At 39.3% G+C, this 72,089-nt stretch overlaps 1 protein-coding gene across 1 annotated transcript; it reads left to right on the top strand.

Moving 5' to 3' along the window:
- Positions 1-23,586: 23,586 nt before the first annotated feature.
- On the top strand, positions 23,587-55,088 carry LOC131996918 (uncharacterized). The gene is made up of 4 exons (XM_059367117.1): positions 23,587-23,641; positions 23,711-23,897; positions 23,949-24,405; positions 55,006-55,088. Exons 1-4 carry the CDS (start codon positions 23,628-23,630, stop codon positions 55,086-55,088), a joined length of 741 nt encoding a protein of 246 aa, XP_059223100.1. The 5' UTR covers positions 23,587-23,627.
- Positions 55,089-72,089: the final 17,001 nt, after the last annotated feature.

Raw genomic sequence — 72,089 nt, 5'->3', positions numbered from 1 at the left:
ACCCATATAGCATTTTTGGTCTGACAACTACAGATTGCTACAGTACCTGGCGCCCCATTAAGCCGCTTAATTGCAGAGTGCTTAGGACTCACATATACTCCGAAAGCCAGGAAGCAGACAAGGCATGCGACACCAAAACCTTATAGACCTATAAGCCTTATGTCCTTTCTACTCAGAACCATGAGGAGTATAGTACCTTTTTCAAAGAGAGATCGGTGAAGACCGCCCTGCACGAGGTTGTGCATAGAATAGAAGAATTTTTCGAAGCCAAGATATACACTTTGGCGGTATGTATTGACATCGAAAGGGCTTTTGACAATGTGTGGGGTATTTTAAAGCCGCTCCTATTGCTGAACACTATAAATAGCTTACTACCACTACACGGGTTGGAACTCTTATTTCCGATTTGTGTAGTGTTCATCTTCATCACGAGAAACTTAGCTAACAGCCATCGGGTGTGTCCAAAGATTGCGGATAGTAGATGCTCCGTAACCGCAGTAGCTGCAACTGCATTCGCAGACAATCAGCGGTATCGAGTGGAGAGTCTCGGCTCTTGCTTAAATATATCTGCGATACTCGATATGACGAGGCAAGTTATCCCCTCTAAATAACCAATGATCATAAAGTTTTCAGAGGACATATTAATTTGACATAGTTGGGGCGATGAGAACAACGCCTACAAGAGCACTGGAGACAGTTCTAGATGTCCGACCGATAGCCATACATTGACTTAAGTCGATACGAGAGTGAGTAGAGGATAGGAACAGATCATACCATCGAGGTATAATTGAGGAAACAATAGGAAACGTGGAAGAAATGGAAAAGGATACCTGAAACGACATTTGAGACTGCTGCCAGAGGCACAGTCTTGAATTGGCGAAACTTTAGTTATGAAATCTGGGAGATCATGCTACACAGATCAATCAAAGCTAGAAGATAGAGTGGGTCTGGAGGTCTACATTGAGAATTCAGGGACTGAGATCTGTTTTCGACTGCCTGACCAAATTACGATCCTGCAGGCTGAGAACAGGGCGATCACGAAATGCGTGAGGTGGTGTGGTGGCGGATATCTTCAGATTTCTTGCAGCGAAATATGAGGCAAGTTCGTTGAGGGCCTGCATGTCGGCAGCTAGTGTGAGGAATTTGATTTTTATTGATGGAATAATGGACAAAAATATGCTTCTTGACATTCTACGAATAATTTGCTTCAAAGATTAATTTTGCTATATTAAACAAAGTAGAAAACAAGTAAAAAGACGTAAAGTTCGGCCAGGCCAAATTTTGGATACCCACCACCTCGGGTATACATGTACGCCATCTTTCGTCACAATCCGATGAAAAATTTATAATTAATGCCCCCTTAGCAGCTATATGGAAATATGGTCCGATTTGGACCAAATTCGACACGGAAATTGAGTGGTCTAATAAGTACAAGTCATTGTTCAATTTTGTAGAACAAAATATTGGTATTATGGTAGCTATATCCAAATAAAAACCGATTTGAACCATATACGACACGGATGTCGAAAAGCCTAACATAAGTCACTGTGTCAAATTTCATTGAAATAGCATTATAAATTCACCTTTTAGGGGCCCACAACCGTAAATCAAGAGATCGGCCTATTTGGAAGCAATATTGCAATCTGGACCGATTTGGGTCAAATTGAAGAAGGAAGTCGAAGGCCCTAACACAACTCACAGTCCCAAATTTCGGCGACATCGGACAATAAATGCGGCTTTTATGGACCGAAAACCTTAAATCGAGAGATCGGTCTATATGACAGCTATATCCAAATCTAAACCGATCTGAGCCAAATTTCAGAAAAATTACGAAGAGCCTAACACAACTCACTGTCCCAAATTTCGGCGACTTCATAAATGTGCCTTTTATGGGTCCAAAACCTTAAATCAAGAGATCGGTCTATATGACAGCTATATCCAAATCTGAACCGATCTGAGCCAAATTGCAGAGGGTTGTTGAAGGCCCTTACACAACTCAGTGTCCCTAATTTTGGCGACATCGGATAATAAATGCGCCTTTCATGGACCCAAGACATATAATCGAGAGATCGGTCTATATGGCAGCTGTATCCAAATCTGGACTGTTTTGATTGCATAGGGATGATGAAGGGCCTAACACAACTTACTGCCCCAAATTTCGGCGACATCGGACGATAAATACGCCTATTATAGGCCCAAAACCTTCAGTCGGGAGATCGGTCTATATCGCAGCAATATCCATATTTGGACCGATCTAGGCCAAATCGAAGAACGATGTCGAAGGCCCTAACACAACTCACTTTTCCAAATTTCGGCGAAAACGGACGATAAATGCCCCTAGCCTATGACCAAGATATAGTCCGATATAGCCCATCTTCGAACTTAAACTGCCTATGGACAAAAAAAGAATCTGTGCAAAGTTTCAGCTCAATATCTTTATTTTTAAAGACTGCAGCCAGATTTCAACAGACAGATGGACGGACATGGCTAGATTGTCTTAGATTTTTACGACGATCAAGAATACACATACTTTATAGGGTCGGAAATGGATATTTCGATGTGTTGCAAACGGTCCTTCAGTGGTGGGTATAATAAGTGATTCCAAAGTTGACACAAACGTTCACAAAATGGGAAATAAAAGCTGAAAATAAAATTCATGGATTTGGAAAGGATAAAATTTGAGGCTTCCAGGGGCCTGAGATGTCAAATCAGGAGATCGGTTTCTATAGGAGCTATATCAGGTTATATACCGATTTAAGCCATACTTGTCATAATAATTGGAGAACATAGCAGAAACCTACGTGCAAAATATTAGCGCATTTGAATGACAACTTCGGCTTTTAGGGGCTCAAGATATCAAATCGGGAGATCGGTTTATATGGGAGCTCAGGTTATCAGGTTATAGACCGATTGAGACCATATTTGACATGATTATATGAAGTCGTAACAGAAAACTATGTGCAAAATTTTAGCCATCTATATCTAAAATGTCCGATTCGCACCACATCTCACAGGAATGGGTAGGGGTCCACCAAAACTCACTGTGCGGAATTTCATCGAAATCAGATGAAATATAGGCAATTTATTGCCTCAAGACTTTAAGTCAGTAGATAGGTATCCATGATCCTTTTGAAAAATTCCATTGAAGAAGACTTGGCGAATCAGAAATCCCCATACGGACAGCCGGCCAAATGCCTTTTATACCCACCACCATAGCATGAGGGTATACTAATCTAGTCATTCTGTTTGTAACACCTCGAAATATTGATCTGCGACCCCATAAGGTACATATATTATGGATCCTCTCGATATTCTGATTCGATCTAGTTAGCAGCATCACACACTTTGCCTTACTTTTGAAAGTTCTTTGCTGAGCTATTCTTTAAATAGAAAAGATTGAACGAAATGGTCTAGAGCGGGACATATCCTGCAAAGGAAACTTTTTTTTGAGTTTAATATATTTAGGTTAGGTTAAAAAGAGGGGTGATATTAATCCGCCCCATGCCACTATGGACATACACCTAAGCCAGTAATCGGCTCGCTGTGCGCTCTAAAAACTGAAAAGTATCCCCGAAAAAGAAAATTTTAAGTTAGGAATTCCGTGCTATTTATAAAATAAAATTAATTGTTTTCCATACCACTCCCCAAAGTTGGTTCATGTTTGCTATCGTGTCCCCACCTAAATACCGGTGTCTGTTAACCGCAAAAGCCCGGCAATGACATAGGAAATGTTCCAACCTCATCATCTTCCCCATATGCCCTACACATGCTAACACTTGCCGAACTGATTTTGCATGAGTGAGCTCGTAGCTATACTGACATCCTACTTACTTTCTTTCAGAAACAGCCTCGTCCTCTCACGATCCGGATAACCCCATAGGATTTTCGCCGACCTACATTGCCCTTTTATTCTCCCTAAGTCCGTTATGGCCCGCCAACCAAACGATGCGTATTGTGCCATTCTCAGAGAAGGCGTTAATCTCCTTCTTAGACGGCAGGACTGTTCGTGTCCTTACCCTTCTGGTTGCTATTGCCCTTACGACCATTTTACTGTCCGCAAAAATGTTCACACTCGACGCCCTCGCGTTAGTATGGCACCACCCGCACTCGACCTCAAGTGTCGTCTCAGATATCCGATCGGAATCCTCTTCCCTTTCCGAAAGGCTTCCTATCGTCGCCTCGATTATATCGCAATGGTATGAGCTGCTCCCATCCTCAATCCATCCTCCCATCGCCTTAAGTCTCATAGCCGTAGTGGCTGCGTCACATTCAATCTGTATGACAATGGGTCGGATATCTAGAATAGTTTCCACTGCCCTAGTTGGCGTGGTCCTCATCGCTCCTCCTAAGCCAAGACAACATATTCTCTGATCTCTGTATGGTCCTTGCGTTGCACTTTTTCTCCATAGCAGCCCACCAGTGGACTATCTTTGGCTTCAGGCCCTATTTCGAGCATACGGCCCGTCTATATTGTGCCTAACATCTGTGAGCCTTCTCGGTACGCTCCTGAATGTTTCCAATCCAATATCACTCCAAAGTATATGACCTTGTCAAATATCGAAATCGTTTTATTAAGAAAACGTGGTGCGTCAAATTGGCCTACCTTCCTTCTTCCTCGTGAACAGGCATATTTCTGTCTTCTCTGGGTTAACATTGAGATCTCTGGGTCTAGCCCAGCCATATGCCATATGCAAAGCCCTTTGTAGGCCTTTGGTGTCGCACAACTTGCCTTGCCGGGCTTGGATATAAACTCCACCCTTGTCTCCTAGTAGGCTTTCGGAGTATATGCAAGTCCTAGGTACGCTGTGAAAATAGTGGCTAAATGAGTCGACAGATAGTCGATCTCCTTTTGTAGTAACGCCGGAATTTGCCATCAGGCCCGGAAGACTTAAATGGTTTGAAGCTCCTCAAGGCTTCCTTGACCGTAAATTCCGTTATGACAAACCTTCGATCAACCTCATTTTTCCAAGATTCCGGTGTCTCCGTGAGTCCCGTCGTATCCTGTGGAAAATAAGTTTTCATCAAATGCCACAACATGTTCTCCCTTGTCTCTGCTCTCAGTTTGGACATGGGTTTTTGAGAGAAACTTTTTTATCTCGGCGGCGTTATTAACGCTATCGACCAGTTCGCAGAAAAGCTTCCAGGAGGCACGATTTGCCGCTCTGTAATTTTAATGGTATTCCTTGAGAACTGTGTAATATACATCCCAATACACTTTTTTACGACGTGCTTTGTCAAAAAGTCTGCGGACCTCTTTCCCAATATTGCAAGTCTACCCGGTCATCCAGGTTTTTTTTTTGGCTGATTTCCTTTCCCGAAGAGGACAACTATCTTCGTTGACATTATCGTCAATGTCTTCCATGCTTGGACAATTATCTTGCCCAAGTCTTCTTCTGAGTGGTCTTTGGCCAGTTGATTTCCAACTTATAAGGGAGCTTATCGGATACGGCGCTGGCCGTTCTATTCTAAACCTAATGTCGCTACATAGCATAAAACCGTCAACGACAAAAAAATACGCAAGAATAGATCCGCCTTAGGAAAATTCTAGCTCGAGTTAGCAAAGAGGTAATTAAATTTGGATTGGCGTAAAGTGGACGATTGAATCCAGTTACTAAAAATTTCCCGTCATGTTTTGAGGTTAAATATCTACGTCCCTGCCTGTACCACAGTGATGGAATAGAGTATAAATACTTAAAGAGGGTATTCACACATACAGTCACATTTTCATTTTGAACATCGCCGGTCTGCATTGGTGTAAACCCCACTAAAAAACAGCAGAGTAGTAACGAATGCGTATGATGATGACGTGGCAATTGCGATTGGGGGAAAGTTTCCCAGCACTCTAAGAGATATACTTCAGGAAGCTCTACGTGCAACAGCTAAGAGAGTAATAGTTATTTTCAGCAGAAGATACAAGTTGCCTAAAGTGGCATCTGTCTCCTTGGGAGGAAAGAATATTCCATTTACAGAAAGCGCAAAATACCTGGGTATTTTGGTGGACAGGAAATTGAACTTCAAATCCAACATTTTGGAAAGGGCAAGAAAGGCGAAACTTGCCCTATACACCTGCAAGAGAGCCATCTTTTGTCTTGGGGCGACTACGGACACTGTGTTATCCTTGATACAATATACGATGTTCCATGCAGTGTGGATTATACCATACCTAATCCGGTTTTTGGTAAAAAATACTGTACCACTATTCCTGATAAAACCGATTGGAACTACGATATCCCTGGTAATAGAAATTACATATAATTCTTTACGGATGATTCCAAACTAGGCGACCAGATGGGCTTTGGGGTGTGTATCAAGCGGAGATCCTCGCAATTAAAGAATTGGTGGAATGGCTAAGATATAATGCCATTACGACGATTGGCAAAAATATCTTCTCAGACAGCCAGGTAGCCATTAAATCCCTGGAGAACGTATTTCTGAACACAAAAATCGCCCTCAACTGTCGCAGACGGCTGAACAGTTCAAAATTCATCTGTTCTGGTACCGGGTCACAGAGATATCCCAGGAAATTGTATAATGGACGAGCTTGCGAGACTAGTAACTACCTTACACATTCCAGGTAAACTGAAAACTATGGGTATGCCTCTAGCGACATGTTAGCTAAGGGCTGGTCACAAAGAGGGGCCTGTGAGCATTCCACAACTATGTGGCCTAATCTAGACTTGAAGAGTTCTACCGCTTTGCTGTCTTTGGCTAGAGCATACGTGTCACTGTGACAGGTCACTGTCCAATCGGAAAACATGCCGACAGACTAAAGTTTGCCACCACCGACTTTTGTCTTAAAGACATACAGTCCAGAAAACGTTTCGAACTATTTTATGAAAAAAAAAATCGTACGACAAGACGTTCAGAATTCTTTTAGAATTGTCGGGAAAAAATCCCTCAGAAAATTCAACAGAACTCGTAACGATTTTGGTAAGATCTTGTCAAAGGGTTTAGAATATGTACAGAAATGTCTGACATCCGAAATTTGGCTCACTGGGTATCCAGCGAACCAAATGTCTGAAGTCAACTACAAATTCTGAAGTCTTCCGACTTCCGACTTCCGACAATAAATGTGGCTTTTATGGGTCTAAGACCCTAAATCGGAGGATCGGTCTATATGGCAGCTATATTCAAATCTGGGCCGAGCTGAGCCAAATTCACGGAGGATGTCGAAGAGCCTAACACAACTCACTGTCCCAAATTTCAGCAAAATCGGATAATAAATGTGGCTTTTATGGGCCTAAGACCCTAAATCGGAGGATCGGTCTATATGGTAGCTATATCCAAATCTAGACTGATCTGAGCCAAATTCACGGAGGATGTCGAAGGGCCTAACACAACCCAAATTTCAGCAAATTCGGATAATAGATGTGGCTTTTAGGGGTTTAAGACACTAAATCGGCCGATCGGTCTATATGGGGGCTATTTCAAGATATAGTCCGATATAGCCCATCTTCGAACTTAACCTGCTTATGGACAAAAAAGAATCTGTGCAAAGTTTCAGCTCAATATCTCTACTTTTGAAGCCTGTAGTGTGATTTCAACAGACAGACGGACGGACATGTCTAGATCGTCTTAGATTTTTACGCTAATCAAGAATATATATACAATACTTTATAGGGTCGGAAATGGATATTTCGATGTGTTGCAAAGGGAATGACAAAATGAATATACCCCCATCCTTCGATGGTGGGTATAAAAAAGAAAACCTTGCAACAGGACGTCCAGACATCGTTCGGAACGTTTTTAAAACTGTCGGAACAAAAATTCCTACATTCCTTCCGAACTGCCAGGGTGTCAGATGTTTTTCACTTTGTTTCAGATGTTTATGTGCTTGCTTTGTTCCCACAGTTCTGATGGAATTCGGAAAGAATTCTGAACTCTGTGTCGGATTTCTTTTGTCATGTTTTGTGGGATTTTTTTTAACAGTCGAAATTTTTTTCCGGCACTTCAGAAGGAATTCTGAACGATGTCTGAACTCATAGTCGCATGTTAAAAAGTTAATGTATAAGGTATACGGTTAAAGGGTAGGTGTAGGGCATTATAAAGTCGGCACCGCCTTTTGCCTTCCCTTACAGTGTGGTCTTCATCCGAATGCATGCTAACTTAACTTCCATCATTCTCCTCGTCTGATAATGGAAATTCATCGACACTATTGCACGGAGATACAGGCGTTTCGATTTTCAAAACAAAACCCTTTCTGGTTCATCTCGCTGCCTTCTGCACAGGAACCGATTCGTAACTATAACTGCACAGGCAAATACAGTAAGGTCAAAACGGATTTGTTTGATTGTTCAGGCAGAATAATTCTATTTTGCAAAATACAAGGTCATTCCGCTTAATCGTTTTTATTTTATTCAAGGTAAAAGATCAAAATTGTATGCGTGCTCGAATAGGGGACCGATTAAGGTTAAAGTGCTGCCCTTACCACCGTAGACTTGGCACGGTGTAAGAAGTTCAACATTTGTGCACCCTCTGCAGGCGACACTATAACAAAGGCTTATATTTTTTGCTCAATCGAACCCAAAATTTCGATTTTAGCGCTATCTGTCGGAAAAAATGCTACACTTTTTTGCACAACCGAAATCACCATTAATTGTGAAAGTGACGCACGACATTACTGGCTAGCCATGATCCTGAAATTGTACCACAGCGTACTGATCTACATTTGGCAAGGATAAATAAATTAAATATTTGAATTTTCTCCCTAGTATTTTAATTCAGACTTTATACAATCAGACGTTGTAAACTGTGTTCCAAGTTCCTTGAAGAAAGATAAAATAGAATAGACTCGTATCGTATGATTTTATAACCACCATCGTCTAGTAATAAGAAACCTAGTAATTGCTGGGAATGTTGTTAAAATGTGTTTCAGTTATGGCAAGCAATTCTATTCTGGCTACCACTCACTGCAATACCTCTTACAAACTTCAATGGAAAATCAGCATGGAACTGCAAGTAATTTTTCAAAGAATTCTGAATGCGTCGAGGAAAAAGAGTAGAATGTGTCTCGACAAAAATGAACACAATCACCTCTTATCAGTGAAGTAAAGAAGAATTATTTTTAAATGCAATTTACTTGAAATATGCGATTAAAAAGCTCATTAAAATGAAAGTGCCTGTTGAACAGCTGTTATTGCAAAAAAAGTAATCATTTCTATAGCTTTTCAACATTCACTCCCTCAGTATTGCAATCACTGTTTCGATTATGCAACAAAATGTGATATGAGCGGTACGCTGCATTGTATAGAGCCATGAAAATATCGAAAATAGTTAAATAAAGAATAAATTTTCATTTACTTACGTAATATCTTTCTTCTACATTTTTTGATATCTGAAGGAGGGGGTGGGGGTTGGTGTGTGGACCCTCCCCTTACCCTAATTTTCAGAAATGCCAGATTTCGATGATTGGTAGTGCGATTTAAGCGAAATTTTGTGTGCTCTCTTATAGTACCCCAAAAATAAAAATTTCGGATGGGGTACCTAGGGGAGCCGCCCCACCCTAAAATCTTCCAAATATATATTTAGACCAATCACGACATATGGAACTCCAATTAAAGGTATTTAGGTTAAGAAAATGTATCTGATATCTAATTGTCGGACCAAGTGTTAGGAGGACCGCCCCAAACCCCAAAAAACCCCTAAATTGGACATATTTACCGACCATGGCAATATGAGAAGATATTTGGGAGTAGAATACGAATCTGGTATCCAAATGTGGAAAGAAGTTTGTGAGGGTCCAACCCTTCCGCAAAACACCCCCAAACAGGAGTGTATTAGAGTGAAAATTAAAATCTGATATCCAAATGTGGGTCAAGTGTTTGGGGGGGCCAAAAACACCCTCCAAAGAGGACAAATATACGACCATGGCAATATGGGGCTCAAATGAAATGTCTTGGGAAGTAAAGCACGAATCTGATATCACTATTCGGGAATAGTGTGTATGGGGCCACCCCAACCCCATAATATCTCCCAAATAGGAAGTATTTGCTGACCATTGCAATATGAGTCTCAAATAAGAGGAGGATATTTTCAAAGCCAAGTCACTGGTCGCCACATCCCCCAAACCGGTCATGTTTGCCGACTATGGAAAAATGAGGCTCAAATGAAAGGTATGTGTTTGGAGGACGTCTCACCCTGTAAAATCCCATTAAACCAATAGCATTATTGGGTTTAAATAAATGGTATTTAAGATAAGAGCACGGTCATAATATTTTTTTTAAGCCAAGTGTCTGGGGGACCACCTTGCCCCCGAAAACACTCCTAAATCAGACATTACGCGAATATGCGGTTAATAAAGTATTTTAAGAATGGAATACACCTTACATCCAAATTTAAATTTGTAGACCAATAAAGATCATATGGGACTCAGATAAAGACACTTATATTGTTAGACTGTTAGTCAAACGATATACTATTTTCGTAGCATTGTATTTCACTAAAAGCTCTTCAATTGTCGAAAGTAAATATTTTTTACTTTACTTTAATTGGCTATGAAAGAATATTTGTTCCACTAGCCGAACGTAGAATAGCGTTCCAAGCGCCTCGATCTTCTGGGCTCATTCTAAAGTCTCTGACACCAAGTTTCGAGGTGTCTCCCACCACTTAATCTTTCCATCGGGCTTTTGGTCTTCACGGTTTGCGTGTACCACCGTGTTTGCCTTCAAAAGACTTCTTTGCTGTAGGTTCTTCATCCATTCTGACAACATGACCTAGCCAACGCAGACGTTGTATTTTGATGCGTGTAACTATGCTATAGTCGTCATACAGCTCATACAGCTCGTGGTTCATATGTCGGCTATATTCTCCGTTAAAGCAAACTGGTCCATATATATTACGAAGAATCTTTCTCACAAATACTCCAAGCACTGACTCATCTGCTTTCACAAGTACTCATGCTTCATAACCATATAACAGCACGGGCAGTATAAGGGTCTTGTATAGTGTAATCTTCGTCTGCCGAGAGGTGGCCTGGTTTATCAACTGCTTACTTAGTCCAAAGTAGCATCTGTTTGCCAGTATTATTTTTCGTTTAATCTCAATAGTGGTGTCATTCGTTTCGGTTACGGTGATGCCTAGGTAGATAAAGTTACTGACTGTCTCAAAGTTATGGTTCCCAACTTTCTCCATTTTCTTTATATGCTCGGTTGTGCAAGGCTCTTTGGGAGTTGAAACCATCCATTTCGTCATATCTCCATTTATTCTCAGACCCATTTTCACAGATTCTCTTTCGATTCTTTAAAAGGCTGCAGTTACTATTGATTGCCCAAAAAGTAATTGCGGATTTTTCATATAGTCGGTGTTGACAAATTTTTTCACAGCTTGTGACTCTGTAATTGCATTCTTTCTTCTGTCAGTTATCAGCTGTTACTTTTAGCTTGCTTTAGAAAAAAAGTGTAAAAAAGTATATTTGATTAAAGTGCATTCTAAGTTTTATTAAAAATGCATTTACTTTTTTTTAAAAAATCCGCAATTACTTTTTGGGCAACCCAATACATCCGGTGACCGACCTATGATATCGATGTCGTCGGCATAGGCGTGTAGCATGTGTTCTCTTGTGATTAGTGTGCCATATCTATTCACATCTGAATCTCGTATAATGTTCTCCAACAGAATATTAAAGAGATCACACGATAGGCTGTCTCCTTGTCTGAAACCTCGTTTGATATTAAATGGTTCGGAGAGATTCTTTCGTCTTCTTACTGAGGAACGCGTATCAGCAAGTGTCATCCTGCAGAGTCTTATTAATTTTGCAGGGATATCAAACTCAGGAATGGCTTGAAATACCTTTGAACGTAAAGGAGTATCGAAGGCGGCTTTGTAGTCAACAAAGATATGGTAGGTGTTGATTTGTCCTTCTCGGGTCTTTTCCAGGATTTGGCGCAGAGTGAATATCTGGTCTAGGGTGGTTTTACTAGGTCAAAAGCTGCATTGATTGGGCCCAATTATCTCATTGACTTTAGGTTTTAGTCTTTCACACAGTACGCTCGAGAGTATCTTGTATGCGATGGGGAAGAGACTTATTCCTCTGTAGTTGACACATTCCGTCTTGTACTTATCTTGTGTACGGGACTTAGTATGCTGAAGTTGCAATCATCGGGTATGCGTTTTTCTAGCCAGATTTCGCAGATAAGTTGATGCATACGCCTTATCAGCGTGTCGCCTCCGGTCTTAAACAGTTCAGCGTGTAACCCGTCGGCTCCTGCTGCCTTGTTGTTCTTTAGTCGGATCACTGTTACATGAACCTTCATTAAAAGTAAATAAAAATTTAACAAATTTTATAGTTACCATTAAACAATATTTATATTTTTACTTATCTCTGCTTTCCTGATCCATTTTGGCGTTAGCTTTTGTATTTTCATGTAACGGCTGCTTTTCATAAAACAGCTGACCTTTACAAAACATGTGTTCAAAGTTGCAAATTTCTACTGGCAAAAGAGTCCCAGTAGATATTTGCAGGGTCTCTATTTTCCAACTGTCAAAATTTGTTCTCTCTCTCTCGCTCTCTTCTGCTGGCAAATAAAGTACGCGACCGACTTCTAGTAAAAATTCGTGCAAATTTGCACAATTTTTTGAGTTCCCGAACACAGCTTATGTATTCCATTGTCCCCCTAGCCACTAGGATAATATCGATGTAGTCGGCATGGGTAAACAGCCTGTAAATATTTTGCCATGTCCATTCAATTTTCATACATGATTAGTGCGTTGTCAGTTATGCTTAAATTGATGGATTTAAATACAATCAGTTTATGTGACTTTTGCAATGCACTCTGAAAATTCATTTAAGAATATTGGATAGCGCATGGGTGTGTGGATTTAAAATATGCATGCAATGACAATGACAGACTTTACTAACATCACACATCATCATCCTTGTATAAAATACAGCCACCTTGTGAGCAGCGAATAACAAAATATTCCAATGCAGTTTTTATTCAACAAATTAATTGTAGATATAAGTTATAGTCTGTTTTTTTTTTACTTATATTCATGATCATGCATTTCACATACCTACTACATTTCTTTCTCTATCATCTCACCGTCCCGAATTCATTCAACGCATACTCTTTCCAAAAACAAAACAAAGAAAAAAACATTACAAAAACAACAAAAATGTCGAAAACGCGCCAAAGTCTCTAGGAGAAAGATCAAAAATGAAAACAAACATTGTTTACGTAGAAATGGCAAAAACCATATGTATAGAATTGAATTAATTTTATTTTGATTTTGTTGTTTGCGCTGCATCGAAACCCAAGCCAACAACAAATTTACGAAAACAATTTTCAATGTCAAATATACGCTTCATTTTTTTCAATGTCAAGATTGCCAAACAACTGCGCGCAGCAATAACTAGACGATAAAGAAGAAGAGAAAAAGGTGGACCACCACGCGAACATGTTTGTCAAGATTGAGTACTCGTATTGGTGTAGGCTAGTGTACGAATGTGTGTACATGTTAATTTTGAAAAAATTATATCATTATAATGTTATTATGTTCTTGTTATTGTTATTGTTGTGTGCCACTTCCATTCTGCCTTCGCTAAGAGGGCAGTATACTACGAATAAGTGCTGGGTTGCCGCTCTATTAATTGTTTGCTCTTGTTTGCTTTGCTCTTATGGTGGACACACAAACAATTTCAGACAGCATGCCTTTGCTGCTGTTGCGTCTACACAACGAAAACGATCGTTAGTACCGCTATTCAAACAGCATCGTTCGAAAGGCGGCCATTCACGTAGAAATGTACTTGTGGAGATTGACATTGAAATTTCAAGCATATACCTATGTTAAGTGCCAAACAATCGGTTTTTAAAAAATCATGAAATTTCAATTGTCAATGCACAGTTATAATACAAACTCCCTGTAATCTTAAATCATCTGCAGATGCACAAGATAAAACAAATCTAACAAGTACAAAGGGAAATATTTTCCTAAGCGGATATTTGTATGCCTCCACTATAGATTTCTGATTTTTTTAAAACTCAAAGGCGGCAACTCTAACTGATTTAGATTCCGTTAGTTCTGCCAAAAACATCAAAAGTGGCAAAAAGTTCTTCCAAAAATTTATAAAATGCTAATATTTCCCATTGAGTTTAAGCTCAATGATAAGGGGCCTCCTTTTTATAGCCGAGTCCGAATGGCGTGCCACAGTGTGACACCTCTTTGGAAAGAAGTTTTACATGGCAAAGTACCTTACAAATATTGCCAGCATTAGGAAGGGAAAACCACCGCTGAAAATTTTTTCATAGGCGGATATGCTAACCTCTGCGCTACGGTGGCCTTCAATAAATGTTCGAATCCTTTAAATCTTCAGGCCCTGATGATGTATCATCGGTTGTATTACAAGCTGTGCCCACTTAGAGTGGGTCCTTGGCTTATGGAGATATACTCTGCTTGTACCAGCAGGTCGTGTACATATATCTGTGGGATGGAGGAACAACCTTACCCCACGAAAGCATGCACAAAGTAAGGGCAATTCCACTCAAACATCCCTTCACGATCTGGTCGTCTGCACAGATGGTTCTCTCGCTGTCAATAAATACATCATAGCACCATTTCTTGACATGGAAGGTGCTTTCAATAATGTTAAACTGACTTAAATCATGAATGAGCTGGAGTTTCTAGACATTAACACTAATGTAAGAAAGTTTATTAGTAACTTATCAGATCTGTAAATCTGAAAAGATGGGTCGGTAGAGGAACACCTTAAGGGGATGTATTGATGACGGGGCTATTCTGGCGAGGGGAAAGTTTCCCAGCACTCTTGGAAGGAGAGAATGTTCCATTTACTGAAAGCGCAAAATACCTGGGTGTTTTGCGGGACAGGAAATAGAACTTCAAATCTAACATTTTGGAAAACGCAGGAGAGACAACTCTTGCCCTATACACCAGCAAGGGTGCCATTGGCAAAGGAAGGGGGTTTAAATCGCGTGTCAATCATTGGGTATATATTGCAGTTGTCAAGAGATCACCTACTGTTCAATATTCAGCCGGATTCAAGGGTGGGCTTATTTCTAACCGCACTGAATTTAATACAACACCTACTGCCTCTGGATATTGTGGCTAGACAAATTGCTACGACCACTGCTACTCCACTGCTAATGGAGCTTTCTCTTTGGTCATGCGGTGGCTTCGGACACTGTCATATCCTTGATACAATGCCCGATGTTCCACGCAGTGTGGATTACACCTTGCCTGAGCCGCTCTTTGATAACAAGTGCTGTACTACTATTCCTGATAGGACTGGTTGGAACTACAATATCCTTCAAACTGCAACAGTTGCCGGCTCACACACTCCTACAACAACAACAATATCCCTGGTAATAGAGTTACGTAGACTTGTACATGGATGGATCCAAACTAGATGACCAAGTAAGCTTTGGGTTATACTCTACAGAACTTGGACTGGTCATATCGAGAAAATTACCCGACTACCACCGTGTGTATCAAGCGGAGATCCTTGCAATTGAAGAAGTGGTGAAGTTGCTTAGCTATAATGTCATAACGACGATTTGCATAAATGTCTTCTCACACAGTCAGCCATCTATCAATACCCTGGAGAACGGGATTTCTGAATTCAAGAACCGTCCTCGGCTGTCGCAAATCTCTCAACGAGATGGTTGAACAGTTCAAAATTCACTTGCTCTAGATGCCAGGCCACAGAGATATCTCAGGGAATTGTAACTGGACGAGCTTGCGAGACTAGGGACTACCTTACACATTCCAGGGAACTGTAATCTGTGGGTATACCTCTAGCGACGTGTAACATAAGACTTCAGGATCAGTCCCAAAGGGCAACGAATGACAGATAGACACAAAGTGGGGGTTGTGAACACTCCAAATATATGTGGCCCATTCTTGACGTAAAGAGGTCTACCACTTTGCTTTCCAGAACAGACGTCTCAGTCATTGTTACCGCCATAACGGGTCACAGTCTAATCGCTAAATATGTTGACAGATTGAAGATAGCAAGTATTGACTTTTGCCGAAGCTGTGAGGACGTCGAGGAGGAGGGGACTATAGAACATCTGCTAAATGAGTGTCCCGCACTGTCAGTCAGGTGGAGTTCTTTTTATACCCACCACCAAAGGATGGGGTATTTTCGTTTTGTCATTCCGTTTGCAACACATCTTGATCAGCGTAAAAATCAAAGACAATCTAGCCATGTTCGTCCGTCTGTCTGTCTGTTGAAATCAATCAGATATTAAGCTGAAACTTTGCACAGATTCTTTTTTTGTCCATAAGCAGATTAAGTTCGAAGATGGGCTATATCGGAGTATATCTTGATATAGCCACCATATAGACCGATCCACCGATTTAAAGTCTTAGGCCCATAAAAGCCACATTTATTATCCGATTTTGCTGAAATTTGGGACAGTGAGTTTTGTTAGGCCAATCGACATCCTACTTCATTTTGGCCCTGATCGGTCCAGATTTGGATATAGCTGCCATATCTTTCGATTTAAGGTTTTGGGTCCATAAAAGGCGCATTTATTGTCCGATTTCGCCGAAATTTGGGTTTTGAGTTGTGTTAGGTCCTTCGACATCTTTCTGCAATATGGCACAGATCGGTCCAGATTTTAGTTGCGTTAGGTTCTTCGACCACTTTCTGCAATTTGGCCCAGATCGGTTCAGATTTTGATATAGCTGCCATATAGACCGATCTCTCGATTTAAGGTTTTGGGCCCGCAAAAAGGCGCATTTATTGTCCGATTTCGCCGAAATTTCGGTCAGTGAGTTGTGTTAGGTCCTTCGACATCTTTCTGCAATATGGCCCAGATCGGTTAAGATTTTGATATAGCTGCCATATAAACCGATCTCTCGATTTAAAGTCTTGGCCCCATAAAAAGCATATTTGTAATCCGATTTCGCTGAAATTTGACACAGTGATTTATGGTTCAGATCGGTCTATATTTGAATATTTGGTAGCCATATTCAAAAGACCAATATTTTGTTATATTTTGTTCTACAAAATTGAACAATGACTTGTACTTAATAGACCACTCAATATCCGTGTCGAATTTGGTCCAAAGCGGGCCATATTTCGATAAAGATGCTATGGGGACTGTTTATGCCTTGCATTTTTCACCGGATTGTGACAAAAGGTGGTGTACATATATACCCGAGGTCCCATAGAGGTTGGTGTTTGTTGCTATCTCTGGCTTTCCTTTTCAATTTGCAAAGAAAATCTCTGATCATTGAGCTCATCTCGAAAGAGAAACAAACAAAAATTGTAAAATCTAATGATCTTCGCCCTAACAGGTAATAAACTTGAAAATAAAGAAGCTATCTCTAAATTAAATTTCCTATTTTACTAACGGATATGACTACTCGTTTCCAATTTTGATTGCTGATTGAATCTTTTTTTAATTCATTGATGACTGCAGGGTTATTGTAGTATTTTATAAAAAAAATCTTTTTTTAAACTTAGCATCTTAACCTAAAAAAACTAAACATTTAAAGATGCTCCTATTTGTAAGGCCATCTTGCGTCTTTAACTACGCCATTTTGCGTCTTTAATCCAAGTCCCTAATTTCGACAATATTTTGACTTTCATTTTAAATTTTTGTCTTTAATAAGAAGATGCAAAGTTAAGGATTTATTAACCTACCATTTAAAATAATCCTTAATATGAAGGAAAATGTTTTTCACCAAAGAGAATGCTTGCTTAAAAAGTTGAAAAATTTATCATCTTTAAATAAGGTTTCTTAACAAAACAAAAATTTGTTCAGTAAAGGCTTTTTTTAAACAAATACTATTCCCAAACAATTTTTTACAAATTTTTAGTGTATGGCCTGCCAAATACCGACTGAAGGGACATTTGTACATACAGAAGTGTCGGTGGCATCGCACACCTCATTGCTATATTCGCCACAACAACATTTTGCGAGAGCAGAGGGTGAGAGTTGCCAAATTGTATAATACAACCGTAGCTATGTATATGGACTTACGTCAATGCAAAATATATTGAGCAATCCGCTTTCTTTTCTTCATATTTATTCTTAAGAAAAATCAATTATTAAAATATTTCACTTCACTTTAGTGATGGGACAGAACAGGAGACATGGGGACACCAGAATCTTGGAACAGTGAGTTTCATTGAAGGCTTATCTTTACAGAATTTATGGTAAGTGTGGCTTTAAGCTATTTAAGTTTCTGGCGTTACTTCAAAAGGAGGCGAACTGCGTAGCCTGACATCTGGCGGCCATATTCACATCGTGACATATACTCCAAAAGCCTGGCAGGATGTAGGGATGGTTTTTATGCCCAAGCCGTGCCAGGGAACTTATGGGACACTAAAGGCCTACAGACCTCTAAGTGTTACCACCTTTCTACTCAAAACCATGGAACGTATTGTGGATACCACGATTAAGAGTAGAACATCCAGCTCCTTGGCAATTCGCTGGAAGTGATTAACAGACCGGTGTCTGTTAGCAGCGAAAGCCGTTCGGACTCGATATAACAAATTATATATATATATATCCCCGATCGATTTAGTTATATCCTTCCGTCTGTCCGTTCGTCGTTCTGTCTAAAGAACTCTTACTTTCGATGCCGTAAAGCTAGCCGCTTCATATTAGTGTAGGTTGATGGGGATTGTCAATGTGCCAAATTGATCCATGTTTTGATAAAACTGCCCGTTAAATCAATCTCCCGATTTGACTTATTGTACCCCTCTAGGGCGTAAGTTCACAAAATGTTTTGTCTTCCTCGTGAATCGGCAGGTTTGAGTTTTTTCTGGGTTAACATTGAGACTCCTAGATCTAGACCAGTCGTATCCCTACTCCATATGGTTTATCCAGTCTGTAAGGACCCGGTCCAGCCGGTACTGGTCTAAGGATTGAATCAGTGCATCGGTGCGCATTTTTTTAAACACCTCGTCGATGTCAATGCATACTTCCAATGTCTTGGCATCGAAACATTCCGCTGTTTTATGCACAATCTCGTGAAGGGAAGTCTCCACCGATCTCTCCTTTACATAGGCATGCTGTTTGTATTTGAGCATTTCGCTGGATGTTCTACTCTTAATCATGGCTTAATACGTTCCATGGTTTTGAGTAGAATACGTTCCATAGTTTTGAGTAGAAAGGACGTAAGGCTTGTAGGTCTGTAGGCCTTTGGTATTGCATAATTTACTTACTTTGCTAGGCTTGGGAATAAATAATTCTCTTGCCTCCTGCCAGTCTTTCGAAATATATGCAAGTCCTAGGCGGGCTGTGAAAATGGTGCGCCAGATAGTCGGCTTCGTTCTATAGTAACGCCGGAAATGTGCTATCAGGTACGGGTGACTTTAATGGTTGGAAGCTCCTCAAGGCTTCCTTGACCATTAATTCTGTAATGATAAACCTTCGTTCACCCTCTTTATTCCAAAACTCTCGTGTCTCCTCGAGTCCCATCATATCCTCTGGAAAATCCGTTGTCTCTTTTCTCCAACCATGTCGTCTACTAACATTTCAGTTTGGACATGGGTTTTTGAGAGAGAGTTTTTCATCTTGGCAGCGTCAATAACGCTATCGACCTGTTAGCAGAAAAGCTTCTAGCAGACACTCTTTGCCGCTCTGGTAATCTTATTGTATTTCTTGAGCCGGTTGTAATACACATCCCAGTAAACTTCCACTTTTTTACGACGTGTTCTGTTATAAAGCCTGCGGACCTTTGTCTCAATGTAGCGAATCTCCCCGGTCATCCCGGATGTTTTCTTGGTCCGATTTCCTTTCCCGAAGAGGACATCTGTCTTCGAAGGGCCCCACCAGTGCAGTCGTAATCCTGTTGACATTTTTGTCAATGTCTTCTATGCTTGGACAATCTAAATTATCTTGCCCAAGTCTTCTTTTGAGTAGCCTTCCGAATTTTGTCCAGTTAGTTTTCAACTTATTACGGAAGCTTATCGGATTCGACGATGTCCGTGCCACATAATGAAGCGATGATCCGAGAAGGAGTGCTCCATGGAGATCCTCCAATTCTGAACCTCATCGATTAGCTTTTCCGAACATCTAAAACATCCTCTCTAATCTTATTAACAAGGGTAGCGGTGTTACCAATATAAAGTGTTATTGGGTCGTTAGTTTTCAAAAATTCTGTCAGTTCTGGCACCGCTTATTGATGTTGGTACTACTCCACGAAATGTGGGGTATGTTAAAAGAGGTCCATATGTATTGCTTTTAAGCGAAAATTCATGATGTGTAAAAAGGAGATTAACGCCTTCATAGCGGAGTAAGGGGGCGATGAAAGAGCAGACGCTTTGCCAGTGATGGCCAGAGGACTACTATCAATAAACTTGGTTAACCAAAGCCTTTCGGGTCGACGAATTCCGAGTTAAGAGTGTGGCCGACGTGGAACAGCGAACGGTCGGTAGGACGGCGAAAATCCCATGGGGAGACCCAGATCGTGAGAAGACGAGGCTGTTACTTAAAGGAAATAAGAAGGATTTCGGTATCATAACGGGGCACATAGGACTACGAGCTCACTTATGCAAAATCGGTGCGGCAAGCGATAGCATGTGTAGAGCATGTGGGGAAGATGATGAGACGTTGGAGCATTTCCTATGTCATTGCCCGGCTTTCGTGGTCAACAGACCATGAAATGGTGGGGACACAATACCAGACATGAATCAACGTAGGAGCGTGGCATGGAAACAAATTTAGGATTTTGTAAGTAGCACAGAATTGCTCTTAATACTAAAAAATAACCTCGAAAGAGAAAATTTCGAGGTTATTTTTTAGTATTAAGAGCACACACCTTAATGGCTTAAGGTGCCATCACACTATATGTTCTTGTCTTAAGACATGTCAAATTCCGCTATTGTTAGAGTTGCACTAACACTCGAAAATCACTTTTCAAAATAGCACACTTATTTTTTTTTTATTAGAGCGGTGCTCTATTCTTTCGGACAAAAACATGAAGAAATCTGCTAGTGTTATAGCACCGCATGCAAAATTTCAGCCAAAGCGGCTAGAGTTGTGGCTACAACACTCAAAAAATTTTGAACCTCAACACCAGTGAAAATGAACTTACAGTGAGAAATATTGAACTTCTTATGGCGCTAAAGAAATATGTGCTCGCTACGAGTTCAATAATTTCATAACAGTTACGGAACTATTTTTACATACTATTAGTTCACTTTTTACTTCCCAATGGTAAAATTTGAACTAACGGCCATTGAAACTGAGAGGTCAAATTGTTGAAAAAAATCGCTTTTTCCGATCTCGTCGAAGCGTCTTAATTACATAGCCCACTTCCGTATGTCTCCCACTCCCACATTATCAATTGCTCGGCTGTTTGGAAGAAGACAAATTCAATATGAGAAATTGCAATTATAAATTAAATTTTAGCTTTTGCCGCAGCCGTGTGTTGAACCAAGAATCTTCCGAATACAAAGCAGACGCTCTACGCATGCATCCACATCACCATTATTTGAGTCTTCGACTATTTTTCTCTTTCAATATTTGTTAACAATACAAAAGTAAAACATTTTCTAACTAGGGTTGCCCAAAAAGTAATTGCGGATTTTTCATATAGTCGGCGTTGGCAAATTTTTTCACAGCTTGTGACTCTGTAACTGCATTCTTTCTTCTGTCAGTTATCAGCTGTTACTTTTAGCTTGCTTTAGAAAAAAGTGTAAAGAAAGTATATTTGATAAAAGTTCATTCTAAGTTTTATTAAAAATGCATTTACTTTCTTTTAAAAAATCCGCAATTACTTTTTGGGCAACCCAATATTTTCCATCAAAGATGGTCATGCTTTTTTGTTAAGGTATGATATATTCTGTTACCAGCAGTGGAAGTGAGCATAATCTAAAATAACAGTAAGCTAGAAAAATTGCATAAGCTTTTGTGGCACAGAGTATGTGTTTCGGTTTCTCAATACAAAGGTCCCGAGTTCGAACCTCGAGCCAGCAAACTGATTTTTAATTATTTCATACTTTAAAATTACGTCCCACATTATATCGCAAGTCGAAATGGATGGTTTCAACTCCCAAAAAGCCTTGAACAACCGAGCAGATAAATAAAATGGAGAAAGTTGGGAACCACAACTTTGAGATAGTCAGTAACTTAATCTACTTTGGCACCGCCGTAACCGAAACGAATGACAACAGTTTTGAGATAAAGCGAATAATAATACTGGGTACTTGTGAAAGCAGATGAGGCAGTGCTTGAAGTATTTGAGAGAAAGATTCTTCGTTAAATATATGGACCAATTTGCGTTAACGGAGAATATAGGCGACGTATGAACCACGAGCTGTATGAGCTGTATGACGACGATAGCGTAGTAACACGCATCAAAATACAAAGGCTGCGTTGGCTAGGTCATGTTGTCAGAATGGATGAAGAAGCTCCAGCAAAGAAGTCTTTTGAAGGCAAACACGGTAGTACACGCAAACCGGGAAGACCAAAAGCCCGATGGAATGATCAAGTTGTGGGAGACACCTCGAAACTTGGTATCAGAGATTTTAGAATGAGCGCAGAAGATCGAGGCGCTTGGAACGCTATTCTACGTTCGGCTAGTGGAACAACTATTCTGTCATAGCCAATTAAAGTAAAGTAAAGTATTATACCGCAAATTAGTGGGGAGCTAAAAGAAATAATAGAATATATTTTTGAAGTTGACAATGCCACAGTCAGCGAATTCAATTTTAGTTCAACTGTAACTAACAGTTATTAAATTATACTTACTTCCGAGCATGTTATTCAAGAAAAATAATTTAACACTTTATTGACATATATTGAACTAATATTCCAAATTTCTTTGAGTAGTTCATTCAGTAATAAGTTTCAGAAGAGGTATCGTCGACGATAATATGCTTTAAGCCATGCTTAGTAAAGTGCTTGCTTATTCCAAAGAAATAAGTTTAAGTAAAATTACTAACACCATCTGAGTTTTCAACTATTCCTTCTATACTCATGAAAAGTTAGTTTTATTTGTACAAAGTAAATTTTCAAATCCCTTACGTATTTTTAATTAAACGTGAATAAATATCATGAACTAACGTGTATTATGTAATCAACTCATATTAACGATAAGCATTTCTTTGAGTGCAGGGGCTCAAGAGATCAAATCGGGAGATCGGCTTATATGGGACCTGTATCAGGTTATAGACCGATTCGGAGCGTACTTGGCAGAATTCTTGGAAATTATAACGGAACACCACATGCAAAATTTCAGCCAAATCGGACAAAAATTACGGCTTGTATGGGCTCAAATCGGGAGATCGGTTTATATGGGAGCTATATCAGGTTATAGAGCGATATGACCCATTTGCAATCCCCAACGACCTACAATATTAAGTATCTGTGCAAAATTTCAAGTAGCTAGCTCTACGCTATTGTGATTTAGACAGACGGACGGGCATGACTAGATCTCCTCAGAACGTCGAGGCGATCAAGAATATCTGCCTGTTTCACTAAGCTTATTGCTTCCACTCACTCGCACACTATCAGTCAAACAGCTGATTTGGGTTCCAATAAGAAGCAGAAAAACGACTAATCGGGTGAGTGACAACGTGCAAGAAGACGTAAGCAAATTGCTTTATAATTGCGTTTCACTATGCGTGTGCTAGTGTCAACTCGAAGAAGACAAGTGTCAAAAACACTCACTTGCATTTTAGCCTTCGCGCGCTAAATTATTAAAAAATGGAAAAGAAAATGTAAGTTGTTTTCACATAAAAAGCTGTTTTGCTGTTTTATTTTTTGCTAATAAATCGTATTGTTTGTAGCGTAAAAAAATCTACACCCCAGCAGCTACAAGAGCTGGTCAAAGCCATGATGGAGGATTCGGATTTGGCCAAGGGTATTCCAGTATTTGGAGGGTCCAAATATACAGTGGATGAGAAGTGGAAAACCATTACCACAAAATTAAACATGCATGGCCCTCCTATGCGTACCACAGCCGAGTGGAGAAAGGTATGTACGATAATATAATGGTTCTAATTTTATATAATTTTTCAATTTCAGACTTGGGCGGACTTAAAATCGCGCACCAAAAAGAAACTGATGGATAATAAAAAGAGCTTGGAAGCTACAGGTGGTGGCGAATATGCTTTCTGTGCCCTAACAGAATTGGAGGAGATGGTAGACCGTGCTATATCAGCCACTAGATCTGCGGTTCCGACCGGTGCTAAGTACGGCTTTTGTTCTCAACAACCCATAATGGTTGAAGAAGACATTGTAGAGTGCTTCACACCTTATGTAGCGTCACCGCCGCGTAGCAACAAAGATGTGGCTGTAAATACGCCAAAAAGAAACGGGGTACCTGATTGTAGTAAAAAAAATTATCAGGTTGTGCCCACAAACTACAGTTTACACACAAGCGGAATGGCTACCACTATTACAGATACCACCGCCCCATCTAGCACCCCCGCAGCTACCACCGTCCCATATAGCACCGCACGACCTAGTACCGCCCCATTCAGTACCGCCCCATCCATTCCATCCATTTCCAGAACATTTGCGGTGTCACGCAAATGTCTACGAGGAATTTCCTCTTCTTTTTTTTTCAAAAAATATACTGCCACCGAAATATACATTTTTTTATTTAAATACGACGCACTTTTTCTGTTTCACTTTTATTTGTTTGTTTATTTTTTTTTTTGACACATTGTGTCAACTTTTCCGATTAGTGAAGACTACTTTTCTGTTTTTTATCTGTTTTCGCGTTTTTTTTTTGCCAAATATACGTATTTTTTTTAAACTGTAGATCTGGCAGCATTTTCTCTCACTCACGAAACGTAAGGCCCTGCGAATAACTATATACGAGTAAGTGAAACCCATTCTCACTCGGAGAGTGAGTGACTACCATTCGTTCTCGTAGCTTGTCACTCAGCTTAGTGAAACAGGCTGTATATGTATTTTATGAGGTCTCAGACGAATTTTCGAAATGTTACAAACGTAATGATTAGATTAGTATACCCCCATTCTATATTGGATTTTCAAATAATATATGCAACTCTTTCGATTAAAGCGAGCTCTTATTTCATCGAGCATACATACACACACACGCCTATAAAAAATACAATACAAATGAGAATACATGTTGATTAGAGCGCGCTATATTCATATCGAAGTTTCAATAAGTCTTATGAATACAGAAAGTGAAAACACATATCTAACGCATATATCACATAACGTGTGATAGCAGCTTAAGAAAACACTGACAAAAAATCAAGTACAATTTTAATATTATAATGAAACTTTTAGTACTAAAAAAGAATTTAGTAAATCGGTTTAGTAGACAAAAATGTCTATCCTTCACAAGGTTAAAGGAGTTGAAAGTGGTAAACTTTGACACGCTGTGAGAAGTCCCTGGGGCCCTATTTTCATTTTCAAACTGAATTACTCCTTGATGGGCTATGGGAAGTATATCCAACCCCCAAATGTATTCCAAGGAATTTTTATCTGGAATCGATAAAAAAAACTTTCAAAGCGATCCGAACAATAGTTTAGTTTCTATTGAGATTTAAATGTGTTTAGTACGCGTTAAAAGGGACTAATCAATAGCAAAACTGCGACTATTGACGATACTTGGCAAATGTTGCAGTCTAACTAGGCAGCAGCTAACACTTCGTATGATGCAGTCTCCTTTGATGGCCAGTTCTTCCCATACAGAGGCCGCACCCTCTTCACACAATACATTTCATCGAAGCCTGCCAAGTGCGGTTGTGTGACTCAAAATCATTTTATCATGTCCGTGAAGATAAATTTGAATATAACTTATCCAAGACACAAACCTGACATTTTAACAGAGCTATGTTAAGTGATAAACAGAGCACTGTTAACTAATTTTCTTTTGTATTTTAAATAAAAAAAAATCATTTTTAGCATTTTCTCACCAAATATTTTCTAAAATCACTTGCTAAAGAATTTACTACAACTATAAAATGCTTAATAATAGCTAAACCCTCAAACCTCTATGCCAACAATGTTTTTTGAAGACCTATATGACCCTTTTTTAAAACGGCAATGCAGTGTACTCGTCATAGATAGGTGATACAAACTAATACCAGAATTAGCCCCTACCAAGAGCTATTAGAATCAGAAGATCCCATATTCAAATTGTATTTCAGATCGGAGATATTTCGCCCCAAAAGTTATATTTGAATTTAACATAATGGCCCACTGTGCTGGACTGGTCATAGATAGGTGATACAAACTAATACCAGTATTAGCCCCCACCAAGAACTATTAGAATCAGAAGTCCCCATTTTCAAATTGTATTTCAGATCGGAGATATTTCGCCCCAAAAGTTATATTTGAATTTAATATAATGGCCCACTGCGCTAGACTGGTCATAGATAGGTGATACAAACTAATACCAGAATTAGCCCCTACCAAGAGCTATTAGAATCAGAAGTCCCCATATTCAAATTGTATTTCAGATCGGAGATATTTCGCCCCAAAAGTTTTATTTGAATTTAACATAATGACCCACTGTGCTGGACTGGTCATAGATAGGTGATACAGACTAATACCAAAATTAGCCCCTACCAAGAGCTTTTAGAATCGGAAGTTCCCATATTCAAATTGTATTTCAGATCGGAGATATTTCGCCCCAAAAGTTTTATTTGAATTTAACATAATGACCCATTGTGCTGGACTGGTCATAGATAGGTGATACAAACTAATACCAGAATTAGCCACAAATCGATGATTGTGTGGCTGGTTTGAACGAGGATTGTGTTATGGGCATCTAGTAACGGTCTTACTATTAATCAGAAGAAGTCAAAATGTATTATTATTCGAGCACGAACCTCACGGGCACAGTTTAATGCTGATATTATGGTGGATAAACGGAGAATTGAGAAAGTCGATCGAGCGAAGAATCTTGGTATGGTTTTCAACATCTATTTGACATGGTCGGATCATATTATATCGAATGTGGTCGTGTTTACTCGATGATTTGGCGATCACAACATTGTACAACCTTTAATATAAGGGTTGCATTGACGAAGCGGAGTCTAATTCCAATCATCGCATTTGTGTGTGAATTATTTGCCAAATGTGATGCTCAGAGAAGGTTGAGATTTGATAAAACGTTTAACAGTATTACGCAATATGTCTATGGTTAACGAAGATATGACATATGGTGGACTTTGCTGCATTAGCTGCATTTACTTCATACAACGAGATACAATACATATAATAAATGAAGTGACAGACGACGGTCATTCCTACTGACAAAACAATTGGAACTATCAAACATAGAGGAACGAGCGCTGAACAACCGCATATCCAAGGATATGGAATGCAATGGAAGCATTTGATGTAATGGTAGGAAAAAACAACTCTAATTTTCAAAAGCATAATAACTATTTACAAATTTTGTTCTTCTTAGTTATTATCAAGGAAGACAGAAGGAACAGCACCGTCGTCTGCGTCTATAACGAACAGACCGTCATGTCGGATATGCCGTTCTGAGTACGGACGGCAGCGAAAAATAAGGGCTTATATCCATTCCTATAACAATGCAGTTTGTGCAGAGCATTCAACACTTATGCATCGATACTACACTAGAGCTGGCAAACTATCAATAATCGCAATATTCGATAGTTTTAATAATAAATATCGATAGTATCAATACTATCGTTAATTTGCCATCATATATATTTCAGACGATAATGAGAAGTAAAAATCAGGAGATCGATTTATATAGAAATAATAACAATGCACAGAATAGAATAAAGTCAGTTGGAAGTCATGAGGGCAATCATTGTACAAAATGGTAGCCTAATCGGATGAAAATAGCGCCCTCTATAGGCGCAATGTATCATAAAGAATATATTCGGTGTCAGATTGTTTAGTTTTGCATAAAATTCTTATATACATAAAAAAAATGCTGAACCGAATTTCATGAAATTTTTACTGACGGTTAATAATGATCCTGTGGTGAAAATAGGGTACTACATTTTTTGATATCTGAAGGGGGCGGACCCTCCCTCTTACACCAATTTTCAGAAACGCTTGATCTCGGGATGGGTGGTGCGATTTAAGCGAAATTTTGAGTGCTCTCTTATAGTAACCTAAAAATAAAAATTTGGTATCCAAGTTTCGGATGGGGTACATTGGGGGCCACCCCTCCCCCAAAACCTACCAAATATATATTAAGATCAATCACGACAATATGGGGCTCAAATGAAAGGTATTTAGAAGAAAACACATCTGATATCCAATTGTCAGATCAAGGACCCCTCAAATCACCTCTAAATCGGACATATTTGCCGACCATGGCAATATGGGACTCAAATGAGAAATATTTAAGAGTAGAATACGAATCTAATATCCAAATGTGGACCTAGACTTTGGGGGTCCACTCCTTCCCCAAAACACCCCCCAAACAGGACTCATTTACTGACCATGGCAATATGGTATTTGATAGTGGTATTTGAGTGTAGAATACGAATCTGATACCCAAATGTGGGTCCGCCCCTCTCAAAAACAACCCGCAAAGAGGGCAAACTTACTACCATAGCAGTATGGGGCTCAAATGAAAAGTCTTTGGGGGTAAAGCACGAATTTGAATACAATATTCGGGAAAAAGTGTCTATGGGCCAGGCCATCCCCTTAACACCACCCTTATAGGGTGTATTTGCTGGCCATTCCAATATGGGGCTGAAATAAGAGGTATTTATAGTAGAACAGGAATCTGTTATATATTTTCAGGGCCAAGTCTCTGAACGACACCCCCACCCCCCCCCCCCTCAAACACCCCCCAAACCGATCATGCTAGCTGACTATTGAAATATGGGGCTCAAATAAAGGTATTTTGAAGTATACCACGAATCTGATATCAACATTCGGGATCAACTGCCTAGGGGATGTCCCATCCCCATAACAACCCCCAAATAGGACGTATTTGCTCACTATGACAATTTGAGTCTTAAAGAGAGTGGATCTCGATATTGATAGTTTTTTGCGCCCATACCCAAACCGGACTTATTTTGCTGAATTTTGCAATAAGGGGTTTCAATGAAAGGTATTTGAGATTAGAAAACGAATTTTATATTCAATTGTTAGGCCTATGGCAATATGGGGTTGAAATAAATGATATTCGAGGGAAGAGCACAATGCTGATATATTTTCAGGGCTAAGTGTTTGGGGGACCACCCCACTCTCCAAAACACCCCTAAATTGGGCATATTTACCGCCCACGTCAATGTGGGGCTCTAATCAAAGGTATACGGGAGAAGAGTAGGAAATTTATACCCACTTCAGGGACCAATTTTCTGGTGGTCTACCCCTTCCCCAAAACAACGCACAAACAACAATTATTTACTGACCATCGCAATATGGGCCACAAATAAAAGTATTTGGGAGTATAATACGAATCTGATATCCAAATGTGGGACCATTTCCCAAAACACTCCCAAAGAGTAAACATTTTGGGGCCAAGTATTTGAGGACGCTTCATCCCATATACTCAACTTAAACCAATGGCAATATGGGGTTTAAGAGAAGAGCACGATGGTGATTTTTTTTTTCAGGGCCAAGTGTCTAGGAGACCACCTCACCCCCGAAAACACCTCTTAATCGGAAATCATGACAATATCGGGCTGAAATAAAGACTTTTAAGAATTGAGTATATCTAACACCCAAACGTTAATGGACCTAAACCCTCGGAGCGAATTCATAAACCATAAAGGGTCATATGGGATTCAGATAAAGGCATTTATATTGTTATACTGTTAGTCAAGCGATATACATAAGTTGATTTGATTTATAGTTTTATTTGGTGTTCTTTAACCAATCATAAAAGTTTGTCAGGTGAACGCAGACTTTATGGGCTATGTGTATAAAAAAAAAATTTCTAACATTCATTATACATGTATAAATAGTAAATAATAACAAATCAAAACAAAAATGTGTCTTCATATAAAATTCCATGCAAAAAGTAGTCAAACAAAAGTCCCAGTGGACCTTGTACTTCGTATAAGGACAACGGATCACTCAACCGTCGAAGGGTTAAAGAGACGGGATAGGGCGTCCTGAAAGCCTCCTCTACAAATGTCTTGAACATTTTGTACTGCCCCAGATCAATAAATCACATGTTGTTTCCATTCCATGGGTACATCGACTATATTTAGGTTCGAAATCGGTCGCGGGGAAACAGTGCTGCGTCTGGAGCCGACCTTTCTATCCTTGTTGCCAATACAAATGTAATTTTTAACTATTCACTTTCATTTCCTTCCCTATACATGTATGGTTGCTGTTCCTCCTTTACGATTACAATAAGGCCATAGAATTTGTAATGCCAACTCTGACGTATGTATGTATGTTCAAATGCCCCCGTGTTTTAATTTCGCATAACCCTTATTTCTATGGTTTATTGCTATCTGAAGAGATTTGTTTTTCGAGAAACATTTCCATGAACAATGACGAAGGCTTCTTATTCATCCCAGCCGGTTGATTTGATGTTGTAAATCGCAAATGACACGTACGATTATTTCACCTTTTTGTCATTCACATTCTTTTAATAGATACACTAATAATTTATATTTATTTTGCAATACTGTATTTTCTCTCTTATTCTTGTGCGTTCTCTCGCCTCCACGGTTTGTAATTTTAGTTTGAGTGTTAACATAAAGAGGCGTGCAAAAGTCGCTCTCTTGCACGTTGTATTGTTTTGTATACTCGTTTTGTGTGTTTTTCTTTACTTTTTTGCAAACTTGTTGTTGCTTTAGTTACTTTGAGCTTCAAACAACCGTACATGCCCATGTGCACGAAACAAAACGAACCATATACAATGATGTACTTTGTATAACAGGGCTGCCAATAACAGAGAAAAACGCATTATCTGCCTAACTTTAAAAAATTGGTTTTTGTTCATCTATTTGTAATGAAACAGAAACTACGATACAAAGTACGACCTGCAGCCGGACAATATCGAATTGTATGAAAAGTGAATTTTATTTTGGCCTTAACTGGGGCACTATACTGGCTAGAACACTCAAGTAAAGTAGTAAAGAGTTTACTACTGGCACAACGGCAACACTGTTCTTATATATTTATTCGAAACAATAGCAACAAGAACGACAACAACAATGACCAACGCTTTATCTTGACAAAACAAACCATTTTTGTGCAGAATTTTTGTTCGTATTCATTATTCGTTCGGTTTTCAGCAAACATTTATGTAGCGCGGATTGGATGTGCTTGCTGCCAGCCGTCGCAACGCCTTTACAATTCGATTTCGATACAGATTTTACAACCAATGAACGACAACAACTTGAAATTTGTAATCGGTGTAAAGTAGTGTAAGCATTTTTCTGTATGTCAAACAAAAATGCCACAAGTGTATTCTTTTTTGTGTGTTTTAAAGTAGTTCTAACGATTGCCACAGAAATTCTTGAGCAAAAATTCTCAGCTATTACAAGTGTTTGCTTAGCAATAGTTTCGGACAATAATTTTTGCATACGTTCAATTGTTGTTGTTTCAACAAACAAAACAAAAAAAAAAACAAAATCGTATACTTGGCGGATGAAAAGCGTGAAATCACACAAAATCTCCAAATAATACATGCGCGCGCGGTACTCTGTGTATGTAATCATAACAAAAACAAAAATACACATATCTGCAACTCTCGTAAATACATGTGCTCTGGTGAGAGCGATTGGTGTTTGTATTGAATAAAATAAGATAACGTGTTTTTGCTGCTGTGTTACAGTTGTTGTTGTTGTTGTTGTTGGTATATTGACAAGATTACCACAAGTCTGACAAAGCACATAAACTTTCGAACCTTCTCATGCCTCGAGATGACGCCTTGTTGCTGTGGCAGAGAGTGACAATCTGTGTAAGTTTATTTTACTTTTCCTTCATTCCCCACATCGTATGCTTTTGATGTTTTGTTTTGTTTTGTGCAAAATTAATTTTTTCAATTTTGTTTTTATGATGAAAATATATGCACATACATATGGGAAATTCTGTGTATGGGGAATTCCACGCCAAATGGAATGGTATTGAAATTCGAAAAAACCATATAACAAATAGGTCTAAAGAAGCTCTATAGTATATATAGTATAGAAGAATACACAGGCCTGTTGCGATTTTCATGGATGTTTACCTTTACAAATCGTAAGCAATCCGTGCGATGCATAGGTTGATTATCCGGTTTCCGTGCGATTTTCATTTTATTTGCTTTACTCTTCGTTGGCAACACCTCAACAGCTGTAGCAGAAGTGAGTCAAATGTTTCGCCTAACTGCATACGCCGTACGTACGTCAATTGCCTGTTATCTTATTTAGGAGAATCGTTTAAAATTACAAAATAAGTGTACTACATTATCAATATTTTTCCTTATTTTGTTTTGGAATCGTATAATGATAAAATGCAAAGCGAAAACCCTACTTTGCCACAACACTGTTTCTTATTCTGACAGGCACAATTCGGTTCACGCGCATTTTTAGTAGCTGTTAAAATGGTAAAAAAAACGGCAGCAGACCAAAATTTGCTAATTTTAATAGAAAACGGCTTGCAAAAGACCAAAAGCATTTGTATATATAGAAAACAAGTAAAAGCGTGCTAAGATCGGCCTAACCCACCACCATGGATTCTGCTAAAAATTTATACAAAATAAATATAGTTGAAGGGCATAATTTTATTCTATTGGGTTGCCTAAAAAGTAATTGCGGATTTTTCATACATATAGTCGGCGTTGACAAATTTTTTCACAGCTTGTGACTCTGTAATTGCATTCTTTCTTCCGTCAGTTATCAGCTGTTACTTTTAGCTTGCTTTAGAAAAAAAGTGTAAAAAAAGTATATATGATTAAAGTTCATTCTAAGTTTTCTTAAAAATGCATTTACTTTCTTTTAAAAAATCCGCAATTAGCCAAATCGGACAAAAATTACTGCTTGTAAGGACTCAAGGAGTCAAATCGGGAGATCGATTTATGTGGGAGCTATATCAGGTTATAGACTGATACGGACCGTACATGGCACAGTTGTTGAAAGTCATAACAAAACACTACATGCTCAATTTCAGTCAAATCGGAAAAAAATTGCGGCTTGTAAGGGCTCAAGAAGTCAAATTGGGAGATCAATTTATATGGGAGCTATATCAGGTTATAGACTGATACGGACAGTACATGGCACAGCTGTTGGATGTCATAACAAAACACTATGTGCACAATTTTAGATAAATTGGACACAAATTGCTGTTTCCAGGGGATCAAGAAGTCAAATTAGGAGGTTGGTTTATATGGGAGCTATATCAGGTTATAGACCGATTTGAACCGTACTTGGCACAGTTGTTGGAAGTCGTAACAGATTACTACATGTAAATTTCAGCCAAATCGGACAAAAATTGTGGCTTCCAGATGCTCAAGAAGTCAAATTAGGAGGTCGGTTTATATGGGAGCTATATCAGATTATAGACCGATTCGGACTGTACATGCCACAGTTCTTGAAAGTCGTAACAGAACACAGTATGCAATATTTCTGCTAAATCGGACAGAAATTGCGGCTTGTAAGGTCTCAAGAAGTCAAATCGAGAGATCGGTTTATATGAGAGCTATATCAGGTTATAAACCGATTTTGACTGTACTTGGCACAGAACACCGCATGCAAATCGGACAAAAATAGCGGCTTGTAAAACGCTCAAGAAGTCAAATCGGGACATCGGTTTATATGGGAGCTATATCAGGTTATGGACGGAATTGGACTGTACTTGGCACAGTTGTTGGAAATCGTAACAGAACACTACATACAAAATTTCAGTCAAATCGGAAAAATTGTAGATTCCAGGGGCTCAAGAAGTCAAATCGGGAGATCGGTTTATGTGGGAGCTATATCTGGTTATAATCCGATTTGGACCGTACTTAGCACGGTTGTTGCAAATCATAACAGAACACTACATGCAAAATTTCAGTCAAGATGTCAAATCGGAAGATCGGTTTATATGGGAGCTATATCTAAATCTAAACCGATATGGCCCATTTGCAATCCCCAACGACCCACATCTTTATTAGGAAACTGTGCGAAATTTCAAGCTGCTAGCTTTACGCGTTCGACCGCTACCGTGATTTCGACAGACGGACATGCCAAAATCGACTCAGAACGTCGAGACGAATATTTCGAGATGTTACAAACGGAATGGCTAGATTAGTATACCCCCATCCTTTGGTAGTGGGTATAAAAAATATGTTATTAATCTAATAATCGTTTATATTTTTACGTTTTACTAGCATATTATACAATATTTTGCAGACTATTTTTTTTTCTGTCAGCCAACACGCAGGGGATGTCACCTATGAGTTAGGATTTGGAGGGGGGAAAGGGTGTAGTGCTTATTGACATTTGTATTAAATCTTTGGATGTCAAAGTGGGTGGGAAAAACATTAGCCGGAAGTCGATTCCACATACGAATGATTCGGGCGAAATGAGAATTCCCTCTATAATGCATTGTGCGGTCCGCTGGCCAATCAATTACAAACGGGTGTGAGTTCCTGGAATGTCTAGTATCCCTGACATACATCCTTACATACACCATGAAAGTACCGAACATACACCATGAAAGTACCGATAGAACAGCGCCAAACAACCCACATTGCGACGATGATGAAGGGGGGCAATAGACTTGAATACCCCACTGTCCCCAATCAGCGCCATCGATCTCCTCTGTACACTGTCCAGTAGCTCATGGGATCCAGCCCATACATGTGAATTGTACTCCATTTTCGGCCTTATGAAAGTGGTGTAGATGTTAAGAAGATCAGACGGAGTGAAGTAATTCTTACACCGTTTAAGGAAGCCTAAACACTTGAATGCTTCTTTCGACACTTTAAATACATATTTAGCCCAACGGACATCACTTTGTATTTTCATGCCCAGAGCATCAAGAGCTTCTGATTGTTCAACATCTACACCGCTGATAGACAAAGATGATCGTAATGGGTCAGCGAATCGTTTGTGTGACAACAAGCAGCACTGAGTCTTCCGTGCATTAAAATCTACTCGATTCATTCGACCCCGCTCAGAAATGACCAGCAAATCCTGGCAGAGTGTATCGTCCATAACCCGCCTCTTGTCCTCAATCTCTCGAACAATCGGCCTATGGTCGAATCAGTACGAATGACAGAGATTACTGTCATCCGCAAATGAGTAGATCGGATTCGATGTCTGACCCAACAGATCGTTGATGAAAATAAGAAAAAGAGAAAGAACAGAGCCCTGGGATACACCTGCGGTCAATTTATGCTCATAGAATGAGAACCCATCTATAACGACACAAATAGGGCGATCTCTGAGAAAGCTCGAAATAAATCGAACGAAACCATTGCTGACACCAAATGCGACAAGCTTTGATAGTAGTGCACCGTGTCAGACCCTATCAAATGCCTTGGAGATATCCAGAGCCAAAACCTTACTCTCACCAAACTGGTGGATTGAGCGATTCCCACGTTCCGACAGAAGCGCCATGAGGTCGCCCGTAGAATAAAATTCTATGTAAAAAATTTATAAAAACTAACTATTAAGATACGGTTTAATTGTATAGACTCGCAGCAATTCAATATTTATAACAATTCTAAAAAATATTTCATTAACAATGAAATCAGTGCATTTTCATTTCGCAAAGGCAAGTCTGGCCGATTTGAAGCCGAAAAATTTGTGTGATTTGCACATCTGAGCAGAGCAGATACTAAAACCTCAACTGCACCGGTGACGGTACAATGCCTAAGTATATTGCTTGCTATTAAACCCTTGACCCTTTCGAGGTTACTTTTAGTTTTTAGAGCGCACAAGCCGATTACTGGCTAAGGTGTATAGCTATAGTGGCTTGGGGCAGATTACCATCTGCACCCTCTTTTCAACCTAACCTAAACCCTTGACAGGTAAGTGTCTTCGCCAGGCTCCACCAGCGAACAAACAACTGCTTCGTCCAAACTGTTAGAAGCTTGTGCGTGTTCCTGAATCAGGGTTTAACATTAGACCGATTTCATCTAGGCTTGCCGAGATGGTCGGGATTGGTAAGGATTGTCCCGACTTTCTGTAGCTGTTCTGACTTTGGGAGTGTACACAAATAATGTAAGAATTGGAAGTCCATTGTCAGTTATAGTTAATGCTACGAAGTGAATTTTTATTCAATCAATTCTGAATATTTGATGCTGTCCAATTAGATTCATTTGTCCGAAGGGTGTCTATCAGAGGTAGATAACTGTCGATAGTCGGCACCGACGATAGTAATTTTACAACCATCGATAATTGACGATAGTACCATCAATGGTCTTACGATAGTCCCGTCCACAATAATATACATATTTGGTTTCTATTTAAAGCTTCAAATCAAATTCATATACGATATTAATATTTTTGATCCATATGTTTTGGTTTAAGAATAAAATAATGTTCACATGTTCGCCTGGCTCGCCTCTCCGAAACAATTTGCCCTGCCTTGCTAAATACTCTTTCGAACTCGACGGATGTTGCCGGGATGCACAGGTATTTTAAAAACAGCCTTTTCAGCATGTCCTTTTGGTTCACCTGAAATATAATTCAAGAAGCATCCCGGTGGTTCACTCTTTGAAGAAAGTACCATTTTGTATGTTTCAGTACCTGCATGCACGAATTAAAAACAAATCTTCTAAACGCAAAATTTTTACTGTCAAGGTGTAACCGTATCCTTATCTTGAGTGCATTAGCTCAATTCGTAAAGAATGTATTGGGTTGCCCAAAAAGTAATTGCGGACTTTTCATATAGTCGGCGTTGACAAATTTTTTCACAGCTTGTGACTCTGTAATTGCATTCCTTCTTCTGTCAGTTATCAGCTGTTACTTTTAGCTTGCTTTAGAAAAAAAGTGTAAAAAGTATATTTGATTAAAGTTCATTCTAAGTTTTATTAAAAATGCATTTACTTTCTTTTAAAAAATCCGCAATTACTTTTTGGGCAACCAATACAATTTTGTACGTTTTAGTACCTAATTGTACGATTTTGAATCATCTCTGGTCACCCAAAATTTATAGTCAAGGTGCACTTGTATCTTTCTTCCACATGTTTTCTTCGTATATTTGTCATGATTGCGATAATGTTTGCTTAATTTTAGCAATTCCCGTTCTCTGTTGGCAAAAATAAGCTATTTCGTACTATTTTGCACTTTTTGGAACCAAAATATACGAATTTTGATTGATCGCCGATTATATATTTCTAAGTTTAACCTACATGCCAAATTTTAGACCTCTAGGTCCATCTGTTAAGAAAGTACCAAAATATACGAGTTGTGAATAGTTTATTTAGACGCCCATCATAATTTCACTGGTTGTGTCTGCATGACAAAGTTCTGACCTCTTGCTCCACCTGTGAAAGAAGTATCAAATGGTACCAATTTTGGTACCAAAATGTTAAAATTTTTAATATATAATTTAGGCACCAATTAGGCTATTACTGAAAGGAAGCAAGAAGGAGGTCAGTATAGCTATTGGTATCATAACGGGACACATAGGACTACGAGCTCACTTATTTAAAATCAGTGCGGCAAGTGAAAGCATGTGTAGGGCACGCGGAGAAGATGATGGGACGTTCGAGAATTTCCTTTGTCATTGCCCGGCTTTCGCGTCTAACAGTTACCGGGACTTAGATGGAGACACAATACAAGACATGAACCAACTTAGGAGAGCGGTATTGAAAATAATTAAAGATTTTGTAAGTACCACGGAATTCCTAACATAAAATTTTCTTTTTAGAGGTTACTTTATAGAAGCTGATTACTGACTTAGGTGTATGTCCATAGTGGCATGGGGCGGATTAATATCTGCACCCTCTTTCAACCTAACCTAACCTAATGACAGCGATGCCTGTCCGTCTGTCTGCCTGCCTGTAGAAAGCGTGATAACTTTTAGGAGTAAAGCTTGAAATTCTGTAGAAAAACCTCCTATTAGTGTAAGTCGTTTGGGATTACAAACGGCCCCAATCGTTTCATGTGTAGATATAATAGTTCCATATAGACCGATCTCACGATAAAATTACAATAATTTTCTTATTTGTATGAAATTTTGGGCGTGGTGTTTGGTCAATTTGTTCATATTGCCTTTAACCTGATATTTATGGCTCCCATATAAGCCGATCTCCATATCTTACTCATTTAGTTCCATGACTTAAAAACTAATATCCAATTTTAATTATATTCTTCCAATTGTTTAACTTCCTAAGTTCCTGGAGAGCTAAATTTTAAGCCTATTAAACCACAAACCATGACTATTATCTTTCAAATCGGTTTATACTTACTTACTTTAATTGGCTATGACCGAACATTTGTTCCACCAGCCGAACATTGAATAGCGTTCCAAGCGCCTCGATCTTCTGTGCTCATTTTATAATCTCTGACAACAAGTTTCGATGTGTTTCCCACCACTTGATCTTTCCATCGGGCTTTTGGTCGTCCCGGTTTGCGTGTACCACCAAGTTTGCCTTCAAAAAAGACTACTTTGTGGAGCTTCTTCATCATAGCCAAAGCAGCCGTTGTATTTTGATACGTGTTACTATGCTATCGTCGTCATACAGCTCGTGGTTCATACGTCGCCTATATTCTTCATTAACGCAAACTGGTCCATATATTTTACGAAGAATCTTTCTCTCAAATACTCCATGCACTGCCATATCTGCTTTCGCAAGTACCCATGCCCCAGAACCATATAGCAACACAGGTAGTATGACTGTGTTGTATAGTCTGTCGAGAGGTAGCCTTATTTCTAAACTGCTTGGTTAATCCAAAGCAGCATCTTTTTGCCAGTATTTTTCTTTGCTTTATCTCAAAACTGGTGTCATTCGTTTCGGTTACGGCGGTGCTGAGGTAAAGGGTGATTTTTTTGAGGTTAGGATTTTCATGCATTAGTATTTGACAGATCACGTGGGATTTCAGACATGGTGTCAAAGAGAAAGATGCTCAGTATGCTTTGACGTTTCATCATGAATAGACTTACTAACGAGCAACGCTTGCAAATCATTGAATTTTATTACCAAAATCAGTGTTCGGTTCGAAATGTGTTCATTCACCGTAACGTTGCGTCCAACAGCATCTTTGAAAAAATACGGTCCAATGATTCCACCAGCGTACAAACCACACCAAACAGTGCATTTTTCGGGATGCATGGGCAGTTCTTGAACGGCTTCTGGTTGCTCTTCACTCCAAATGCGGCAATTTTGCTTATTTACGTAGCCATTCAACCAGAAATGAGCCTCATCGCTGAACGGTGAATGAACACATTTCGAACCGAACACTGATTTTGGTAATAAAATTCAATGATTTGCAAGCGTTGCTCGTTAGTAAGTCTATTCATGATGAAATGTCAAAGCATACTGAGCATCTTTCTCTTTGACACCATGTCTGAAATCCCACGTGATCTGTCAAATACTAATGCATGAAAATCCTAACCTCAAAAAAATCACCCTTTCGATAAAGTTGCTGACTATCTCAAAGTTTTTTTATCTGCTCGGTTGTACAAGGCGTTGGGAGGTGAAACCATCCTTTTCGTCTTATCTCCATTAACTGCCAGACCCCTTTTCACTGACTCTCTTTCGATTCTTTCAAAGGCAGCAGTTAATACTTCCGATGACCGGCCTTTGATGTCGATGTCGTCGGCATAGGCGAGTAGCATGTGCTCTCTTGTGATTAGTGTGCCATATCTATTCATATCTGTATCTCGTATAATCTTATCCAGCAGGATATTAAAGAGATCGCCCGATTGTCTGTCTCCATGTCCGAAACCTCGTTTGGTATTAAATGGTTCCGAGAGATTTTTTCCCATTCCCACGCGTATCAGCAAGTGTCTTCCTGTAGAGTCTTATTAATTTTGAAGGGTTTCCAAACTCATATATGGCTTGAAATTTTGAACGTAAAGGGGTATCGAAGCGGTAGGTGTTGATTTGTCCTTCTCGGGTCTTTTCCAGAATTTGGCGCAGTGTGATTATCTGATCCAGGGTGGATTTACAAGGTCTAATGCCGCATTGATAGGGTCCAATTATCTCATTGACTTTAGGTTTTAGTCTTTCACACAGTACGCTCGAGAGTATCTTGTATGCGATGGGGAGGAGACTTATTCCTCTGTAGTTGGCACATTCCGTCTTGTCTCCTTTCTTGCGTACGGGACATAGTATGCTGAGATTCTAATCATCGGGTATGCGTTCTTCTATCCAGATTGCGTAGAAAAGCTGATGCATACGCCTTATTAGCGTGTCACCTTTAGTCTTAAATACTTCAGCGGGTAACCCATCGACTCCTGCTGCCTTGTTGTTCTTCTGTCGGGACACTGCTACTTGGACCTCATTATAACTAAGAGGTGAACATACTATACTTTCAGTATTCTCTTCGCCACCATCGTCGGACACCAGCAGTTGGGTAAAATGTTCTTTCCATATCTTCGTCTATGTCAGTTATCACATTTCCTTCTCTGTCTCTGCAGGAGGATGTGCCTGCAACAAAGCCATCGATTTGATGTTTAATTCTTTGGTGGAATTCCCGGACTTCATTCCGACTCCTGTAGATCTCAACTCGCTCACACTCACTTCTTTCCATTTCCCTTTTCTTTGTGCGGAATGGACGTTTCTCCTCTCTCCTAATCTCAACTCAGCAGTGTGCCATTTTTCTGGCAAAGCACTCGTCCCGGGGAAACCGGCGGTTCGTTCTCAAAGTTTTTGATAGTAAACCCTAATTCTCTCATCAAACGCTCCTATTTCTGAACAATTCATTTCAAAGATTGCGGTCGTCCGGTAATCATCCCATCCCCAGTTAAACAAACCCGTACCGTAAACCAGAGCTAATGAAATTATGGTCTTGGATAACCTTGTAAAATACCAATTATTTACGAAATAAAGCAAGTAAAAAGTTATTAAGTTCGGCCGGGGCGAACTTTGGATACCTACCACCTCGGGTATATATGTAAACCCCATTTCGTCACAATCTGGTGAAAATTGGACAGCTTAAGGACCCAAATTCGGCACGGACATTGAGTGGTCTTATAAATATAAGTCACTGTTGAATTTAAAATTTTAACAAAATCGGGTAATAAATAAAGCTTTTATGAGCTTCAGACCCTTAACTGGCATATCGGTCTATATGACAGCTATATCTGCATACAGTCCTATTTTAACCATATTGGGGACGAATGGCTGGTGGCTTTAAACTGCTCACTGTTTCAAATTTCAGAGAAATTGGATAAAAAAAGTAATGCTTTTATGGGTTTCAGAACCTTTATCGAGAGATCGGTCTATATGACAGTTATATTTAAATATAGTCCGATCCAAAACCATATTGAGAGCAGATGTCGGGAGACCTAAAACCACCCACTGTTTCAAATTTCAGCGAAATCGGGTAATAAATAGGGCTTTTATGGGCTTCAGACCCCTTATCGGGAGATTGGTCTATATGACAGCTATATCTAAATATAGTCAGATTTCAACCCAGACCATTTCAGGGATAAAACTGCACACTGTTTTAAATTGCAGCAAAATCGGATAAAAAATAAAGCTTTTATGGGCTTTAGATCCTTTATCGGCAGATCGGTTTATATGGCAGCTATATCTAAGTATAGTCCGATCTGAACCATATTTGAGTCCTATGTTTGTAGGCTTAAAATAACTCACTATTTAAAATTTCAGCAAAATCGGTTAAAAATTAAGGCCTTTATGGGCTTCAGACCCTTTATCAGGAGATCGGTCTATATGGCAGCTATATTTAAATATAGTCCGATATGTACCATATTTGTGTCGGATGTTAAGAGGCTTAAAACTGCGCACTATTCCAAATTTCAGCGAAATCGGATAAAAAATAAAGCCATTATGACCTTCAAGCCTCTTATCGGCAGCTATATCTAAATATAGTCCGATCTGAACCATATTTGGGTCAGATGTCGGGGCGCCTAAGACTACTTACTGTTTAAAATTTCAGCAAAATCGGATGAAAAATGAGTTTTTATGGGTATTAGACCCTTTATCGGAAAATCTGTCTATATAGCAGCTATATCCATATATGGTCCGATTTGGCCCGTTTAAGAACTTAACCAGCGTGCATCAAAAATACGTATCTCTGCCAAATTTGAGCTCAATATCTCAATTTTTGAAGCTTGAAGTGTGATTACAACAGACGGACGGACAGACGGACAGACACACGGACATCGTTAAATCGTCTTAGAATTTTACGACAATCCGAAATATATATACTTTGTAGGGTCGGAAATTGATATTTCGATGTGTTGGAAAAGGAATGACTAAATGAATATATCCCCTATCCTACGGTGGTGGGTATAAAAATGACCTATGGTTAACTTGAAACAGTTTGAATACACACATACAATATATGTGATGTAGGTACTTTCTTAGAATTTCATTACTAGGTTCCATATTTACGATTCATTTTAAAGATTGCATCAGAAAATGAAAAAAATAATCGACACTATTGAAGTATTGTGCATACAAACACACCTGTTTCTTGGAGGCCCGACTTTGTTCAATTGTGGCAGTTTTTCCCATTTTTGCAAGCTGTTTGTTTTGCAAAATCAAAAGAGAAAAAGAAAAATTAACAAGAGGGAAAATTAAAAACAAATAGAAAATGTGGCATTTTTATGATAATGTATTGTATGTATGAGGAGGCAAACAACAAGTCATTTCGTAGGCAATGACCTTTGTGTATGAATAATCAGTTTTTCTATTATTTATACTCGTATACTCTCCGCCCGTTGCCACTTCCTCTCTTATCAAAAAAATGAGCAGTAGACTATAGTTCCATATTCATTATGGCATATGGTTTTTTTCTTTCATTGGTTTTTACTCTCTCCTAGTAGATATGTACTAATTTCAATGATGACATAGTCCCATTCTATTGCAAAATAGAGCAAAGAAACGTTCTCTACCAATTTGATTAATTTTACCTGCAAATAATTTTTTTATTGTTTGTTTTTTTTTTTTTTTGCATCACCATGCAGGGGGTATACTGCACAGAAAAAACTGAAAATCGGTTTCAATCACGAATTTAATTGAACCAATTAATTTTTTAATCAAAACAGCTTCAATAACAAAAATGGCAATATCAATCAACGTTTTTGAAAAAAATAATTGAAAAATTTTTCAATTCTGCTGATGCTGATTCGTCGAATCAGAAATCGCGATACAGAAAGCCGGTCAAATGTTTTTGAGCAACATAACACATTTTGTCTTACTTTTGAAAGCATTGAACGAAATGGTCTATAGCTGGACAATATCCAGTAATGGAACTTAAATAATTTTTTGTTTTTCATTAAAAAAAAAAATTCCATATTAAATTAAAACAAGTAAAAAGGCATTAAGTTCGGCCAGGCCGGAACTTTGGATACCCACTACCTCGGGCATATATGAAAATCCCATTTCGTCGCAATCCGGGGAAAATTTGATAATTTAAGCACCCAAATTCGGCACGGACATTGAGTGGTCTAATATATATGTCACTATTCAATTTTGTAGAACAAAAGATTGGTCTTTTTGACCAATATTTCGGATATCGTGAAGCTCAGAAAATCTCACTGTTTAAAATTTCAGCGAAATCGGGTCATAAATAAAGATTTTATAGGCTTCAGTCCCCTTATCGGCAGATCGGTTTATATGGCAGCTATATCTATATCTAAATATAGTCCGATCTGAACCATATTTAGGTCGGATGTTAGCAGGTCTTCACCTACTCACTGTTTTAAATTTCAAGGAAATCGGGTAATAAATAAAGCTTTTATAGGCTTCAGACCAGATCGGTGTATATGGCAACTATATTTAAATATAGTTCGATCTGAACCTAATTAAGGTCGGGTATCAGTAGGCTAAAAATAACTCACTGTTTCAAAGCTTTTATGGGCTTCAGCTTTTATGAGCTTCAGACCCTTTATCGGCAGATCGGTCTATATGACAGCTGTATCTAAATATAGTTCGATCTGCACCATATTTGGATCGGATATTAGGAGGCTTAAAACTGACCACTATTCCAAATTTAAGCGAAATCGGATAAAAAATAACGCTTTTATGGCTTTCAGACCCTTTATCGGGTGATCGGTCCATATGACAGCTATATCTAAATATGGACCGATCTAATCTATATTAAGGTCGGATGTTGCGAGGCTTAAAATAACCCACTGTTGTAAATTTCAGCCAAATCGTGTAATAAATAAAGCTATTATGGCCTTCATACCCTTTATCGGGAGATCGGTCTATATGGTAGCTATATCTAAATATCGTCCGAACTGAACCATATTTGGGTCAGTTGTCAGAAAGCCTTAAACTACTCGCTGTTTTAAATTTCAGCAAAATAGGATGAAAAATAAAGTTTTTATGGTCATTAGACCCTTTATCAAGAACGGACGGACAGACGCACGGTCATCGTTAAATGGTCTTAGAATTTTACGACGATCCGAAATAGATATACTTTGTAGGGTCGTAAATTGATATTTCGATGTGTTGCAAATGGAATGACTAAATGAATATTCCCCCTTTCCTACGGTGGTGGGTATAAAAATGATATTTTTTTTTTAATTTTTCAATTAATTTTTTAATTGAAATTTTCAATTACATTTTTAATTGATCCAAAGAAAAAAGGTTGAATTTTTTTAAAATTTGCAATTAATTTCTTTATTTGATAGACAGATGTTTACCTCTTGGTGGAACTTGAAATTTGTGGTTTGGGCAAAGTTCCGAGGTCATCCTTAAAAAACACACCACCGCGGGGGTTCTTCAAAAAATGTCAGGTGTTGTGTAGGGGTGCCCTATAGCTTTATTTGTTGTTGTCGTAGCAGTGTGTTGTGCAATGAAACGGCAGCTCTTGGCCGATGAAGGACTCCATCGGTTTTATCCGGCACTTAGAACCGGTTGTCATGGCATTGCTATAGATTTGTCCAAATGTGGCACGAGTGGGACCTTGAAATCTTCTTCCCTTTATATTGTAGGGGACAAAATAACCTTGAATTTACTTAAGTACCATAATCACGACCGTAATAAGTTGAAATGAGGGTGGAGATATTAGTCCGCCCCATGCCACTACGGACATACTCCTAAGCCAGTAATCGGCTTGTTGTGTGCTCTAAAAATTAAAAAGTAACCTCGAAAAAGAAAATTTTAAGTTACCAATTCCGTGCTACTTACAAAATCCTTAATTGCAAATCGGACTGCGTCGACCCGAAAGGCTTCGGGTCAAAAAAATTTATCGACAGCAGTTCACTGCCAAATCATCTGCCCTTTCATTCCCTCTTACTTCGTTATGGCCTAACGGATTGTGCTATCCTCAGAGAAGGCGTTAATCTCCTTTTTACACTGGAAGACTGTTTGTGACCTTACTCTTCTGGTTGTTATTGCCCTTATGGCCATTTTACTGTCCGTAAAGATGTTCACAGCAAAATTTATCGACAGCAGTTCACTGCCAAATCATCGGCCCTTTCATTCCCTCTTACTCCGTTATCGCCTAGCGGATTGTGTTATCCTCAGAGAAGGCGTTAATTTTCTTCTTACACTGAAAGACTGTTCGTGACCTTACCCTCCGGGTTGTTATTGCCCTTATGGCCATTTTACTGAACGGAATGATGTTTACACTCGTGTAAGTACCACTCCACCTCAAGCATTCCGTGATCGCCCGGATCTCCGCCTGCAGGAGATCCTGGCCGTATGTTGTACACTGAGGCGGCAGCCCTTGCTGATGAGGGACTTCATAAGGTCAATCCGGTACGTACAACCGGTTGCCATGGGTTTGTGCAGAATCGTATTATGGTCAGGCAGTCCAAAACAGATCTCAGTCCCTGGGTAGAACACCAGGCCCACTTTCTGCCCTAGTTTTGATCCATCCGTGTAACATGATCTTCCAGACGGCAATACTAGTGTTCCATCAGTGTAAGACTGTGCCGCTAGCATCAGTGCCTCGCACTCGACCTCAGGTGTCGTCAGAGGTATCCTATCGGAAACCTCTTCCCTTCCTTCCAGGTTTCCTATCGTCGCCTCGATTATACCGCGATGGTATGAGCTGCTTTAAGTCTCATAGCCGCAGTGGCTGTCTCACACTTTATCTGTATGTCAATGGGTCGGATATCTAGAATAGTCCCCATTGCCCTAATAGGAGTGGTCCGCATATACCAAGACAACATGTTGCACTTTTTCTTCATAGCAGCCCACCAAACTACTGAGGTCGAAATCCCATGGGATGATCCAGATAGTGAGAAGACGAGGTTATCACTGAAAGGAAATAAGAATGAGGTCAGTATATAGTTGATATCATAACGGGACATATAGGACTTCGAGCTCACTTATGTAAAATCGGTGCGGCAAGTAATAGCCTGTGTAGGGCATGCGGGAAAGATGATGAGACGTTGGAGCATTTCCTTTGTCATTGTCCGGCTTTTGCGTCTAACAGATACCGGCACTTAGGTGGAGACACAATACCAGACATAAACCAACTTAGGGGCGTAGCATGGAAAACAATTAAGGATTTTGTAAATTGCACAGAATTTTTAACTTAGATTTTCTTTTTCGAGGTTACTTTATAGTTTTTAGAGCGCACAACAAGCCGATTACTGGCTTGTTGTGCGTCCATAGTAACGTGTGTCCATAGTTGCATGGAGCGGATTAATATCTGCACCCTCTTTTCAACCTAACCTAGGTGGGCACACAATACCAGACATGAAACTTAGGGGCGTGGCATGGAAAACACTTTAGGATTTTGTAAGTAGTACGGTATTCTTAGCTTAGATTTTCTTTTTTAAGGTTACTTTTTTTGTATTTCGAGCGCACACCAAGCCGATTACTGGCTTAGGTGTATGTCCATAGTGTCATGGGGCGGATTAACATCCGCACCCTCTTTTCAACCTAACCTAAGTAAGTATATATCTAATCACGATTCTGTAGAGCCAGTGGACTATCCTCAGACTCAGGCCCCATTTCGAGCCTACATAGTGCAAACATCTGTGAGCCTTCTCAGTACGCTCCTGAATGTGACACTTCCAATAAAATTTCCTATCCAAGATCGACGACTGTAATTAAAACAAGTAAAAGCGTGCTAAGTTCGGCCGGGCCGAATCTTATATACCCTCCACCATGGATCGCATTTGTCGAGTTCTTTTCCCGGCATCTCTTCTTAGGCAAAAACGGATATAAGAAAAGATTTGCTCTGCTATTAGTGCGATATCAAGATATGGTCCGGTTTGGACCACAATTAAATTATATGTTGGAAATTATATGTTGGGGGCTCAAGAAGTAAAATAGGGGGATCGATTTATATGGGTGCTGTATCGGGCTATCGACCGATTCAGACCATAATAAACACGTAAGTTGATGGTCATTGGAGGATCTGTCTTACAAAATTTCAGGCAAATCGGATAATAATTGCGACCTCTAGAGGCTCAAGAAGTCAAGACCCCAGATCGGTTTATATGGCAGCTATATCAGGTTATGAACCGATTTAAACCATACCTGGCACAGTTGTTGGATATCATAACAAAATATTTCGTGCAAAAATTCATTCAAATCGGAAAAGAATTGCGCCTTCTAGACCCAAGATCGGTTTATATGACAGCTATATCAGGTTATTGATCGATTTGAACCATACTTGGCACAGTTGTTGGATATCATAACAAAACACGTCGTTCAAAATTTCATTCCAATCGGATAAGAATTGCGCACTCTAGAAGCTCAAGAAGTCAAGACCCAAGATCGGTTTATATGACAGCTATATCAAAACATGAACCGATATGGCCCATTTACAATTCCAACCGACCTACACTAATAAGAAGTATGTTTGCAAAATTCCAAGCGGCTTGCTTTACTCCTTCGGAAGTTAGCGTACTTTCCACAGACAGACGGACGGACGGACGGACATGGCTAGATCGACATAAAATGTCACGACGATCAAGAATATATATACTTTATGGGGTCTCAGACGAATATTTCGAGTAGTTACAAACAGAATGACGAAATTAGTATACCCCCCATCCTATGGTGGAGGGTATAAAAAGTTAATATTCAATTAAAAAATTATTCAATCAATTAATGCAAAAATGCAAAATTTTGCCCATGAGCATTCCACAATGGAACAGGGGAAATTTCTCACATATCAATGAGTACAGTCCAATTCAAGTTTTAAGCTCAATGATAAGGAGCCTCCTTTTTATAGCCGACTCCGAACGGCGTGCCGCAGTGCGACACCTCTTTGGAGAGAAGTTTTACATGGCATAGTTCCTCAGAAATGTTGCCAGCATTAGGAGGGGAAAACCACTTGTGAATATTTTTTCTGATGGTCTCGCCAGGATTCGAACCCAGGCGTTTAGCGTCATAGGCGGACATTCTAACCTCTGCGCTACGGTGGCCTCCCAATCAATTAATAATGAATAATTAATTGAATCCAATATTATTTTCAATAAAAATTTTAATTGAAAATTATTTTGTGTTTTTTTTTCTATGTAAATTCTTCATTCCGTTTGTTGCATATATTTTTAAGATCATCGCATCAGAAAATTAAGCCGATGCCTTTGGTACTGGCAGTCAAATAATAAAATCTGGTAACAAATACTGTTAGGTTAGGTTGAAAAGAGGATGCAAATATTAATTAACCCCATGCCACTATGGACCTACACCTAAGCCAGTAATCGGCTTGTTGTGCGCTCTAGAAACTATAAAGTAAAAAAAAGTAACAAATACTATTAGTATGCTATGATTGTGTTGTTATCTGATAAAGGCTGCGACAAGGATACTATAGATCAATTCCCTGGTTCCAGCTTTGTACGTACAATGAGCGTCAAATGTGTGTGGGCAACCGTGAAATGTTTGCCTTTTTTAAGATTATTGTAATAATGTACATAGAAAATAGTAGTTTTTAAAATATTATAAATTTGCAAGAATGTTGAAAATACACATTTTTTTAAGAAGAAATTGTAACTACATATATATCTTGGTGTTGACTCACTTTTGGTGCTCACAGTACACCGCCTAGACAGAATGAGACCACCAACTTATAATGGTGGTTTCAAAATAAAATGCATTCTATTGCACTTAGTTGAAAGCCACTTTGAGTACTTTTCTGCAAAATAAGCCACAAATAAAAGCTTCTTGGGGCTGTAGGCAAGGCAGCCAGACGTGACTTTATTTCATTTTTATACCCATCACCGAGAATTGGGGGATATTCATTTTGTCATTCCATTTGAAAACAAGTAATATAAATTTTTGACTTTATAAAGTATATATATTCTTGATCGTCGTAAAAATCTAAGACGATTTATTTAGCCATGTCCATCCATCCATCTGCCTGTTGAAATCACGCTACTGTCTTTAAAAACAAGGATATTTAGCTGAAACTTTGCAAAGATTCTTTTTTGTCCATAGGCAGGTTAAGTTCGGAGATAGGTTGTACCGGACAATATCTTGATATAGCCCTCATATAGACCAATCTGCCGATTTAATGTATTAGGCTCATAAAATACACATTTTTTATCCGATTTCGCTGAAATTTGGTACAGTGACTGTGTTAGGCTTCTCGACGTTCATGTTCAATACGGGCCAGATCGGTACAGATTTGCCATAAAGACCAATCTCCTAATTTAAGGTCTTGGGCGCATTTATTGTCCGATCTCGCTGAAATTCGGAATAGCGAGTTGTGCTTGGCTCCTGGACATCCCTGTTCAAAATAGCCCAGCTCGGTGCAGATTTGGATAAAGCTGGCAGTATACCGATTTCCCGATTTAGGATTTTTGATCCATAAAAGGTGAGATTATTAACCAAATTTTGTTGAAATTATGCAAAATGAGTTGCGTTAGGCCCATGAGAATTAGCATGGAGTATGTTTAAGATCGGTCTATATTTCGATATTCGCAACATTCGATATTATCCATATTTTTCAAAAAAATATCGATACTATCGTTAATTTAAAGTAAAAAAAAACATACATTTCAGTCTGAAGTTCCTAGGAAGGAATGTAGACAAGTTAACCGACGAGCCGTCAAGCAAGCGTCTTTGGGAAATTAATAAGAGTGCCGTCTGCCTGATGGAACTCAGAGGCAAATCAGACTTTATCAGACACAAGTTCATACATACTGCTGGGACGCCGTGAAATCTGCGCAAATACTATCAACAGGAAGTTAACCTAAGGAACCACATAACATCGGTCCAAAAGAGGATCAATGAGTTTGCTTGCAAAGAGTGTCCAAAACCCTTGTCAAAGGTGAGATATGTTCGTCGTGCTTTTCTTCTCCGTCAAACTTGAAAGCTCACATGCAGGAACATGAAACCCGGATTACTTTTGAAATCCCGCCCACCAGAACTTTTTATACCCTACACCACTACTGTGGTTATAAGTAAACCGATCGGCTCAGAATCGCTTTCTGATTCGATTTAGCTATGTCCGTCTGTCTGTCCTTGTTAATTTGTGTACAAACTACAGGTCGCAATTTTCATTCGTTCGTCTAGTACAGGCATATTTTTCGGCCTAAAGACGAAGCCTATTGAACTTGGAAAAAATCGGTTAAGATATGGCTATAGCTCCCATATATATATTCGTCCGATTTGCAGTAATAATGCAATAAAATGGTCATTTGTTAACCTATTCTTTCGAAATTTGACAGGATGAGTTTTCTTATGACTCTCGATATTACTTGTGAATTTTCAGAAATCGGTTCAGATTTCGATATAGCTCCAATATATTGTATATGTATCGCCCGATTTTCACTCCTAGGGCCACTGCAATCGGATTTATTGACCAATCTTTCCAAAACGTTGTTTAACGCTTACCTCGACTATAAATATCTATAAAGTTTGCTAGAAATCGTTTCAGATTTAGATATAGCTCCCATATATATGCTCGTCAGATTTGGACTAATATTGCAATAAAGTGCTCATTTATTAATCGATTCTCTCAAAATTTGGCAGGTAGAATTTTCTACTGGTGAATTTTATAGAAATCGGTTCAGATTTATATATAGCTGCCATATATGTATTTCGCCCGATTTTCACTTCTATGGTCACTGCAAGCGCATTATTGGTTAATATTGCCAAAATTGTGCACAACTTTTTCCACGATGCTTAACACAACATCTAAGAAGTTTGGTCATATTCGGTTCAGATGTAGATGAAGTTCTCATTTATGTGTTAGTCAGATTTTGGCTAATTTGGAATAATGTTGTCATTTGTCAACCGTATTTATTACAGTTTGAACATATTTGCTCTGAATTTGATAGGGATTGTTTAATAACCCATCTGAAAACATCCGCCAAGGTCCATCAAAATTGGTTCAGAATTAGATATAGCTCCCACTTTGTATCTATAGTGTAGGTGTAGGGTATTATAAAGTTGTCTTTCCTTACTGGTTTTTCCAAATATTGGTCTTCGTAGGTGTTTCATTTTAGGTGTATAGTGTTTTTGGCAATATTACTGGCAAGGCTGCGAGAAATATATTTGTGGAACATTTTCTCCCTCAATCGACTCACTTAAGGGGTCTTTTTGGCCCCGTTTTTGAAAAAGCATTAAAATTCATTTTAAATTAAGTTTTGATTGATCAAAATATACTACAAATATGTTGACCATAAAATTATTCTATAGGTCACCATTTACATCTAAACCCCAAACGTAGCCTTAACGCACAGTAATCGCTAAAATTGTAAAGTACATTTAAGGGTTAAAGTAATACTTTCGACAATTGGTGCCAAACGCCAAAAAACATCATTTTAGTCAAAAATGTTTCTTACCAAATTTGACTATAAGTTACTGAACAACAAAAATTTGTGGATGACAGTAATCTCTGTCATTCATACTCCGAGTCTTCGAGAGACTGAGGGCAGGATTTGCTGGCCATTTCTGAGTGGTGTCGAATGAATGGAGTAGATTTTCAAGCACGAAAGGCTCAGTACTGTTTGTTGTCACACAAACGATTCGCTGACCTATTACGATCATATTTGTCTACAACGGTATTGATGTTGAGCACTCAGAAGCTCTTGATTTTCTGGGCATGAAAATACAAAGTGATGTCCGTTGGGCTAAACATGTATTTGAAGTGTCGAAAGAAGCATTCAAATGCTTAGGCTTTCTTAAACGGTGTAAGAATTACTTCACTGCTTTTGATCTTTTTAACATCTATACCACTTTCATGAGGCCGAAATGGAGTAAAACTCACATGTATGGGCTGGAGCTTCAAAATCATCCCTGGAGCTACTAGACCGTGCCAGAGGAGAGCGATAACGTTGATTGGGGATAGTAGGTTATCCAACTCTATTGCCTCCCTTAAACATCGTCGCAATGAGGGTTGTTTGTATGCTCATCTGATATTCGTCTTCTTATTCCTGATGTAAGGATGTTTGTCAGAAATAGTAGACATTCCAGGAATTCACACCTGTTTGAAATTGATTGGCCAGCGGACCACACAATGCATTATAGAGAGAATTCTTATTTCGCCCGAACCGTTCGTAGGTGGAATCGACATCCGGCTAATGTTTTTCCCACTTACTTTGACATCCAGAAATTTAAGACAAATGCCAATAAATACTACATCCTTTCCCCCTCCAATTCCTAATTTCAATTCGCCAATGCAAAGCACAGCATTCATATTGGGCACTCATTGCGTTTTGGTTGATAAAAAAAAATCAAACTTTAAACGAACAAGTCAGTGTGAACTGTTCAGTCGTTTTTGAAAACAAAATAAGCAAAACGACTTAGTGTAGACATAGCATAAGAGTCACTTAAACTTAAGGTTGATCTACACACACATTTTGTAGGGATGATGTTCACGACGGTCGGTGCACGAAAACAACGCACATTTAAAAAATCATCCAAGCATGTCTACAATATTTTCAACAACGCCTGTTCATGATAATGACACCATTGGTACTACGTATTTTTCTATCAGTACAATACATTAATGTGTCTTTAAGTAAGGTACAACGTTCTTCATGTCCCAAAGCCAATTTCCAATGATATTATGAACTTTATTAAAAAAATTTTACTTCAAAAAATCAGATGCTAAGCTAAGAATATATTGAACTACCATGAAAGAAAAATGAACTAATTGTAAGTAAGAATCAACATAAACACCCCCTGAGGAAGTCGAAAATAAACTAACGAAACGTTGGGAAAAATAATGAATTCAATTAGTTTTTTCGTTTGTTTCCCTTTCGTAACGAGCTTTTAACGATCGGAGATTTTTGCAATGGAAAGGGAAAGCCAAACATCACAACATACACCAACCACCAGGTAAGCGTTTCGTCATTCGGTTTCAGAATTACTCATCAGCCATATTAGGAGGCATCAACTTATATCGAATATACCGCGAAAACGTGTCTGCAATGTAAGCACGACACTAACACAAGTTTGACACCTTTCGCCTTAGCTTTTCTTTTCCACCGCATTAATATACCCACCACCGAAGGATAGAAGTATATTGCAACACATCAAAATATCCATTTCCGGCCCTATAAAGTATATACATTAGCCTAAAAATCGAAGACGATCTAGCCATGTCCGTCCGTCTGTCTGTTGAAATCACGCTACAGTCTTTAAAAATAGATATTGAGCTGAGACTTTGCACAGATACTTTTTTTGTACATAAGCAGGTTAAATTCGAAGATGGGCCATATCGGACTATATCGTGATATAGCCACCCATATAGATCGATCCGCCGATTTAGGGTCTTAGGCCCATAAAAGCCACATTTATTATTTTGCTGAAATTTGGGACAATGAGTTGTGTTAGGCCCTTCGGAAGCCTTCTTCAATTTGGCCCAGATCGATTCAGATTTGGATATAGCTGCCATATAGACCGATCTCTCAATATAATGTTTTGGGCCCATAAAAGTCCCATTTATTATCCGATTTCACCGAAATTTGGGACAGGGAGTCGTGTTAGGCCCTTCAAAATTCTTCTTCAATTTGGCTCAGATCGGTTCAGATTTGGATATTACTGCCATATAAACCGATCTGACGATTTAAAGTCTTGGCCCCATAAAAAGCACATTTATAATCCGATTTCGCTGAAATTTGACACTGTGACTTATGTTAGGCTTTTCGACTCCCGTGTCGAATATGGTTTAGATCGGTCTATATTTGGATATGGCTATCAAAAAGACCAAAATTGAACAATGACTTGTACTTAGACCTCTTAATATCCATGTCGAATTTGGTCCAAATGGGACCATAATTCAATAAAGCTGTTATGGGGGCCTAAGGTGGTTTTGACGAAAGGTGGTTTACATGTATACCCGAGGTGGCGGGTATCTAAAGTTCGGCCCGGCCGAACTTAACGCCTTTTTACATGTTTTCTTTGTAGTGATATGCTTTCTTTCTATACGACTACTAAGCTTCCATAGCATACAAATGTCGTTTCTGTGGATCTTTTGGAAGTTGTATTGATTGTTTCGAACGCTAGACAACGGCAACGGTCAGACCAAAAAGTCCATTAAAACAATCTACTAAAAAAACATGTAATGTAAAGCAAATAATCTTTCACCAAACGAAGAACACCATTTTCCAAGTAATGTTGATATATTGTATATACAAATCGTGAACCAAACAGTACTCCAAATGCAAATTTGATCATGAACATTCCAATAAGGAAGTACTACATATGTTATTAGCTTACATTTAGAATAGAGAAATAAAAACACAGCAAAGAAATGGAGATTTTATCCTTTTATAATAATGTCTGTAATTACTTTGTCTGAAGTGTTTGAACAGCCACATACGCACACATGTTTGTAAACACTTCAGACTGGCGTAATTAGTAAATAGAAAGAAGAAAACAACATGAAAATGAAATAATAAGATAAGGAGGCAGCGATACCAATCTTGGGTGGAAACTAGACTCTTGAAGAATTGCATTGCAAAATTTTTCCCAGATTATGGGTAACTATGCACATGTACAAACATTTAAACACACATATTGTACAATACGTAGAATGCAATGCAATCCAACTGCAATGGTAACACATGATTGGGCAAATTGGGAAGATAAGATTTGGTTTTTTTTTTTAGCCGAGTACTTTTGCTTGTTTAATTGAAAGTGAGCTCATGCTTTTCCTTCCTCATCATAATTACTTGAATTTTTGTCTGGAAAATGTTCCTTCAAAAGCTAACAAAGAAGCACTGTACCATGTGGTAGGTATACAACATCATCAACAATATGAGGCAGATGGCTTGGAGGAGGACACCTAACATTTATAACTGCATGTTAAAGTCCTTGCTGCGAGTTGGCGGGTGTCTCGTAAAGTTGTAAACAGACTTGGTATTCGTAGCACTTTCTACCCATTCCCCCTGCCAACACAAATGTAACTTCAGTCCCTGCTACTGCATTCTACATTCAATGCATGACAGAAACGAAACAAATTTATGAAATATTTATGCACCTAAAGGAATTGGACAGACATGAAAGTAAATGATGAATCTGGTTTCTACGTGGAGTTTTAGTTTAGACGTTGGATGATTTATTCTATTCTACAGTGGTAAAGAACTATAATTTGAAAAAACATGGTTAAGAAACATATCGATTTTCAAATCGAAATTCAAATAACTTAATAATAAACAAATAAAAAGGCCCCATATGCCCTATAGCAGCTATATGGAAATATGTGCCGATTTGGACCAAATACTTATAAGTACAAGTCATTGTTCAATTGTTTATAACAAAATATTGGTATTTTTAGTAGCTATATCTAAAAAAAAACCGATCTGACCGATACGATATGTATATCGAAAAGCCTAACATAAGAGACTGTGTCAAATTTCAGTGAAATCGGGTTATAAATGCGCCTTTTATCGGCCCAAGATTTTAAATCGAGATATCGGTCTATATCGCAGCTGTATCCATATCTGGACCGATTTTGGCCTTGGTCCCAAATTTCGGCGAAATCGGGCAATAAATGCGCCTTTTATGGACCCAAAACCTTAAATCGAAAGATATGGCAGCTATATCCAAATCTAGACCGATCTGGGCCAAATTGAAGATGGATGTTGACTGGCCTAACACAACTCACTGTCCCAAATTTCAGCAAGATCGGATAATAAATGTGGCTTTGATGGTCCTAAGACCCTAAATCGTCGGACCGGTCTATTTGGGAGCTATATAAAGATATAGTCCGCCCATCTTCGAACTTAATCTGCTTATGGACAAAAAAAAAAAATGAATCTGTGCAAAGTTTGAGCTCAATATCCCTATTTTTAAACACTGTAGCGTGATTTCAACAGACAGACGGAAGGACATGGCTAGATCGTCTATTTTTTGATTGATTTTTACGCTGATCAAGAATATATATACTTTATAGGGTCGGAAATGGATATATCGATGTGTTGCAAACGGAAAGACAATATATATAAACCCCTATCCTTCGGTGGTGAGTATAAAAAAATTAAAAAAATTGGCTAGGATGTATAATTGGCTATTCCCATTGCAATTCCCTCTGAAGAAATAGTTCTAGAAACTTTCTTGGATATTGAATTTGTAAGCTTAAAAATAAAGGGAGATTTTTTTAAATGCTATAGAAAAATTTTTAAACAAAAAAAAAAAAAGAAAGCATGGAATTCAGAAAAATGCATGAAATCTTTATTTGAATCTAAAGTACGTAATGTAAAGTTTAAAGATTACTTTATGCAAATGTTGACCGTGACTGCGCTTCAAATGGTCCATCCGCATAGTCCAATTTTGGCATACTCTTTCCAACATTTCGGCCGGTATCTTACGAATATATGCTTCAATGTTGTCTTCCAAAGCGTCAACCAAAACGGGATTGTCTGCATAGACATGGGCTTTAACATAGCCTCCCAAAAAATAGTCTAAAGGCGTTAAATCGCACGATGTAGGCGGCCAATTGATTTGCCACGAACGTGAAATAAAGTGTTCACCGAACTCGCCTCTCAATAACTCCCATGTTACGCGTGCTGTGTGTAATATGACACCGTCTTGTTGAAACCACATGTCAAGCTCTTGTATTTTGGGGAAAAAAGTAGGATATCATCTCACGATAGAGCTCACCATTTACAGTTGCGTTGCGATTCTTTGAAGAAGTACGGTCCAATGATGTCACCAGCGCATAAACCACAAAAAACTGTGACATTTTCTGGTTGCATTGGTAAATCTTGCAATGCTTCTGGCTGAACTTCACACCATAATCGAATATTCTGCTTATTCACGTACTTATTGAGCCAAAAATGGGAAAAAAATTAGCAAAAATGATCGCGCGTTTGTAAGACGATTCATGATTAAACTATAGACCAAAATGAAGATGTTGGACAGAGAAATAAAACACTAAGCAAATAATTTTTTCATTTTAGCTAATTTTTTTCGATATTCTACACAATTTTGTCAATTTTTTGTATTTACAACAGCAGATTTTGTAAGCTAAAACAGCAGTACGAAATGTTTTCTGTTGTGAATAACAAATTTGGTTGAGTGAACCAAATACATCTCAAATCAGATATATGCATGGATATAGTGGAGTTGTTACAAAATACGATAATAAATTTATCCAAAATTCTGTACGGCTAATTCAAATTGTTTTCTCAATCATTTTAAATATGTTTTAAACCTAATGCCTAACCTTACAAAAATTATTTTGTTCGTACTTCTAAGTATATCGTGTTTCATATAACGATTTCTAAAAACCACTGTTTGTTCGGTTGCATGCATATTATCCCTTAGATACTCTAGACTTAGCGCATTACACACACGGTCCATTCATGTTTGCCCAAGCATGAACATGCTCGTATTAAACATAGAAGTCTTATACTACGTTTACATTGATAAATAAATTATGTGACGGGCAGTTGATTTGTATTAACATATACACTTGTAAGTATGTATGAACATTCGTATACAGCAATACCTCGATTTGCGTCGATTTATTTTATGGCGTCAAAAATTTTGTTCCTACTATTTTCGATTTAATACATTGTCATTCGATGTACGTCGTGTCAGTAGTTTCAAAGCAAAAACCTGTCGAAGTGCTTTTTTGGTTGTTCTCGTTGTTTATTTGTTATACCCTTCACCATAGGATGGGGTTATACTACAATAATTTCGTCATTTTGTTTGTAACACCTCGAAATAAATGTCCGTCCGTCTGTCTGTCTGTCGAAAGCTCGCTAACTTTCTAAGGAGTAAAGTTAGGCGCTTGAAATTATGCACAAATACTTTTTATTAGTGTAGGTCGGTTGGAATTGTAAATGGGCCAAATCGGTGCATGTTTTGATATAGCTGCCATATAAACCGATATTGGGTCTTGACTTCTTGGGCCTCTAGAGGGCGCAATTCCGATTTGATTTGAAATTTTGCACATGGTGTTTTGGTATCACTTTCAACAACTGTGCTATGTATGGTTCAAATCGGTTCATAACTTGATATAGCTGCCATAACCTGATATAGCTGCCATTCAGCTTTTAGGGGGCGCAATTCTCATCCGATTTGAGTGTAATTTTGCACGTGGTGTTTTGGTATTTCCAACAACTGCGCTAAGTACCATTTAAATCGGTTCATAAACTGGTATAGCTGCTATATAAACAGATCTTGGATCCTGACTTCTTGAGCAGCTGGAGGGAGCAATTCTCATACGATTTGGCTGAAATTTTGCATAAGGTGTTATGACTTCCAATAACTGTGCTAAGTATGGTGCAAATCGGTACCTAACCTGATATAGCTGCCATAAAAACCGATCTGGGATCTTGAATTCTTGAGCCTCTTGAGGGCGCAATTCTCATCTAATTTGGAAGAAATTTTGTACAACGGCTTCTCCCATGACTTTCAACATACGTGTTGAATGAGGTCTAAATCGATTTATAGCTTCATACAGCTCCCATATAATCCGATCTCCCGATTTTGCTTCTTGAGCCCCTACATGACGCAATTCTTATCCGAATGAACTGAAATATTACACAATGACTTCTACAATGTTCAGCCTTCAATTCATTTGTGGTCCGAATCAGACTATAAGTTGATATAGCTCCAATAACATAAAGTTCTTATTCATTATTCTTTGTTGGCCGAACAAGAGATACCGCACAAAGAACTCGACAAATGCGATCCATGGTGGTGGGCATATAAGATTCGGCCCGGCCGACTTAGCACTCTCTTTTTTGTTTTGTGAATACGGTGAGTCCCAATTTTGATCAATGTGACTGTTTGTTTATATGTTTTGTGAGATGGTGTAAGAAAAAAGAGTTCAGCAAGCTAAATAAGAGTGTAGAAAAACAAAGATTGCCATTATAATCTTGGTTACACATTATGTTTGAAAAACAAACGAAAACCCCATTTACACTGCCCATTAAATCCAGATTTAATGGCTCGATCATCTGTTTTCCTTTTATAAAATCAGCTGACGAGAGCCTTGAATCCGGATTTAAGGAGCAGTGTAAATGGGGTTGAAGACTGGTTTTGTTAGAAAAAATAGAAAAGGAGTTAAATTTTTGGATACATGATTAAGGAGACCTCATTAGTTATTCTAAGGCTTGTTCTACCACCTTAAGGTGGGTATTAACTTAAATAAAATATTAAAATAGAATCTGTGAAAACTGCGGTACTAAGTTCTTCACTGAATGGAAATTTGACATTCGACAAAGGCGTGGACAAAACGTTTTTTTCACTTGGGTCAACATGATAAAAAAGCAATTTTTGTTCATTGTGTTTTAAATAAATAACAAATGTAGTCCTTCTACTTTTATTTTTGTGATAACACTGCGCAAACAACACAATTGACCAAAATAAGGCTGGTGGTAAAACATATGATGGGAGAGCTACTTACCTATATTTCTTACTATTGCAAAAAATGTGTTTTTTGGGAATTTCTACAATAAGGGAAATATTTTTCTGTGGAAACTTTCCACAGTGAACGATCTTAAAACCTACCTTTAAAAGAAACAGCAGCAAATGGTTTGAAAATTTGTCCAAAGCACTTGCTACTATGTTTTTAAGTCTCAAACTTCTAGAGCAATGAAAAATATTTGCAAAGGAAATCCTCCTGTTTGGATTGGTTTATTCAATTCAACAATTTGATTTTCGATTTACGTCGCGATTTTTTGGAACCAATCACGACGTAAATCGAAGTAATGCTGTATATGAAAGATAGACAAATTTTGGCAATAATTGAATTATTTTAGTACTTGTATCATAACGTTGGCAGCTGAATACCTAATCATTTGAATTATCCGACCAAAAAGCGAACTGCAAGTAATTTTTCAGCAAATAAATGACGAAAAAGACACAAAACACATTTTAGAATGCAGTGTAAACGTTCTATTAACCTTCGCTGTCATATATCCATTCAATCATTGCAATAATTTTAAATTGCTGGGTTTGTAAGAAAAGTTGCATTCCCCAATCACTTGCAAGCATGCCTATCTCCTATAATGTTTACACATGTATATTCGTGTGCCACACACACACTCACACACAATGTGTTTGTGTGTGTGTGGCTCAAGTTTAGTGGTCTTGTATATATGAAAACTTATATCCTTTTGTGAAGTAAACATAAATAATAAAGGAAGTATGTGTCTGGGCCAGAGAAAAAAATACACATACATATATATATATATGTATCCAATGGCGTAGCCAGGATTTTATTTTGGGGGGGGGGCTTACATCACTTCGTTTTAAATTCGAAAAATTCTCTAAATCCTTCTGTAACTGTGAAATGGAGAAAATAAATTCCAATTTTTTATGGCAAATTTTAGTCGCTACTCGTTCCATTCCTGAAGTGGACCCATCGGTGGTGAAATGTGGTCATAAAGCAAGAGCCAAACTTTGTATTGCTCGCCGAAACACTTTGTACATGCCGATTAGATCATTATGTGCGAACATATTAGTTTTATAGTAAGATTGGGCTATTAAATTATTTTTTTTTTTAAAAATTTCGGCAAATTGGCTTCGGTATTTTGATAACTTTTAACTTATCGCAAATTTTAATTTGTCTCAATTTGGTTAGTTAAATATATGATTTCCACAAGATACGACGGGACTCACGGAGACACCGGAATCGAATCTTGGAAAAATGAGGTTGATTGAAGGCTTATCATAACGGAATTTATAGTCAAGAAAGCCTTGAGGAGCTTCAAACCATTTAAGTCATCCGGACCTGATGGAATATTTCCGGCGTTACTACAAAAGGAGGCCGACTATCTGGCGTCTCATCTTGCCACTATTTGCTACAGCGTGTCTAGGACTTGCATATACTCCGAAAGCCTGGCAGGAGGCAAGGGTGGTGTTTATACCCAATCCCAGCAAGGCAAGTTATGCGACACCAAAGACCTTTGGGTGACCACCATAAATAACCTATAACAGATGCTGACTGAGGGGAAATTTGAACCCGTCTGCTATGCAGACGATGTTAAAATACTTCTTAGGGGTAAGGTTCCGAACCAGCTATGCAGAAGGGCCAAAAGGGTCTTGCATATGGTATATGACTGGGTTAGACCCAGGGGTCTCAATGTTAACCCGGAGAAGACTGAAAACGAAGGTGGGCCAATTTGACGCACCACGTTTCCCCAATAAAAGGATTTCGAAATCTGACAAAGTTAAATACTTGGTCTTGGAATGGAAACTTAATTGGAAGTGTCACATTCAGGAGCGTACTGAGAAGGCTCAAAGACGTTAGGCACTTTGTAGAAGGGCGGTAGGCTCGAAGTGGCAGCTGATTCCAAGAATATTCCTCTGGCTCTACAGAAGCGTGATTAGACTAATATTTACTTACGCCTCAGTAGTTTGGTGGACTGCTATGGAGAAAAAGTGCCACATGAGGACCATACAACAAGTTCAGAGAACATGTTGTCTTGGCATAGGGGGAGCGAATGGATTGAGGATGGGAGCAGCTCATACCATCGCGGTATAATCGAGGTGACGATAGGAAACCTGAAAGGAAGGGAAGAGGTTTCCGATCGGATACCTGAGACGACACTTGAGGTGGAGTGCGAGTGCCGTCTGAAAGATTATGTTACACGAATAGATCAAAGCTAGGGAACTGAGTGGGCCTGGGGTCTACATTGTGAACCTAGGGACTGAGATCTATTTTAGACTGCCTGACCATAAGATGATCTTGCACACGGAAATTCGGGCGATCACGGAATGCGTGAGGTGGTGTGGTACTAACGCGAGGACGTCAAGTGTGAACGTCTTTACGGAAAGTAAAATGGCCATAAGGGCAATAACAAGCAGGAGGGTAAGGTCATGAACTCTCTTGCAGTGTAAGAAGGAGATTAACGCCTTTTCTCGTTTTGGTGCCGGGCCATAACGGTGTAAGCGGGAATGAAAAAGCAGATGATTTGGCAGTGAAGGCCAGAGAACTGCCAACGATAAACTTGGTTAGCCCGAAGCCTTTCGGGTCGACGCAGTTCGGTGTAAGGGCGTGGGCGATAAACGCGACAAACGGTAGGACGGCGAAAATCCTATGGGAAGATCCGGATCGTGAGAGGACGAGACTATTTCTGAAAGGTAGTGAGAAGGAGATCAGTGCAGCTTTTGGTGTCATAACGGGACACAGGTCTACGAGCTCATTTATGCAAAATAGGTGCGGCAAGTGATAGATCTGATTCTTTTTCAAGCTTCCGTAGAAGTGCTTGGAATGTTAGTTCTATCCCTTTCAGCATCCTGCACTTTCGCCCGATTACCGGTACATACTCCTCTGTCTCCTTCATCGTGCCCCGGATCGCTTTCTCGGTCTGCTAGTGAGCTTAGCAAAGCCATCGCTCACTTCTGCTGTCATCCCGCTCCCCGCATCTCTCGATTCGGCTGCGTTGTCTGTTTCAATGACACCGTCGCTGTCTGAATCCGAGTCAGAAACACCATCATTACTTAAAGGCTGTGACGAACTGTGCATCCCTTTGGTTTATCCTCATCTCTCTTTCATTAATTAGGCTGACGACTAGTTGTGCGCTTGAAGCATTACTCTCGACTACAGGTGCCATGACACCCACACCTATAGGAGGGGAGAACAACATGCTACAGTCTGACGCCACCATCGCAGCTGTTGGGTCTTTGGGAGTACATTTCTAGCCTACTCCAAAAAGGCTTTAACATTTTTCGTAATAGGTAGTATTATTTCTTTTAGGAGCGAAAAGAAAACACATACGCTCCACTCAACGGCTACAATAAAATAAAAAAAATACATTAGCATATATAAAATTTTTGGAGTGGGGGCGCTCGGGCCCTATAGCCACCCCCCTGGCTACGTTACTGCATGTATCCCTTTACTCGCAGGACCTCAAGATACACAAATCAAAAAGGTTGGAAAAGGCGTTGGAGGCTAAATTGTGTACAGACGAAAATAAAAACATCAATGAAACAGCAGTCACTTATGCGCATCTGTGCTCCTTCTTAAGGAAAAAGAATTCAGTTACAATGGTTTGTTTACACGACTGTGACTGTGTGTCTGTGAGTATGTGAGTATGTGGTATATGAGCATGCTTATGGCGTGCCACCAAAGTTTAGCGCTAGCTATAGGCACTCCATAACAAGTGCCAAATGTGTGTATATGTCCGCGTGTTCCTTTTCTACTCACAGCCAACTCAATGGCACGTATATACATATGTATGTACGTATCTTATTGTACATATATTTAGGTATGTTTAGTCATTCTCTCTTTCATTCTTAAAGCTAGTGCCAGGTTTAAAGTTACACCAAGACAGGACAAGCAAAGCAAAAGCCAGCACACGAGAGTAACTTTCAAGGTCTTGGGTTAAAGTAAGTAAATGTTGCAGACTTACAACAATGCCCAATTGCCCATTCATATTTAAACAAGACTGAGCAGAGAAAATACGATGACGACACAACATACACATGGGCTTTGACACAAAATTTGACGTAGGCCATTAGGAAGTTTGAGTTTGTACTGTCATAGCACAGTGGGGGATCATTTTATTTACTTCAACTCAAACCCAGCGGAGCCATTTAATAGTATCTATCCAAAAGACGAATAGAAACATTTTGACGATATCATAGTTTTCGTACACAAATTCTGCACTGAAGGATACTCTAATTGATTGTATAAATTTGAAGCACTGAAACATTATTAGTCCAGATACTTATTTAGCAGTATTCGTAGGAGAGTAGTTAAATTTTCATGCCATTTTTGGATCTTATGACATTAAGAAGAGCAAATTGTTCTAGACATCTGTAGAGCAGGACATGGGCGCTCAGCACAAGGTTCGTTGGAGATTTTCAATTCGCCGATCATCGGCATGGATTTTGAAGACTGCATTGCACAACAACTGCTGTGCATGCCGTGACCCAGGCCATATGATAGCACTGTCCTTGTGGCTCTGGACCTATTAAAAGAGTTCGACACGGTCAGCCATGTCAAACTATTTGAGGACTTCGCCAACACGTCCCTCCATCCAAGCCTGAAACGCTGGGTCGCGAATTATCTGTGTGGTCGCCAGTCATTTGTGGAATTTAGAGATATGAAGTCGAAGCACCGTAGAGTGAAACAGGGAGTTCCCCAAGGTGGGGTGATATCTCCGGCACTGTTTAACCTCTACCTATCCTCCATTTTACCTATCGTATCATATGCGGACGATTGTACGATCTTGGTATCAGGCCCCCGACCCATTCATGACATCTACGATAGGTTGAACATTTACCTCAATGAACTTGCCTCATATTTCACTGCAAGAGATCTGAAATATTTTCCGCGAAGTATATGCGTGAGGTGAAAACTGATCTGACTGTGATGGTCGATGGAGAAATGATTCGGACCATCAAGAATCCCAATATACTTGGCGTCACATTTGACAGCTCCCTACATGCCACAGCAATTTGCGATAAAGTGAAAAGTAGAAACAAGGTCCTCAAGTCACTTGCCGGCAGCACTTGAGGTTCTGACAAAGAAACCTTTTTGACCACTTACAAAGCAATTGGCCGATCTGTGATAAGTTATGCAGCGCCAGTGTGGTCTCGTCAGCTATGTGACAAGCAGTGAAAGATATACAGATCTGTCAGAATGCCGCTCTTCAAACTGCGACGGGCTGTCTCCTCAGTTCTCACGTGGACCACCTCCATCAGGAGACAAAGAACCTACCCGTGCGAAGACATAACTATTTGGTGTCTAAGCAATGTCTTCTGGACTGTTATCGCAGGGACCATGCAAATCCTCAACATTTGCATACGTATCCATCACCCAGAAATCTTAGGAGGGATCTACATGATCAAGAGGGAAGGGTTCAGCGCTACAAGATAGAAGCTCTAGATTAAGTGGCATATCAAGCGGGTCTAGACAACATGCATGCAGGCGCGGTAGAAGATACCGGGTGAATGTGGTCCTTGGAGAAAGATCAGGTCAAGAAATTGACCTGCCCCGGTAACCCAAAGTAGTTCCGGCTCAATTACTATACGGCAGCCGTCTCAAGAGCAAGGATTGATGCCAACATCCAGGATGTGTGTCCCTATTATAACCAGGGACCACACGACACCCGTCAACTGTTTAACTGCCCATTCAGATCTCAACTCAAATCTAAATCCATCAGGACCCAACCCTCCTTAGTCGCAAAGTTCCTGGATCTGGACATTCAACAGAACCAAGCAGACGAAAGATAGAGCACAACACAGTGCTGCAACAAGAACAACATTTAAGCCCCATATTCCCATAGTCTATACGTTCCGTTTGCGGATTTTGGGTTGGTTCTAACGGGTGCCGCACCCGAAATTTGGGTAACCAATTTTTGTTTTTATACCCTCCACCATAAGATGGGGGGTATACTAATTTCGTCATTCTGTTTGTAACTACTCGAAATATTCGTCTGAGACCCCATAAAGTATATATATTCTTGATCGTCGTGACATTTTATGTCGATCTAGCCATGTCCGTCCGTCTGTCCGTCCGTCTGTCTGTCGAAAGCACGCTAACTTCCGAAGGAGTAAAGCTACCCTCTTGAAATTTTGCACAAATACTTTTTATTAGTGTAGGTCGGTTGGTATTGTAAATGGGCCATATCGGTCCATGTTTTGATATAGCTGTCATATAAACCGATCTTGGGTCTTGATTTCTTGAGCCTCTAGAGGGCGCAATTCTTATCCGATTTGAATGAATTTTGGCACGACGTGTTTTGTTATGATATCCAACAACTGTGCCAAATATGGTTCAAATCGGTCCATAACCTGATATAGCTGCCATATAAACCGATCTTGGGTCTTGACTTCTTGAGCCTCTAGAGTGTGCAATTATTATCCGATTGGAATGAAATTTCGCACAACGTGTTTTGTCATGATATCCAACATCTGTGCCTAGAATGGCTCAAATCGGTCTATAACCTTATTTAGCTGTCATATAAACCGATCTTGGGTCTTGACTTCTTGACCCTCTAGAGCCTCTAGAGAGCGCAATTCTTATCCGATTTGAATGAATTTTGGCACGACGTGTTTTGTTATGTAATCCAACAACTGTGCTAAGTATGGTTCAAATCGGTTAATAACCTGATATAGCTGTCATATAAACCGATCTGGGATCTTGACTTCTTGAGCCTCTAGAGGTCGCAATTATTATCCGATTTGCCTGAAATTTTGTACGACGGATTCTCTCATGACCGTCAACATGCGTGTTTATTATGGTCTGAATCGGTCTTTAGCCCGATACAGCTCCCATTAAATCGATCTCTCTATTTTACTTCTTGAGCCCCCAAAGGGCGCAATTCTTATTCGAATTGGCTGAAATTTCCAATTTGTGGTCCAAACCGGACCATATCTTGATATCGCTTTAATAGCAGAGCAAATCTTTTCTTACACCCTGTTTTGCCTAAGAAGAGATGCCGGGAAAAGAACTCGACAAATGCTATCCATGGTGGAGGGTATAAAAGATTCGGCCCGGCCGAACTTGGCACGCTTTTACTTGTTTAACATAAGAAGATCCAGGTTATCACAAAGTAGGCTTGGTTTTTGTTAGCTGGTACATATTTGTTTGACAAGGTAAGGCTCTAGCTGCCTTGCTCCATTATGGGATTTTCTCTTTCCACCCAATGTGATTCATTGCTTTTAATTGCCTGTCATTGCTGCATTACCACAAGCTCTAACAAGTCATTTATATGTGTTGCATTTCAACCAGCCACTTCAGCTTTACTTAGCAACCCAGATATTTCGTTGACAAAACAAGCAGAGTCACCTCCTACTCCACTACTATCAATGACATTTCCTTGCCAACATTACATTGTACCTCTTATGTGTCGAATGCCAACAAAGTGTCGCTGACGCGCCAAACAAACGATGACGCTTCCTAGAGCTTCCGAGGTACATGCAAACGCTCACTTACTTAAAGTTATTCTACCATGCCAATAGCCAAAACATTGATTGACAACCCCCACACGCACACGCATCGCTTCGTTCTCGCTCATGTGGTTAGGTGAACACTTCAAGCGCCCTGGCCATTGGTGTGGTATCCTATAGCGACAGTCAACAAGCCAGCGTTTTCCCACTCTTCACCACCTCCCAACTCCACGAATTCCTTAAACTGGCAATTAATCCGAGACTATGATTAGCAAACATTTAAAGGAACCCTGTAAACAATTTCAATTTTTTTTTTCTCAGGACACCATTGTAATGCCGGCTTTGCCATTCGTTGTTTTTGCCCGCACGTGTATTTTCATTATGAATTTTTAATATTTAAAGAACATAGACAAGATATGCTACAGACATGGCATAAACATACACACACACAAGTGTATATGTATGTATGTACGAGTAATTCATGTATTTAATGAAATATGTGATCAGATACCATCGGCGTTTACTTAGGTCCTCTGTGGAGACTTATGATGGAAGTGCTTATGAGTTAGTTCCATTATAGCCATTTCTAATTAACATTACGTATACGCCACGAGATCTTGTTGTAAATTTGAAAATTCGTTGGATGTTACCTATACGTCACCATGTTCATAAATTCATATTACGTATACGCCAGGACATATTGGAACAAGTTGACTAGGGTTGAGAAGAGACAACTCCTAACTTTAGATGGAATAAAAGTGTGATTAAATAAATTGTGTACACTGTGTGTACATTACAAGACTTCAGCAGTGGTTATGGTAAAACCATATTTCAATTTTTTTTTAGTTCACATAGCCAAATAATGGACCCCAGCAAGTTTAGCTGTTTAACCACTCTTGCACAATAGGAAAAACATTTCAGCGCCATGCAGGAGTTTATGTACAGCTACAACTACATTACTTCAAATAACAATGACACACCCGTGGTGAGTTGTTATTTTCTGAATTGTTTAGTCTATTGTAATACAGATCAAAGACACCGAGCTTCCTACTCACTTAGCTGCGGGCGCGCTTATCTTGAAAGTGTAAATTGTAAATGGTAATTTTTTAAGAGATGTAGGAAAGTTGCAGACAAATGTATGAAATCTTTATTTGAATCGATTGTACGGTCGATATGTGTACCATGACTGCGCCTCAAATGGTCCATCCGCTTAGTTCAATTTTGGCATACTTTTTCCAAGAAGAATAAATTCTTCAATGTTGTGTTCCAATGCATAATTTGATACAGGCTTGTCTGTATAGGCATGAGCTTAAACATAGCCCCACAAAAAATAGTCTAAAGGCGTTCAATCGCACGATCTAAGCGGCCAATTGACCTGTCCCGAACTTGAAATAAAATGTTCATCGAATTCGCCTCTCAATAAGGCCATTGTAATGCGTGCTGTGTGGCATGTGGCACCGTCTTGTTGAAATCACATGTCATGCAAGTCAAGCTCTTGCATTTTGAAGAAAAAAGGTTGGATATCATCTTACGATAGCGCTCACCTTTCACAGTTACGTTACGATTCGCATCATCTTTGAAGAAGTACGATCCAATGATGCCACCCGCCCATAAACCGCACCAAACTGTAACGTTACCTAGATGCATTGGTAGCTCTTGCAAGCCAGAAGCAGCTGATCTTCAATCCAAAATCGACAATTCTGTTTATTTACGTACCCATTGATCCAAAAATGAGCTTCGTCGTAAAATCGAAGAAGCGCGGGATGGACTTTTATAACAGATCGTGAATTTTGGTAATAAAATTAAAAAATTTGCTAGCATTGTTCATTTGTAAGACGATTCATGGTTAAATTATAGACCAAACTGAGCGTGAGCTGTTTAGTTTAAACCAGTGTTGGTAAAAAGATTATAGCTAAAAAATCACCCTTTATGAAAAATATATGTATATGGGAGCTTGGAGTTAGGCGACTTTACTTCGACCGCCTTCTTGTACATAGAAGGAGCTTCTAACAACATGCAGTTTCAGTCCGTTCATGGCACTTTGATGGACATGCGAATTTTTTCTTCTATTTGTGAATTCGGTTGATACGATGTTGGAAGGACAGAGTATCAGCCTATCATTTGTAGAAGGCTCAATTAGGAAGTTTTTGATCAGAGGAACTCTGAAAGGCGAGGTTTTATCTCCTTTTTTGTGATTTCTAAGAGGAAGCGAATGGATCGACAAGGGCCAACGAGATTGACATAAACCCCTAAAAGTTGGCACTTTTCACCAAGCAGCGTAAGTTGGGTGTTTTCGGGGTACCTAACCTGGATGGGGTGGAGCTGCCGCTCTCTACGGAAGCCTTGTCTGTGGGTGTGATTATTTACCAGAGACTAAGCTGGAGGCCATCGTGGCGCAGAGGTTAATATATCCGCCTATGAAACTGAACTTCTGGGTTCGAATCCTGGCGAGACCATCAGAAAAATTTCCAGCTGTGGTTTTCCCCTCCTAATGGCAACATTTGTGAGGCATTATGCCAGAAACTTCTGCCGGCACGCCATTCGTACTCGACTATAAAAAGGAGGTCATTTATCATTGAGCTTAAACTCGAGCTTATGTGACCCATCCTAATGCTGGCAACATTTATGAGGCATTATGCCATGTAGAAATTCTGCCGGCACGCCATTCGTACTCGACTATAAAAAGAAGGCCAATTATCATTTAGCTTAAACTCGAGCTTATGTGACAAATTTGCCCATGTCCCATTAAGGAATGGAATGTTCATTGTCAAAATTTGTATTTTACAAGCTGGAGAACAAACGTCAGGAATAGAGGGCCAAAAGGACCCTCTGCTCCTGACGCAACTCGATGGGAAGGAATTGGGGGGCTTAGGCTGTGTACATGGACTTTGGTTCGGCCGATTCCCATCGAGGAGGTACATGGTACCGCTGCGGTGTTCATCTCGGAAGCATGCAGAAGTACGCCGAGAGAGGCGCTGAGGATGGCCCTTGCACTAAGGGAGTCAGGCACCTGGCGCTTTTTAAACGTTGGGCATTCCGCTGACCTGCTGGGGATAGCGAGGTGGAGTGGCGCCATGCCATATGCTGCGAGACGAATTTATTTACCTACCTTGTTGACGTGATGGTTGGTTTTTTTCGAGTTTTCATTGAGTTCCTTAGAATCAGGAAGTCATATAGGTTGTTGTTGTAGCCACATATTTATATGTGTAGGTAGCGGTCCTCGTCACAGTCCATAGTTGAGCAAGCTTGTCATATTGAGTATATGCGGCACTCAGTAATTATGTAAGAGACGGAGTCGCTCACCCTTTCACGGACACTCTCCTCGATACCACTGATTATCCGCTACTTTAGTTGCAGCTACTCCTTCTTCAGAGTATACCACTATCCGCAAACTGTGGACGCCCGGCAGCTCGCAACTGAGCGTTTTGTGATGGAGATGGACACCAAAGAGTTGCAACCCGTGTAGTGTCATTCTTGAGTGGGAATCAAGCGTCTGTCAAGCTGAGATCTTAAGGGTCCTGAAGAACTGAAGCAAATTTCGATGAGAGTTACAAACCAGTTTCGATGAGAGTTCCAAACCAAGCTCTGGTGGGTCCCGGGCCATCAAGTGATTGCAAGTAACAAGACCAAGAATGGATAGCTAGGAAGAGCAGATCGTGCTACGGGAACAATGAATTCTCTCTTATGCAAGATTTTTGGTAAAGTGGACGCCTTTTATAACGACAGTGCGAATGAGGCGTGGTTGGTGCTGCGAGTTGAAGGGTGGCAAAGGCCTTGAGACCAAGTATTTCGGAAGAAAGGACGACACTTATCCTGGGGCTTAAAGAGCATGACCCCTTGCTGCTGATAGGAGGTCTGAACAGGTCTTTCCAGGCCTGTATTCCCTTCTGTCATTCTGTAGTTTTGTAGAGGCCCAAATTTGTTGACTGAGCAATGCTCTCATTGGATGGTGCTATACTTTCTTCGTCATTCCATTTGCAACACATCAAAATATTGATCTAAGACCCCACAAGGTATATACTTGATCGCGATGGCATGTTAAGTCGATCTAGCCATGTCCGCCCGTCTGTCTGTCTGTGAAAAGCACGCTAACTTTCGAAGGAGTAAAGCAAGACGCTGGAAATTTTGCACAAATACTTCCTATTAGTGTAGGTCGGTTGGGATTGTAAATGGGTCATATCGTTCCATATTTAGATATAGCTCCCGTATAAACCCATCTCCCGATTATACTCCTTGAACCTCCAGAGGGCGTAATTCTTATTCGATTAAGTTGAAATTTTCCACAGTGACCTACAACGTACATGCCAAGTATGGTCCGAATCGGTACAATCTCCCGATTATATAACTTGAGCTTTAAAGGGCGTAATTGTTATCTGATTAGGCTGACATTCTATGACCTCTAACATACTTGCCAAATATTGTCTGGGTCGGTGTACAACCTGATATAGCACCCATATAAACCGATCTCCCGATTTTACTTCTTGAGCCTCTAGAGGTCGTAATTCTTTTCCGATTTGGCTCAAATTTTGCATAGTGACCTTTTTATGACCCGTAACATACGTTCGAGTTATGGTTCGAATCGGTGTAAAACCTAATGCACCTCCAATATAAACCAATCCTCCGATTTTACTTCTTTAGCCACTCAATTTTTATCCGATTTGATTGATATTTTGCACATTGGCATCTACTATGGTCTCCAACATCCAAGCCATGTATGGCCCGAATAGGTTCATTACCTGATATAGCTTCAATAGCATAGCAATTCTTATCCATTATCCTTTGTTTGCCCATAAAGAGATACCGGGCAAAGAAATTGACAAATCCGATACTTGGTGGAGGGTATATAAAATTCGGCCAGGTTGAGCTTAGTATATTTTTACTTTTATTCTATTTTTTCGTTTTTCATCAAAAAACCACCCCAAAACCCTCCAGCAGGACATATTTACCGATTGGGCCAATGTAGGTATCAAATAAAAGGTATTTGAAAGCAG

The sequence above is a fragment of the Stomoxys calcitrans genome, chromosome 4, assembly GCF_963082655.1.
Source record: "Stomoxys calcitrans chromosome 4, idStoCalc2.1, whole genome shotgun sequence".
Lineage (NCBI taxonomy): Eukaryota > Metazoa > Arthropoda > Insecta > Diptera > Muscidae > Stomoxys > Stomoxys calcitrans.
This window is presented reverse-complemented; position numbering and strand designations above follow the sequence as displayed.

Excerpts from the sequence above, each read along its gene's own strand:
- LOC131996918 (XM_059367117.1), top strand. Across the intron at positions 23,898-23,948 it reads CCACAGCCGAGTGGAGAAAG|ACTTGGGCGGACTTAAAATC; the intron begins GTATGTACGATA and ends TTTCAATTTCAG. Across the intron at positions 24,406-55,005 it reads ACCTAGTACCGCCCCATTCA|CTAACAAAGAAGCACTGTAC; the intron begins GTACCGCCCCAT and ends TTCCTTCAAAAG.